Source organism: Phyllostomus hastatus, unplaced genomic scaffold, assembly GCF_019186645.2.
Source record: "Phyllostomus hastatus isolate PE091 unplaced genomic scaffold, TTU_PhHast_1.1 phas_contig_16, whole genome shotgun sequence".
In the NCBI taxonomy this organism is placed as follows: Eukaryota; Metazoa; Chordata; class Mammalia; order Chiroptera; family Phyllostomidae; genus Phyllostomus; species Phyllostomus hastatus.
Genome location: NW_025333643.1, coordinates 31,248,319 through 31,320,407, shown reverse-complemented (window position 1 = coordinate 31,320,407; position 72,089 = coordinate 31,248,319). Strand labels below are relative to the sequence as shown.

Genomic DNA, 72,089 nt, shown 5'->3' with positions numbered 1-72,089 from the left:
ACGACCTGGGCCAGAGGCTGGGAAACTAATTACTGGAGCCCAGACCTGACCCTATCCTCTCAAACCATAGGAAGGGAGAAAAGCTAAGCACAGCCCCGTTTTCCTGTGGCATCCAGGAAGACAAACAGAACTTGCTTAATGGGTTTGAATTCAGCAGGAGGCTTATTTTTTCTTTCCTCTATCTTTATTTTTCCTTTTTTTTTTCTGCCCCCAAGTGAGACAATAAGACATGGAGTTACAAAGGGTCCAGAGACAGATCAAGAGGGGGAGAACAAGGCTGACCCCCAAAACTGAGAAACTGAGACAAATGTCATTTTGCTATTCCATAGAGCTGGCATTTAATCGTTTATGGGTATTATTACTTTTTTCATTTTTACCACTTTTATTAGAATTTTTTAAATTTCTCATACTTATGTTAGTTTTCCTGGCTATATTTCTCTCTTTAATTGCATTGTTTGACTGGTTTTCCTTATTCTCTTTATTATATTTTAGTTTTCCCTCTTTCATTTCACCAGTGTTCCAATAACACACAACTCTTGATTGGGTACTTTCTATTCTGGTTATCCAAATCATGTATTTCTTGTCATATTATTCTTGTTCCAATACTAGTGTAAATAATTGTTGTTCCATACAATTGTACATACTACACAGCAACCTTCCCTGATATTAGGCCACTTCACTTCAATCCTGAGCATTATTAATGCTGTGGTTAACTATTCTCGCTCACACTATGCCTACTTTCTATCCTTTATTCTCACTTTATCTCTTCATCTAACCTTGTAGAAGTGCTCTGTTTTGGGGATGCAGCTCACAATCTTCCTCCCCTCTAATAAGAGTCTCATCTCACATTTTATAAAAAGTGGCTAGATGGGTAAAATATCACACTTAACACTATATTTATCCAAGGCATTTCCTATCACCTCCTATTTCTTCTCTGCTTGCTGGTACTTAAAATCCCATAAAATACTTTCCCCATGTCTTAATCCATTTTGCCTCCCCCCTGCCACTGATCACATACAAGAATAGGTGGGAGCTGTGAACATCAGTATACCTTCTGGAGGAGAGAAACCATCAACAAAGAAACCACCAAGAGGTAAAAACCCAAGTACAACAAGACAGTCCACACAAACAGAAGAAAGAACAAACCTAGAGCATCCAGACAAGATCAAAGAGACCACACCACTGAATCCCATAGAATTCCTACCATAGAACTTCACCCTACAAAGACAGTTAGCAAAGAGAAACATCAGGAAGCACAGAAACAAACAAAAGTCACTTACAATGAGGAGACAAAAAGAACAGGCAATCAAAAGGAATGGAAGACACCCCAGCATAAGAGCTAAATGAAATGGAGGTAACCAAAAATAATGGTTATAAAGATCTTCAAGGAACTCACAGACAACTACAAGGAACTGAGTGAGAACTCCATCAGCATGAAAAAGGAAATAGAAGCAACAAACAAAAACCAGGAAGAAATTAACAATAAAATCTTGGAAATAAAAAACACATTAGAAGGAATTACAAGCAGGCTGGATTAAGCAAAGTATCCAATCAGCGAGCTGGGGGACAAGGTAATAAAAAAAAAACCTCCCAGATAGAGCAAGAAAAAAGAAAAGAGACTCAGAAACAACGAATGGGTGGAAAGGGAGCCGCAAGTCAAAATGAAATGTAATAATATCTGTGTAATAGGATACCAGAAGGAGACGAAGAGCAAGGGATAGAAAAACTGTTTGTAAAAGTGATGATGGAAAACTTCCCTAACTTGATGAGAGAAAAAGTCACACAAATCCAGGAAACAAAGCCAGTCCCAATCAAGAGGAACCCAAAGAGGCCCACTTCAAGACACATCATAATTAAAATGGCAAAATTCCAAGACAAAGAGAAAATCTTGAAGGCAGCAAGAGAAAACAGGAAGTAACATAAAAGGGAGCCCTGATAAGGCCAGCAGCTGACTTCTCAATGGAAGCACTCCAAGTCAGAAGAAAATAGCAAGAAATATTCCAAGTAATGAAAACCTGAGGCCTACAACAAAGGTTACTTTACACAGCAATGCTCTCAATTAAGATTGAAGGCCACATAAGGAGCTTCCCAGACAAAAGAAGTCTAAAAGAACACACCTCCACCAAACCAGCTCTGCAAGAAAGGGTTTGCTTTAAGAAAGTGAAGAAAAAGAGTGAGAGAGGAACACATGTACAAAAAAAATGGCAATGAAGAAGTACCTATCAATAATAACCTTAAATGTAAATGGATTAAATGTTCCAATCAAAAGACAGAATAACAGAATGGATAAGAAAGCAAGACGCACACATATGCTGCCTACAAGAGACCCACCTCAGAACAAAAGACCTATACAGATTGAAAGTGAAGGCCTGGAAACAAATTTTCAAAAAAAAAATGGACAGGAAAAAAAAGCTGGGGTAGCAATACTCATATCAGATAAAATAGACTTCAAAAAAAAGCCATAAAAAGACACCCAGAAGGTCACTTCATAATAATCAAGGGAAGAATCCATCAAGCAGACATAAACATTGCAAATGTATATGCACACAGCATAGGAGCACCCAAATACATAAACTCTTGGAGGACTTCAAGAAAGATATTGAAAGCAACACAATTATAGTGGGGGTTTCAACATGCCACTGTCAAAAATGGACACATCTTCCAAACAAAATATCAACAAGGATATTGCAGCAATGAACATGTCCTACATCAAATGGACTTAACTGATATATATATAGAGAGAGAGAGCCTCTCTCCCCAAAGAACCAAAATACATATTATTTTCAATTCACATGAAACATCTTCAAAAACAGACCATATGATAGGCCAAAAAAACAAGCCTTGACAAATTCAAGAAAACTGAAATCAGAGAAGCATTTTCTCTAAGCACATAGGACTGAAACTAGAAACCAACCTCAAGGAAAAACTCAAAAACAGTCAAACTCAATTAAACAATGAATGGGTCAAGAATGAAATTAGGGAAGAAATCAAAAAGTTTCTGGAAAAAAATGAAAATGAACTCACAACAATCCAAAACTTATGGGACACAGCTAAGGCAGTCATGAGAAGAAAGTTCATAGTGATACAGGTCTACCTAAAAAAGACAGAAACATTTCAAATAAACAACCTAACTGTACACCTGCAAGAACTGGAGGAACAACAATGAAGAGCCCAGAGCAAGTAGAAGGAAGGAAATAACCAAGATCAGAGCACAATTAAATGGCATATAGAAACTAAAAGAATAATTTAAAGAGTCAAAAAATCCAGGAGCTCTTTCTTTGAAAAAAATAAATAAAATGGACAAGCTTTTAACCAGACTCATCAAGAAGAAAAGAGAGAGAACCCAAATAAACACAATCAGAAATGAAAGGGGAGAGATAACATCTGATACCACAAAAATATTAATGATTGGAAGAAATTATATGAACAAATATATGCCACGAAATTTGAGAACCTGGGTGAAATTGACAAATTTCTAGAAAAACAGAATATTCCAATATTGTATGAATTAGAAGCAGAAAGCCTGAACAGACCAATAACATCTGGTGAAATCAAAGCAGTAATCAAAAACTCCCGGTACACAAGAGCCCTGGACCAGATAGTTTCACACAAAAATTTTACCAAAAAATTTCAGGAAGAGCTAACACCTATCTCTCTCAAACTACTACAAAAAAATCCAAGGAGAAGGAAGAGTCCCAAAGTCTTGTTATGAGGCCAGCATCATCCTAATCCCAAAACCACATAAAGACACAATAAAGAAAGAAAACTTCAGGCCAGTATCACTGATGAACATAGATGATGAAATCCTCAACACAATATTGGCAAACTGCATTGAGCACTATATTAAAAAGATCATACACCATCATCAAGTAGGATTCATCCCGGGGATCAAAAACAATACAATATTCACAAATCAATAAACGTAGAACATCACATAAACAAAAGGAAAGACAAAAATCAAATGATGATATCAATAGATGTGGGAAAAGCATTTGATAAGGTACAGCATCCATTTATGATAAAAATACTCAGCAAAGTGGGAATACAGGGGGCATAACTCAACATAATAAACGCTATATATGAAACCTAAAGCCATCATTATACTCAATGGGCAAAAACTAAAAGCTTTCCCATTAAGATCAGTAAAAAGATAAGGATGTCTGCTTTTACCACTTCTATTCAATATAGTATTGGAAGTCCTAGCCACAGTGATCAGACAAGAAAGAGAAATAAAAGGCATGCAAATTGGAAAGGAGGAAGCAAAACTGTCATTGTTTGCAGATGACGTAATAGTATACATAGAAAGCTCTATGAACTCAACCAAAAAATTAGTTGACCTAATAAGTGAATTTGGTGATATAGCAGGATACAAATTCAATATTCAGAAAAAAGCATTTTTGTACACTAACAATGAAATGTCACAAACAGAAATCTGGAATAATATCCCATTTGCTATAGCAACAAGAAAAATAAAGTACCTAGGAATAACTGTAACCAAGGAGGTAAAAGACCTGTACTTAGAAAACTATATACAACACTGAAGAAGGAAATTAAGGAAACACAACAAATGTGAGCATACATCATGTTCATGGATCTGAAGAATTAACATCATCAAAATGTCCATAGTACTTAAAGCAATTTATACATTCAACTCAATCCCTATTAAAATGCCCATGATATATTTCACAGATATAAAACAAACATTTCAAATACTTATTTGGAACCATAAATAACCCTGTATAGCCACAGCAATTTTGAGAAAGGACAAGTAAGTAGGAGGTATCACAATACCTGATATCAAAGTATAATATAAGGCCAGGGTGATCAAAGCAGCTGGTACTGACATAAGAACAGGCATATAAATCAATGAAACAGAATAGAAAGCCCAGAAATCAGTCCAGGTCTCTATGGTCAATTAATATTTGGCCTTGGTTGGTATACCTCAGTGGACTGTGCCAGTCTGTGAATCAAAAAATTGCCGGTTTGATTCCCATTCAGTGCACATACCTGGGTTGCAGGCCAGGTCCCCAGCAGTGGTGCACAAGAGGCAATGAATGGCATTGATGTTTCTTTCCCTGTTACTCCTTCCCTTCCCCTCCCTCTATGAAATAAATAAATAAAATCTGCAAGAAAACATTTCACAAAGAGGGTAGAAGCACAAAATTAAGTAAAAATAGCCTCTTAAACAAATAGTTTTTGATCTGGATATGCAAAAAATTGAAACTCCACCACCAATTTACACCATACATAAAAATAAACTCAGGATGGATAGAAGACTTAAATATAAGTCACAACACCATAAAAGTCATAAAGGAGAACATTTGCAGGAAAATCTCAGATATTCTGCACAGCAACATTTTCACCAATATGTCCTCTAGAGCAAGGGACATAAAGGAAAGCATCAACAAAGGGGACTTCATCTAACTAAAAAGCTTCTGCACGGCTAAAGAAAACATCAGCAAAATGAAAAGAGAATCAAACATATGGGAAAATATATTTGCCAATGATACCTTGGACAAGGATTTGATCTCCAAAAGACATAGAGAACTCACATGACTCCACACTGGTAAGACAAACAACCCAGTTAAAAAATGGCCAAAGGACTTGAACAGACACTTCTCCAAGGAGGACATACAGAGGGTCTAGAGACATATGAAAGTGTGCTCAGTATCACTAGCCATCAAAGAGATGCAAATCAAAACCACAATGAGATACCACTTCACACCTGTCACAATGGCCATCATTAATAAATTACCCTGGCTGGTGTAGCTCAGTGGATTGAGCGCGGGCTGCAAACCAAAGCATCGCAGGTTCGATTCCCAGTCAGGGCACATGCCTGGGTTGCAGGCCACGGCCCCCAGCAACCACGCATTGATGTTTCTCTCTCTCTCTCTCTCTTTCCCCCTCCCTTCCCTCTCTAAAAATAAATAAATAAAATCTTTTTAAAAAGTGAAAATAATTTAAAAATATAAAATAAATAAATCAGCAAGTGCTGACGAGGCTGTGGAGAAAAGGGACCCTAGTACACTGTTGGGTGGGATGAGGGCAAATGAAGACAACTGTATTTAAACAAGAATAAAGAAAACTTAAATAAAATGCAACATGAAAGGAAGATGGAAAAACAAAACAAAAAACCAAAAAAACTCAACAACTGGGGAAATTTAAAAACACATGCACATTCTGACGAAGAACAATGTGATATTTGTCTCACCTGTTGGTGTTCACCTTCTGAGTTTTTTCAGTTCCAGGTCTTACTGTTTTACTCTTGAAAAAATAAAAACCACCTGCTGATTGTTAATCCTGCCCAGCTGGTTTTGCAGATCTTCCCCATTCCTGTAGGCAGTGGGGGGCTGGGCTCCATTTTTCCTTTCCTGTGGTTCATCAAGGATGTAGGCTCAGTCTGGGCTATAGTAATCACAGTAGTCCAGTTTCCAACTCATGACTTCCACTCTGGGTAGCTCACTCTCTCCACTCTGCACTGTTGTGTCAGGCTGGTGCTGACAAGCTACTTGCTTTGCGCCCCTTTGATCAGTCTGTGAGGTGCACTGAGTTGGAGCAAATCATGTCCACACTCCTGCCTCTTTGGTCTGGCAGCTGCACATGAGGTTCCTGCACAATGTGCCTCAGTTCCCCTTTTGAAACATGTCTCTTTGGGCACCACTACTGCTCTGAGCCACTGCCCAACTTTCCACACAGTCCAACTCTCTATTAAGTGCAGAGTGTATCTGTGTTGCTGCCCACCTCTTCTCCCAAATCCAGGTGAGCCAAGGTCCACCCCACTCTCTGGCAGTGTTCCTGCCATTGACTACCACCCTGACTTCATTGCACCACCAGCTGTGTGTGTGCCTGTGTGTCTTCTCCTCCCCCACCAAGGCAACTTTTTGTGTTCAAGTCTCTCCTGGCACGGGCCTGCTATTTGCCTTCCCTGCGAGGACACAGAGCCACTAGGCTGCTATCACTGACCCTGTTTTCCTCTGATGTTCTCCCTGTGGCAGCCATGGTTTCTGGAGCCACACCCATGGATTTTTGCCATTTGCCAATAAAACCTCCTCACCGCCTGTTTTGAAGCACCCTCTGCACACTTTGGCTTCCACACTTCACATCAGCTAAGATCTGTATACTTTGTCCTTTAGAAGATCAGCTAAGTGTCCCAGCTGGGTTCATAAGCAAGTGGGCTTAGCTCCCACCTACTTCTCCATTATCGTCTCTCCTCACAAGGCTCTGATTTAAAACTGAAAGAGAAATAAAGAGCTTCCCAGACAAGAAAAAGGTAAAGGAATTTTTTACTACCAAACCAGTATTACAACAAATGTTAAGGCTTTGCTTTAAGAGGAAGAAAAAGAAGGCAGAAGAGAAGGAGGAGTGGGTGAAGGGGGAAGGAAGTAAAAAGAGGAGGATGAACAGAGGAGCACAGTTAAAAAAATAAAATGGCAATAAATACCTATCTATCAATAATTACTTTAAATTTTAATGGCTTAAATTCTCCAATCAGTGGATGCTGTGGCTGGTGTGGCTCAGGGGATTGAGTGCTGGCCTGTGAACCAAAATGTGGTTAGACTACCAGTCAGGGCACATGCCTGTGTTATAGACCATGTCCCTGGAGGGGGCATGCGAGAGGCAACAGAATGATGTATCTTTCATACATTGGTGTTTTTCTCCTTCTCTTTCTCCTTTCCTTTCCTTCTAAAATTAAATAAATTAAATATTTTTACAAAATAAAGAAAAGAAAGACATAAGGTAGTTGAATGAATAAGAAAAAGAGACCCATATATATACTGTCTTCAAGAGACTCACTTCAGAATGAAAGACACAGACTAAGAGCAAAGGCATGAAAAAAGATATTTCACATAAATGAAAAGGGGGAAAACACCAGAATAACAATACTTATAACTGACAAATACACTTTAAAACCAAGCCTATATTAAGAGATAAAGAAGAACACTACATGAGGGTAAAAAAAATCCATCAAGATGATATAACTAGTAATAATTTATGCCCCCAACATAGCAGCACCTAAATATGTAAAGCAAATCTTGATGGACATAATGAAAGAGACAAAAAATACAGCCATAGCAGAGGATTTTAGCACCCCATTGACAACAATGGATAGATTTTCCAGACAAAAAATTCTGGCCTTAAATGACACACTAGATTAAATGGATTTAATTGACATCTTCAGAGCATTTTGCCCCAAAAGAGCATATACATACTTTTCAAGTGCACATGGAACATTTTCTAGGGTAGATCACATGTAGGTCACAACCCAAGTCCCAATAAATTTAAGAAGACTGAAATCATATCAAGCATCTTCTCTGACCATAACACTATGAAACTAGAAATCAATCACAAGAAAACTGAAAAGCACATGAAGACATAGAAGCTAATGTTACTAAACAATGAAAAAGTTAATGGTAAGATCAAGGTACCAATCAGAAGATGCATGAGAACACAACAATCCAAAACCTGATGAACACAGGGAAAGCAGTCCTAAGGGAGAAATAGCATTATAAGCCTATTTCAAGAAACAAGAAAAGGCTCAGATAAACAATTTAACTTCACAGTTAAATGATCATGAAAAAGAACTACAAAATCCAAAGTGAGTAGAAGGAAGGAAATAATAACTATAAGAGTAGAAATAAACAACATGTCTAAAAGAACAATACAAAAAATCAATGAATCTAACAGCTGGTTCCTTGAAAAAATAAACAAGATTGACAAACCTTTAACCAGATTCATAAAAAAGGAGAGAGGATTCAAATAAATCAGAAATGAAAGAGAAATAACAACTGACATCAAAGAAATACAAAACGCTGTAAAAAAATACTAGGAACTGCATGCCAACAAATTGGACAATCTGCATGAAATGCCTAAATTCTTTGAAATATACAATCTTCCAAAACTAAATCAGGAAGAATAAGAGAATCTGCATAGATAGATTACGAGTGAAACTGAAGCAGTAATTTAAAAAAACTCCCAAGAACAAAAAAAAAAAGCCCTTGACCAGAAGGTTTCACAGGTGAATTTTACCAAAAATTCAGAGGAAACACTAACACTTCTCCCTCTCAAAGTATTCCAGTAACTTCAAGAGGAGGGAAGACATATGAGAAGATATTCAACATCACTAATCATCAAAGAAATACAAATAAAAACCACCATGCAATATCATCTCACACCTGTCAAAATGGTTATCATTAATAAATCAACAAACAAATGCTGGCAAGGATGTGGAGACAGGAGAATCCCTGTGCACTGTTGGTGGGAATGCAGATTGTTGCAGCTGCTGTGGAAAGCAGTATAGAGATACCTCAAAAAACTAAAAATAAAACTGCCTTATGACCCAGCAATTCTACTTCTGGGTATTCATGTGAAGAAACCTAAAACAATAATTTAAAAGAATATATGCACCTCTATGTTCATTGCATTATTTACAATAGCCAAGATTTGGAAGCAGCTCAAGTGTCCATCAGTAGATGAGTGGATAAAACATACATGCTATATTTACAAAATGGAATACTACTTAGCCATGAAAAAGAAGAAAATTTTACCCTTTGCCACAGCACAGATGGACCCAGAGAACATTACATGAAGTGAAATAAGCCAGTCAGAGAAAGACAAGTATCCTATGATTCTACTCATATGTAGAATACAATGAAAAAACTGAACTAGCAAGCAAAATGGAGACAGACTTGTAGATAGAGACTAGGCTGACAACTCTGTGGGGGTGTTAAGAATATGGAGGGATTGAGCAAAAAAGAGAAATAGTTCATGAAAAGGGAGAATAATGTGGTGATTTCAAGAGGGAGAGGTGGGTGGAGATGGGAGAGGGCATAAGGGGTAATGGAAAAAATACAGTAAATATGACTTTTGGGGGAAAGTTAGGGGGTGGAGGGATTGCACAAAAAGGAAAAAGGACTCATGGACATGGACAACAGTGTGGTGATTACTGGGGAGAGGGGAGTTAATGGGACTAAATAATGGAAAAATACAAAAAATTAAAAATGCTACAGTAAATAAATAAGAAATTAAGGAAGAAAAGAAAGGAAAAGAAGGTAATTTCTATGCTGGGTGTGGAGTGAGCACCAGGATGTATTAAGTGAAAAAAGCAAGGTGCACAACAGTATATTTGGTGTGTTACCTTTGGGTGGAACAGGGAGATAAGACTATACATTTTAAATTGCTTATATTTGCATCAGGAAACACTAGGGAAAAAAGCACAAAACTAATAAAAATATTTATCTATAGAGAATTGGAGAGAAAGGTAAGAACAAAGGTGGGAGTGAGTTTTATGTCATCTTGATATTTTAGCTATTCAAAAAGACCTTTTCACTTATTCATGAATAAAAAAGACTTTCATTGTGCAATGCCCCAGACTCCTATGAATACCTAAGTGGGGATGAGGGTTGAGGGATAGGTGGAGAATATGAGGTCATGGTCATAAATAGGTATATTTTTGCATATTGAAAAATGAGCAGGCTGGTTGAGAGGACTCACTGCACAGTGGCAGACCACACGGGTGAGGCAGGGCTGGCTGAAGGGCCCATAGCAAGGTGACGGACTGTACAGGTAAGGCAGGGCTGGATGAATAGGAAACTTAAGATTCAAGCTAGCGGTAAAGTACTGCGGAGGTTGCCATGGTGGAACAAACTCCCAGTCTCACACAAGGGAGTTCATTAGAAAGTGGGGCTAGAGCCGAGAAAGTAAGCAGCATTGTTCCCTCTCTGACCCCTCCATCACAGACAGTGCCACAACACAGCACAGAGGGTGCCTCGCCTGGGGGAATACCTAAGGCCCTGCCCCCTCACAACATAACAGGTGCACAGACAAAGAAATAAGGCCCAAATGAAAGAACAGATCAAAATTCCAGAAAAAGAGCCTTGTCCTAAGGGACAAGGAGATAGCCAACCTATCTCATGCAGAGTTCAAAATACTGGTAATCAGGATGCTCGCAGAACTGATTGAGCTCAGTCACAAAATGAAGAAACAAATGAAGGCTACCCAAAGTGAAATAAAGCAAGATATACAGGAAACCAACAGTGAAGGGAAAGATTTGTTCCCTTCCCTTCAAATCAATGATTAGGGACAAAAGGAAGATATAAACATCCAACTGAAACAAAATAAAGAAACAAGAATTCAAAAACATGAGAAGAGGCTTAGGAAGTCTGGGACAATTCTAAATGCTCTAACATCGGAAACAGGGGTGCAAGAAGGAGAAGAACAAGAAAAAGAAGTTGAAAACTTATTTGAACAAGTAATGAAGGAAAACTTCCCCAATCTGGCAAAGGAAATAGAAGTCTAGGAAGCCCAGAGAGTCTGAAAGAAATTGGACCCAAAGAGGAACACATCAAGGCACATCATCAAGTTACCCAAGATTAAAGACAAAGAGAATCTTAAAAGCAGCAAAAAGAACGAGAGAGTTACCTGCAAAGGAGTGATTGTAAGACTGTCAACTGATTTCTTAAAGGAAACCTTTCAGGTAAGAAGGGGCTGGAAAGAAGTATTTAAAGTCATGAAAGGCTACATCCAAGATTACTCTATCCAGAAAAGCTATCCTTTAGAATGGAAGGGCATATAGAGGGCTTCCCAGATAAGGTCAAGTTAAAGGAGCTCATCATTACCGAGCCCTTATTATATGAAATATTAAAGGGACTTATCTAAGAAATAGAAGATCAAAAACTATGAAAAGTAAAATGACAACAAACTTACAACTATCAACAACTGAACCTAAAAACAAAACCAAAAAACTAAGCAAACTACAACAGGAACAGAATCAGAGAAATGGACATCACATGGAGGGTTTTCAGTGGAGATGGGGAGGGGAAGAATTGTGGGGGAGGTACAAGGAATAAGAAGCATAATTGGTAGGGATAAAATAGACGGGGAAAGGTTAAGAATGTTATAGGAAACAAAGAAGTCAAAGAACTTACATGTACAACCCATGGAAATGAATTAAGGGGAGAGATAAAGGGAAAAATAGGGAAAACTGAAATAGCATAATCAATAAAATATACTTAAAAAATAAATATTAAAAGGAAATGGTGATTCACCTTAAAAAGAAAAATGAATCTGAATATCTGCTTTGGTGCAAGTGGAAAACAAGTTATATTTATTAAAAAGCCAAATTTCATGATTTATTGGAAGAACATGAGTATGAGAAAGAAAGCTCAAAGTTTTAGAGGGACCCCATTCATTCTGCAAGTGCATTCTTTGAGACTGACAGTTGTTTCAATGGAGCAGGATCTCTCTGTGGGGCACAACTGCAACACTCAACACAAAACATCATTTCAGAGATATGCTATTTAAAATGGAACTAACCTCCCCCAATACCCAACTCCCTCCCCTCCTTGACTTAGGTCCATAGCACTTGCCACCACCATATATACAAAGGTATATCTACTTATCTTAATTGCTGTATCCCCAGGACCAGACTAATAAGTACTCTCTGAATAAATACATGTGGATGAACAAATGAGCAGATTACTGCCTGGATTGATGCCTCTTTCCAAAATGTTTGATAACAGCATGCTCACTGTATCATCTCAAAAATCAGGATGCATCTCTCAGTCACCATCAGACAGTGGTGGTGGTAGTAGCACCCACTGGGACAGAGTGTGCAAAGTTGTCCCTGCTGCTCACACTGTGGTCACTCCAACTGGTTTATCTACAATTCTGGTACAAGATACATGTTGAAATTAATCACCACTGAAAATGTCTTCAAAAGGTTTGCTTACACTATGATTCTGAATTAAAAAAAAATAGTCATCATATCCCTTCCAAAAAGTCATGTCCTGGAAGTCATGGAAACACAGAAGTTAATCTGTGTTTACTGACATTAGTGAAGCAAGTGTTTGGCACTGTGGGGATGACTTAAATTCTATTTCCTGCCATGCAACGACCAAGAGTTTTGCAGAGTCTAATAAAGACAGTCTTCCCTCAGCATCTGAAGGGAATTTGTTCCAGGATTCCTGCAGATACCAGAATCCACAGATGCTCAAGTCCTGTTACAGAACCACTTCCCAAAACTCAGGTTCATGTGCCTGATGTGCTAGTTAGCAGAAACCTGATGACACTAGTGTTTGGAGAGAGTTTTATTAGATTTGGCCAAAATGAAAGGAGAGCAGGATCTCTGAAATCTGTCTTAATCTGAAAAACAAAAGATGGAGTTTTTACACAGTGAGAAGTAGGGGAGGGGAGGTTTCAAGGAATCAAGGGCAGGCCTGTTTCTTTAGTCAAAGACAACATTTTGTGCAGCCAGACTTCTGAATGGCAGCAGCTAGCTTTTGACTTCAAGGTGTTTATTCCTCCTGAGCCCTGACCATTGTGTCTAAGTTTATTGGGTATCCTCCCTCAAAAAATGAAAGGTTGTTGTTCGATCTGGTCAGGGCACACGCCTCAGTCGCAGGTTTGGTCCTTGGCCAGAGAATGTGCAAGATGCAACCAGTCAGTTCCCCTACCTCTCTTTCTCCCTTTCCTCTAAAAACAAAATCTTTTTTTTTAAGCCATTTATTCCTTCTGCAAAACAACCACTGACCTTCCACTTCCGAAAAGTCCCAAAGCAAGTTGTTTTTATCTCAAATATCTGTAAAACACAGACATTAATCTCATAGGGTTGATGGGAAGGTTAAATGCAGTAATGTGTGACATATGCCAAGAAAAGGGAGTATAAAGTAGGTACTCAATTAGTGTTTGGTAGTCTTGGTATTAAGCATTGAAAGCTTGACTGATTCCAGTAAAACTGGCTTCCCCAGGGACAATACACATTTCTCCCCCTGCATGTTCAGGTCCTGGACTAGATCTAGCTTCATACCCGTTAATTACTTTGAATGCTCCCAATAATCCTACCAGGTAGATACTATTTTTCCCACTTTACAAATGAGGAAATTAAGGCTCAAAGAGACCCTCAGCTGATAGTGAAACAATGACTCAATCTATTATCACTGCAACTCCCATGTCTCTCCACTCTGCCCATTCCATCAGGTTACCTCCCAGTCTTGCTCATCTCTCAAGGCCAAGTTGAACCCCACCACATCTGAGAAGCCTTCCCACACTGTCACAACTGCACTAATGTGTCTGTCTTATGAATCTCCTCAAGCCACAGGCTATTGCTAGTTAAAAATTTGCAGTCTATTGCATCCCAGAGGGGACTGAATTCTTCAAAGACCAGAAATCTATTTTTCATTATTGTTCAATTACAGTTGTCCCCATTTTCTCATTACTCTCCCCCATTCAATCCTGCCCCGCCCCCCAGTCTTTGTCCATGGGTCCTTTATAAGTTTCTTGACAACCCTTCCCCATCTCTCTCCCCCTCCCCACTAGTTACTGTGTTTCTTCTTTATTTCCATGTCTCTGTTTATATTTTGCTAGCTGGTTTGTTTTGTTGATTAGGTTCCACTTATAGGTGAGATCTTATGGTATTTATTTTTCATCACCTGGCTTATTCCACTTACTGTAATGCTCCCCAGTTCCATCCATTCCTTTAGTCCCCCAAATACATAACGGCTCACAGAAGTTGCCACCTAACAAGACAAATACATTTTTTACATCTGTATGTGTACTTTTCTCATTTGTTGGAATAAGTGAAATTTGAAAACCATAAATGCATTACATAGAATCCAAAGTGAACAAACACCTGGAATTCTTTTGTGCTGTTAATTTTTAAAGGAAGTTATATATATTGAGATTTTATGTCCAACCTCCTGTATCTACAATATACTTCTAATATTCAATACAAAAACATCATGACTGCAAGGCACTGTAAATTCTGCTGCATTCTGAATCATCATATAGTAAGACATATTTAGTAGTTTGTTACTCATATCCATAACCCAACATGAAAATAACTGACATTTGGCAATGATGGATTCTCCCTGCCACACCTCAATTTGTGGAGTTCTCCCTTACATTGCCAAAAATGGGAAAGGCATTTTGACAAACCCACATTAGTAAATGGACCACATTTTCTAACAGAAACATTATAAATGCTTAAGTACTAATGTCTAACTACTAAACCAATCACTCACATTAAGGACTAAATAGCATCATATGTAATAGCCTGAAAGCTATACTTCTAACAACTCATAAGAAAGTACATTCAGAATTCCAACTAACTTATTTTTATGCCCAGTTAACAAATAAATTCAAAGACCAGAAAATTTATTAGCTTAAAAAAAGTTGTTCTAAAACTGTTAGAACACAAGGAAACATTCTGGACAGTCAAGTAGCCACACTGCACATCTTACTCCTAAGTCAGTGGAAGAATCAATCTTCCTGTCATTAACTCAAAATTCTTTATTAGCTATACCACTTAGTGAGATTAAATATAAGTTGAAACTCAAAACCATTTCATAACAATTCAGAAACATGCTAAGTAGTACCCCAATCTTTCTTGAATTCAGAGCTACAGATGTTACACTATATTCTATCACCTACTGTGCAGTATGTATCAAGAAATGAGAATCCAGAATTGAAAACAAAACCTATCCTCTCCACCTAGGGCGATTCTAACACTTCTTACACCTTGTAGTTGTCTGAAAGAGATTTCTAAAATGACTCTAAACAAATGTTGTAGATCTATGGATACATACTAGAGCCAAGTTATGCTGAGAAATTTTGATATGGTATATATAAATTTTGTTAGATATTAGTCCATTCAACTCAGAAGCACCCTCTTTGCAAAATAGTCACCACCTAAGAAACAGAGCTATAATAAAGTAATAAATGCATTAATTTTTCCTCCCTATAGATCAGGAAATGCTTGTGGATCCTGAACTATGAGGTGAGTGGGATGGAAGCAGGGAGGGGCTTGTAAACTACTACAGGAAATAATCCCACACATAATCTTCTAATTTATATTTTATTGCATTATGAAAATAATATATTTGGCAAAGTAGTCTAGACTCCAACTTGAAATAAAACTATGAAAGTGTACTGCTTTTTTAATGTGAAATATTATATGTATTTGGACCAATACATCCTAGCATTCCTATTAGACCAATAATCCAATAAACCTAATTATAATCACATATGAAAGTACAAGGTATTTTTGTACTTATCCATTTTATGATTAGCACAACTCTCAAGAGATAACTGGGTGTCATTTGATCAAAATCCATGTATTTAAGAAAGTTTTGTTCAGAAGACAATTTGAAACACTACACCAATTTTTATTTCCTTTGCTTCTACAAGTTGCATTTTCATCCTTACCACAAGTTACATTTCCCATAATCAAACACTGTGGCAGCTTTAGACTCTGCCCAAGAACCTTTACAAATAAACCAACCAGTATATTATTTTAAAATTTTATGACTTTACAGATCTAAAAATGCATAAATAAATGCCTATCTACACCAGCCAAGTATTCTAAGCCTCAATGTTTTAAGAGCCACACTGACCTAATCAGGACTGCATGTATGCCTTTCCAAGCCAAAGGGTCATAGCTCCCTCACAGGCAATTCGACTGCTCAGTCCACACCTTTGATAGGTGTAGTTACAATCAATCCCAACCAGATTAAATTTATCTAATAATTAACTTTTAAAATGGTATTTTCCACTAATTTCTGTTCTGCTACATTTTCAAAACTAAGAAGCTACATTTTCAAAAATGTAATTCAATATTTGTACTTTTTAAATGGGAAAAGTACTAAAGATGTATTATGCATATATTCTCACTGTTTCAACCAGCAAGAATTTCAAATTTTTACATGTTGGGTTCAGAGTCTAGAGTCTTACAGATAAACAATCTGCTCCAGGACAAAAAAGAGAATTTTAATCACCGAGATTAAAATTAATCATTAAGATTCTTTAGATCTTTTAATAGAATTTTGCTTGTGGTGTTAAGAAAATGTGCCTAAAATTAGTCTTTTAAAAATTCACATGTGAATCAGTTACTATTAGAAGATTTTCATGAAATGAAGTCTGTGTAAGTGCACCTATACATACTTGTGGAAATTTACTTTCAAATGGGCATCAGTATCTTAAACTAGCTGAACAATGTTTCCCAATTTAAGCACAGAAGTATTCCATCTATCCTAAAGATATTCTGTGAACATCCTACAATTATCTATATAAAAAGCAACAAGTTTCATTTATGATCAACATATATCTAATAAATATTAAAATTATTAAACTACAAGTCAAAATGCAGCTCATAGAGTTAAGTGACAGCATTTTGGTACATTCATCATTACTGTACTTTATTTAATAAAGATATACATTTGCCCTTGCAAAAATAACTGCAAGTTTATAAATAAAACCACAGACCTCAAAGTCATGATGCTAATACTTCAATTTATAAACAAGAGTAATAAATCTATTTGTTTAAATGGTCCATGGCACAATTAAAATAAAAATATCAAAAGGTCACACAATCTTAAAGAACATGTTTATTGACATTAACTTCATAAATATTCTAAAGAAAATTTCAAGATTTCTTAACTTAAAATGTTTACATCTGTTCTCATTGGCAAAATATCCCTCAACAAATAAGGTTAACAGGTCACTAAAAATGAACGTCACATTTAAAATTTGCTTCATTTTAACATTTCTGTAAAAACTTTAAAAAAAAATTTGCAAGAGCTACTTCTCCCTTCAATTACAGTAAATCAATAGTTTTTATTTTAACTATTAGACATATTCATAAATACATCACCTAGCTGCTGTGAACATGACAGTCAAGTCAGTCAGTAGTATATTACTCTATAAACATAAATGGAGCCAAATCATTTTGGTATTTTTAGTCATAGCAATTTAAGTAGTCAAAATGCAAAATTGTGGTTGCCACCCAAATCACCCAAAAGCATATAGTACAGTATCAGAAATCGTTTGTATCAGTTTTATAAGTTCATCTGTGTACTTCAGGTATCTGAAACTAAGAAAGGGATTGTTTATATTTTGATAAAAATGTACTCAAATATTTCATAGCATTAGTATTTATTGCTTTATATGAATACTGTATTGAAAGCCCAAGCATTCAGTTTACACACGGAAATTATACAGTTAAACACCGCATCACAAAGGCAGTGAACACATTACATTCTACAAAATCTACTTTACAGAATTTAAAAACTCTAAATATCAAAAGGTACAGCTGAAGAAACAAGTATAAATTTGGCAGCTAGTAATTGTGCCAGAGAAATTGCAACTTGCATGACACTATACATGTGAATTTGAAAATATTGAGTTTAAAGTAATCATTGTGCTTTGTGTTGGTCTGAAAACTGTAACACTGGCTGTTGAAGAAGCACATTTAAAAATATTTAATTCACTTCAAAATGTCATACAAATTATGGTGGTTTCTATGCACCCCTAAAGCTTTAGTCATTTATCATTTAGCTCCAGTACATTACTAAAGTAATATATTAGTTCTTCCAGTACAGTGGTGTTTCATTATCACTAACATTTGCATACTCCAGAATAATTTAAAAGAACGTGTAATATTCAATGTTCAAAAAAACAAGCCAAAGTTTAGAGAACCTGCCCAGTTCTTCTGAGATGTTTTTCTGTCAGCTTTTAAGTATTCATTCTACAAAATATTATGCTAATGTTTGAACAGAATTTCCAAGATAAAGCACATGTTTGCATAAATAATGAAATCTTTTTCTCAGGCACCTCAGAAATGTACAAAACAGTTTGAACAGATCTCTTGGAATGTGTTTACTTGGGTATTTCAACAGACTTAAGATTTCCAGGGTTTCTCAAGGGCCAGATTATATTTGAATTACACAGAAGAGAAAGAAACTATCTTCTGAAAGAGTGAATTCAATTATTACCAATAGAAAAAGTATCCACTGTATTTATTCATCTCTTATAGAAACAAAAATATAACATTTCCCCCTTAGAATATATGTGTGTGTGAGTGTATATATGTATGTATATATGACTTAAAGTTCCACTGTACACAATCAAACAATAAAATCTGGAAATAAGCATGAAACCCTACAATTCACATCTTAAAATGTTGCAACTATGACCAAAATATGAAAACTGCTAGAGCTGTCAGAAAGAGACAAGACAGAAAGCCTTCTTGTGTATGTATAAACTAAATAATCTCCAAAAGGTTTTCAAAATTATAATTACTTTCCAGTTTAAAAACTTTAATTCTAAATTTAAAAAAAATCTATACACAAACCACTGATTTGACCAAACCAAAAAAAGTCAGCGGTAAGCAGGACCCAAGGAGCTGATAGTCACATTCTTGTATGTACAACTCTTTCAGGATTTATTCCCCAAAATACTTTATTTTACAACCTGCTTCTCTTGTAAAACTAAAGGTCCACTTTATTACATAAAAGTTCTATACAGTGTAAAACCAGAACTGTATGTAAAATACTGTATTTAAATGTTTCTAAACAGTTAGTCTTGTTCCATTGGTTCTTCTATGACTTCTGTGGCTTTGTCATCGTTTTCCATGGATGATTCTGAGAGAATTTCTTCAGTTTTACTGGAACTGGATCCTACTAATTCTTCTGTTTCATGGCAATCAGAACCACTACTTTCAGGGCCTGTATTTTCACTATCTTCAGAATGTAAATCTTTCTCAGCTTGAGTCAGATAAGATTCCTCCATTTGATTATTTTCCTCAGAAGTCTCTTCATTCACAGTTAAGGCATCATCAGATTCTTTTCCTTGGTTTTTTCTTTCTGGGGTCATTTCTCTTGATGTCATAAAAGACTCTAAAAATAAGCAAATGTTGTTGTAGTTAAATTTTATTTTCAAAATACCTCCAAAAGTTAAGTTTCATGAATTGTGATATTCTACAGTTCAAATCATATCCCCTGAAACTCAGCAGCAACTAAATAAATGTGGGAGAAAAGCCAAACATCAGCATTATAAGGAATTCCATTATGTTACATTCTTTCACGCAAAAATGAAGTACAAGAATTTGAGGATCTCCTTACTCCACCCTTTTACAGATGGTCTCTAAATACCTTCTTCTTCCTCTTCATCCTCTTCTTCATCCTCTTCTATACAGTGTTGCCTGGTACAACTTTCTTTGTCTTTATCCTGAGATGAAGATGATGCTTCTGCTTCTTCTACTGTAAGCGAAGAAATTTCACTGGAAGATGTCTGACTGGCTGTCTCTCTGACTTCACTTTCTTTGTCAAATCGAAGTCTTTTTACCTCATGCCCTTCAGCTTCCACAGCATATTCATCTGGATGTTTGTTTTTTATAGGGCTCACTGAGCAACCTTCTGATGCAGATGTCAGAGAGTCACTGTAAAAGTTTTTTTTAAAGTGTCATTAGTAAGATTATTTTGTCTTCTCCATTCTCACTTTAAGGTCTAATAATTTCTAATTGTCTTTCAGTATCATCAAAGTTAAATTATATTATCTGGGTGAAAAAAACACAAGGAGAAAAATTTCAAAGGAACCTAAGCTCTTTAATGAGCATTTCCCACTAGGAACAGGGTAGTAGCAACAAGGTATTAGGACCTTTCTGTTCTATTTGCCAGTAAGTTAAATGTCCTCCTATAATAAAACTACAAGCCTTGCCCTGGCTGGTGGGGTTCAGGATTGAGTGCCAGCCTGAGAACAAAAGGGTCGCCAGTTCAATCCCCAGTCATGGCACATGCCTGGATTGCGGGCCAGGTACCCCATAGGGGGCATGCAAGAGGCACCCACACATTGATGTTTCTCTCCCTCTCTCTCTCCTTCCCTTCTTCTCTCTTTAAAAGTAAATAAATTAAATCTTTAAAACAAAAAGCAAAACTACAAGTCTTGCATATAAAATACTCATGTTTTTTCACTTATTTAGTCTTCTTTCCCTTAATGTGATGCAGAGTATTTGAGATGGAATATAAATGTTGCCTTTCATGATTTACAGTAAGAAATTATTCACAAAATTTCAACTCATTTACAAATATCTTTTCTAGTTACTTTCAAAAACAAGACTTAAAATGCATTATGACCACTTTATTTTCTTAAGACCGTATTTGAAAGAGGACCTCCCCAAATTAGCAGTTTTACTCCTTTTCTATGCCCATCTTCAGCATGTGCTAAGAGCTCCTATAACTACATTAAAACCTGTATTATACAACAAGAGTGAATTATAAACTATGAGTGCTGAAAATCAGCACTAAATGCTAACAGTTTATATTATTTTTTAATTATTAATCACAAACAAACCTGTGATTTTTGTCTTCATTTTGCTGTAAGTTTGACTCTCTGCCATCTGTGCCCTCAGGCAAGCCATTTGCTGTCATGGGAACTGACAAAGAAACCTTTGGTCGATTAAGTGGCCTGGGTGTTCCCGGCCCATTTATATTAGACCTGTGGCAAGATAAATGAACATCATTTTCCAGTTTTGCTAAAAGTCACACCTTTCAAGGTAACTGACTTTCATATCCATAGGTTACCAAATTAACTAATTCTGTTCAGTATATTCTATATCCTCCATAAAACGCCCAATTTCTTAAAAAGTATATTGAGCCTGCTACTCAATATTAGGAAAATGTAAACTCTTTGAATATTAAAAATTAAGAGTATTACCTTTCAGTATAACTTGATGAATTTCCAGGAAACATAACACCATTCATTCGATTTAAACTATTGGAATTGTTTTTTCTATGAGAAAAAAAAAACAAAAACACTGTTATGGATGGTTTAGTGTCTTAGTTTTGACAAGAATCAAAAGTCTAAATTTTGTAAGATCACAAAACCAAACAATAATCCTCTGCAAGAAATAACAATCATGGGATTCTCTTAATTAACGGCATAGGTATATCCTTTAAAAAATTCTAAAAAGAAATTATGTCTCTATGAAATCAAGAGATATTTTTAACCTTAAACCTAAACTGTTTAATGTGTATTTCCCACTAGGAACTAGCCAACAAATTATATAACATTTTGGTTCAATTCTCCAGTAAGTTCAATGTCTACAAGTCTTCTATATGGAAATACTGTTTAGATCCTCTCACTCATTTAGTCCTGTTTCTCAACAGGAGGCAACATCCTCCTCATAATAACCCTACCATCACCCTGCATCCCAAGAGACACATGAAAAAGTCTGAAAATATTATGGAAGAGAGGGCAGGGAGGAAAGGGGACACTACTGACAGGCTTAGGACACTGCTAAACAACTTATAATTTCCAGAATAGCCACTCATTAACAAAATGTTAATTTTGCCACAGACTGTGCAAATATTAACTGACATCTTAATTTCCCATATAAATCTTGAGAACTAGCCCTGGCTGGCGTAGCTCAGTGGATTGAGCACGGGCTGGGAACCAAAGTGTCCCAGGTTCGATTCCCAGCCAGGGTACATTCCTGGGTTGCAGGCCATAACCCCCAGCAACCGCACATTGATGTTTCTCTCTCTCTCTCTCTCTCTATCTCCCTCCCTTCCCTCTCTAAAAAATAAATTAAAAAAATATTTTAAAAAAAAATCTTGAGAACTGAAAATATATAGCTTTCCATCATGAGGAGAACGTCATCAAGCAGCTATCAGCTATTCCTAAAGATGCCCTAGGGAAGGGTATCTAGAATAGGATCCCAGGGCCACTGATAACAGTAATAACATAAATCCAACAATGTGAAGATTACAGTAAATCATAAATCTCTTTAATCTAAATGCCTTTATTGGAAAAACATACAGGTAATGTTATTGGTAATATTCTACTTTGGAAACTGGGTGGTAAATTGACAAGTATTTATAAATATTATCAAGTTTAATTAGACATAAAATAAGTGCAACCTATTTTAAGACAAATATATTAGAAATATTATAATTAGAATGTTATATACTAAAAATAGAAAAATCTCTGTACTTACTCTGAAGAAGGATACACACAGCTAACAACCATCACATTCTGCAAACAAAAATTGGTGATTTTAATACAAGAAAAAGTACTACAACAAAGTTTAATCACTTGTTTTTAACTTCTCAAATTCATCCTGGTACATTAAGTTTCCATTTATTCTAATTTTGCTAATAAAATAGATATTTAAAAAACTTATAATTAACAAAAATTAAAACAGTAAAAGACCAAAATCTAATATCCTATTAATGCATTTATATTTTTGCCAGTCTTATTTCTCTTTACTTTAGTTACTTTGGAGCCATAACATTACATATTGAATGTAACAGAGTGGAATCGTGTTCCATTTATTTCAGTCAAAAGCACCCCAGGATACTTAGACATTAAAGCTTTTAGGCCAAGTATAATCAATTTCCTTATAAAGCAGTACCAATCAAAGCCTGATGTGCAGTATCATACAAGGGTGGGGAGAGGGGGGGATTAAAAAAAAACCAACCCTGGAATTTATTTACAATGTTGTGTATTTATTGTTACATGTTTAAACTTCAGTCACCTTCAAAGTACTCTCCACTTGATACAATACACTTATGTAGACATTTTTTTCACTGCTCAAAACAGTTTTTAAACTTGTCAATTTGATGCCTTTTAGTGCTTCTACTGGTTTTTTGTTGTTTCACCTCTTCCACATCGGCAAAATGGTTCCCTTTGAGGACTTTTTTCACCAAGGACACACACACACACACACAAGTCACTTGGGGTGAGACTGGATGAATAGGAAGGGTGGGACACCAGGGTAGAGGGGAGGGAGGTGATCCTGGTTTTGGTCAAAAACTGCTGAACACTCAGTCTGGTGTGGCCAGGTGCACACTCATAAATCACCCCTTGTGAAATAGACAAACACTCTGAAAGAGCCTCCCCCAAAGAAAGTTCACCGAAGCCCAGTGCAGCCTCTCACACCACCACTAGCTGGTACACTGATACAGATGGCTTCGTAGAACACTCATCTAGCAGGCAAGCCTATACTTCAAAGGACCTGCCTTTCAGAAGATAATTACAGGTTTTTTGGGGTCCCACAAGAAAACAGACTCAAAATATTAACCCAGTAAGGCCCTACAATCTATTGTAAATCACTAAATAATGGTTTTGGGTTCTTGCTCCCAGGGTATAAAGCTGAATTTGAATTATAATCTTAAAAGGAACACTGGACTATGTTTTAGGATTAATCACTAAAGTGAGGGAATTAGCCACCCACTGGCCCAATTTCGGTTCCCAAGGCTCCTTCACTGTCTTCCTTCTACACAAGTCAACTTCCTCAAACACCTTGATGACATCTTTGTTCATCATGCTGTTTCGTCTGTCCAAAATGCCCTTCTCTTATTCTTAGCATCCCTCAACTCACAGAAAAACTAGTTCTTCATTCTTAAATCTGATATTTATCTTTCTCAATATCTAATTTAAATACTTTATTTCAGTGATTTTCAGAGTTGTATACTTTGAATTCTAGAACTGAAGTAAATAAATTCCATGGAATAACAAGTTTGCAAAAATACTCTATTGAAGTTAAAAATATCAATTACAGAACTTTGCAGAACATTTAGTATGTTGAGGTATACTATGAATATCCAAGAGATAATACTAAGCTGCTTCCCTAAATTTAACGGATCACAAGCCCTCCTTTGCCCCTCTATTAAATCTCTCCGAAACTTTGACCACAATGCAGAAAACAGTTAGGGAAAAAACTTCAGGTAGGCTGAGAAACTTATTTCAAGAAAAAGTACCTGTAACAGTTCTTACTCAATATATTTTTCTGAAATATATTATGCAACAGTTTAATATAATTCCAGTGACAAAATAAATACCTTCTCTACTCCTCTGAGAAATTTGTCTGTTCCTGTATAATTTCTCCTTGGATCTGTTAGCAATTCACATAGTCGCTGAATAGTAAAAGGGATACTGCAAAAAATATAATTTTACAGTGTGAGGTCATTAATTATTAGGAACATTATTATTCTTACTATGTAAAGTTTTATCTAGTCAAGCATGTTAACCTACAAAAGAAAATGCTACAATAGGGAAATGAATGAATGCATCACTTAAAAATCAGCAAGACAATAGGCAAACCTGTCTTTTTATTTAAAAAGAAAACAATTTTCCCTTCTTTGCCTTAAAAAGCAATGCAGAAAATCCAAAATTAACTGAAAGCTTAAAAACTAACTTTAAAAAATTTTAACATTATGAATTCTGATAATACAATTTTAAGTTTACAAGAAGATACAAATAAAATCAAGTCAGAGATTATTTTAATACAGGAACTTTTCCTCAAGCATTCTTTGCACACAAAAATTTCTTTAGTGTTCAAGTAAAACTACAAATATTTTGTTATATGACAGTAAGAAAAACAATTCCAAAGAAAAGTACTATATAATTCTGCTTTATAGTTATAATAGTGTACATTTCATCAAACTTAAAGTAGATACAAAAATAATCAATATTTTAATAAATGACTTGTTAACTTCATTAAATAACCTCGACATATAGAATTTTCACTTGATGAAAACAAATGCAAAACTGACATAAGTTGGAACTAAAATCATTTTTAGAAGTTTGATCTCACATATTATTAGCGTTTCTGAAGATCATAATCTGAACAGCAAATAGAAGCATCAGATAAGATAAATGCAGCTAAGAAACAGAAAATAAACTTCAGACTTTAATATCAAATCTATTTATTCTTCTTATTAGGAAAATTACAAAGCCTTATATTAATACTTAACATTAAAATAGCTGTTTACTGTTTGTAGGTAATTTGACACAACACTCTCCCTCCACCCCAAGGTAAAGCAGTTCTAGTGAACAATTCTGCCAGGATTCAAACCCACTTTCTACTACTTCAAATCCCATGTCCTTCCTACTTTCCTCTATACTACACATACAGCACTTAAAATCTTAAGTTTATTTTCTGATTGCACAAACTAAATTTATTTCTCATCTTCTTAGTATCAATACTATTCTTATAATCTTATAAAGACGATATAAGATTTACAACAAATTCTGAAAATGTACGAAGTAAATGTTGTTCTTATGAAAATGTAAACACTTTAGTTATTTTAGAAGACAACAATCTAATAAACAAAATAAACTGACAAACAACATGGTGATGGCCAGACAGAAAGGGGGCAGGGGCTGGGTGGGTGGCTAGGGGAGGAATGGGGACATTTGTAATAAATGTCAACAATAAAAAGAAAATAAAATTTTTGTAAATTAAAAGAATCAATCTTTTCTGAAGTAGCATCAAACATAAGGTCAGAAAACTATCATTCTGCCAAAGACTGACACTAAATATATGATGAAATGTTCCTGATATCATAAATATTCAGAAGCAGCCAGAAATACATAACTTCCTTGATGGTCATCATGACTGCTACAGGAAATTCCTTAGGTGCAGGAGTGTCCAACCTGTGGCCCAGGATGACTATAAACTGCAGCCCAACACAAAACTATAAATTTACTTAAAACTTTTTTTTTACTCATCAGTTTTCATTAGTGTTTATGTATTTATATGTGTGGCCCAAAACAACTCTTCCAGTGTAGCCCAGAGATACCAAAGGGTTGGACACCCCTGTCAGCTTAGGGTTTCTGAAAGAGAATATTCTTTTCCTTGATTCTGAAAATCTATTCAGCATGAAGTACACTGTCAAACTAAGAATCTTTAAAATAGAAAAAAGCGCAATACACCAACATCATTACTAATAAAAACTGTAAGCTTACATGTTTTGTTCATTTTTATAAAAACACCACATAATTGGAAATGTATAGCTAATACACAAAACTATAAATCCATTTTAAAATCAAGAATTTTCCCAACCTACAGGTGGTGTGTGTGTATTGTAATAAACATCAGTTTCAAAACTGTCTGTCTTATCTCATAATTGAAAGCTTCTATAGGGTAGGATCTCTTCAGATATATTATGGTCAATATGTAATTTAGTTATGTACATATATAACTTAAATGAACCACATGATTTCAGAGTATAGTAGTATGCCTGAACTTTAGCCCCTTTTCTAGATCACTACTCTCCAAATCTTATACACATGCCACCTATGTTATTGCCTCATTAAATCTCATACTGATACTGTAATCACAACGCTTCTATATTATTCAAAAATAAATAAAAATAGCACCCGGTGTTAGGAATTTTTAAATAATTAATTGACTAATACTTAGACAATGTCTAGTTATGTCTTTTCCTCCAACTAAGTATCTTTTACCCACCAAAAGCTAGTAATTTCTCTTAAATTAAAACCAGCTTTAAAAAAATGAAAATCCTAAAATTTCCTGTTTAACAATGTTTACACTAAATGTTTGGCTAATTTTCTTTAAGAAAGCAAGTAAAATTGCAGTCAATTATGAACAATTTATGTTTCTGTGAATATTACTACTTTTAAGGGAAATGTATACTATGTTTACACAGCAGTATCAACAATTATAGCCTATGATAAAATAGGTTTATATTCTTAGATGCTTTCAAAGGTTTTAAAGTCTATTTAACAAGTACTCAAGAGATAGCACTAAAATGTCATAACACTTTCCCTTCCTCACTTGAATAGACTAAAATACTTGTAAATAACAGTATCCACTGGAAATTTCAACGCAATTTTGACAATGGCATTAAAAGGTCTCTTTACATGATTATTACTTTCAGATAACTATAAGGACCTACTATAAACTAGAAGAACCTATTATCTGAGCAGATAGACATGTATATAATTATAATAATGGTAGTAATAGTATGTACCAACTGCTAAGAGAACAGAAAAGTTTGGTTTCTGTTACTCTCCCATTAGACATAGCACACAAAATAACTTATTCTATCTCCTGAAAATATTAAGGCTTTTCCCAATAAAATTCACTAGCTAAATTAAGAAACATGTCCTAAAAAGAAAACAAGAGCAAAAATGGGCACTACTCACTCTCAGTGAAAACTATGAACCACAATTACTAAATTTTGGCGGGTAATAGGGGATGGCTGTTTATTGGAATAGGTGTACTATAAAATAAATAACTTAGTAGAAAAATATTTTGGGTTAGTTTAAATAAAATGCATTCCATTTACTCTGCAATATAAACCTTTTTGCCTACATTGTAAGATGAAAAACTAAGAGTATTTAAGGAACTGGAAAAAAAAATTTTAAAGGATATGACTAGCCAGCATTTTAAATTTAAAATTAAAATTAAGATTGCCTACAAAATCCAATACACACACACAGTAAAGGGCTAAAAAATAACAGGTCCTTTCAAAAGACATTACTTATAAATGCTACAGAAAACTGCCAACCAGTCCTCTTTTAATTTACAAATTATAAGGAAATTATTTCATGTCTCATAGATTAAAAAAATATACTGGCTAGCTGACTGGGAGATCTTGCCTAAAATGAATTTACCTACCTTAAATCATCATGTCCTTGTATTACGAACACAGGGATTCTGAAATCACACTTCTCACATGATGATCATGAGAATTAAATAGGACATAATATTCATAAATCACTTAATAGCACCTGAAATATTTTATTAAGTGTTCAATAAAGTTTAGATCTGGTCATCCTCCTGATCTAATCTACTATTTAATGGAGATTGTAGGAAGGCACAAATGTTCCAAAATACAAAGAACCAAAAGCATATCTGTTTTAAAAAATATTCCTTTTAATTCCAAGGCAAGTAATCACTTCCGATTCCATGGAATTACACATTTCACATTAGTTATATATCTTAATTTGACTGCAATCTGTCCCTATGTAGACTTAAAAAAAATTAAGTTTGTATACCTATAGGCTATGAGGATTCAAATACCAAGAAATGCTAACATGTAAGCATAACTACTGACTACCTTACCTCTATGTTATACAAGCAACTTTCCTCATGAAAAAGATAAATGTAAAATATAACAAAGAGGCCATTGGAGTAAAAGGCGAAAGAGATAATAGTAAAATCAGACATCTTGTTTAAGAAAAAAGCTAAAGTAGCCAATATTTGTTTTATTCATAAAGACATTTTACCATGTCTTTATTTTCTATTATTAATGGGCACATTCATGCAGGGCTTTACTTAAAAGAATTACTTAAGTCAGACCTGAACATTTAGGTGGAAACTAACTTAAATATTTCACAGTTATGAAAAGGCTGAAGGGATTCAGTTTTGTTTCCTCTTAAGTCCTACAAAAGTCAGAAATACCACTGGAACCCTATAATATTATCTTTATTTAAAGCAGTATGTCCTTTCTATACTCAGGCTTTATTTAACATGTGGATAAATATACACATACATAAATCTTCATAAACATATATTTTGTCTCTCAAATCAAATATCAGAATTTGTGATTTATTGATAATGTCAATGTGAAATGACTAGTATAAAAAACTAAGTAAATAAAGAATCAGCATCTTAAATAATGATAAGTAACCCTAAACTACTACTTGTATCATTGCCCATCCCAAAATAAATCTATAGCAACTGGCAATACTTTTAAATCCTTATCTTTTTTAGAGGCTACGGTAGTCTGAAATGTTATTTTACTTTCATCAAAATAAGCATGTAAAAAAATTCTTTACATTTCTGAGAGTTCCAACCTTCCAATTTAAAAAATTTATGAAAGAGCACATCACCTCAAACCATTATTGCCATAAGATAAAACAAGATGGGGAGTTCAGTAAAGAGGGAAGGCCACTACATTATTCTGATTCTCAACTAGTTATGCTAATAGAGTGAAGAAAAAGTAAATGAACAAATTTTTAACTAATAAAATAAATATGCTCAACAAACGACGACACAAATAATTTTTAAAAATGCAAAACCTCTCTATCTTTCTAGACAAACCAAGCAGCAGAAAAGCCAGCAAGCACTAAAATAGGTCAGGGCACGAAGAGAACAAAGCAATGAAAAAAGGCTAGAACCCATTCTCTCATCCCTAAATAATCTTACACTGTAAAGCAAACACCACAAAATAAAAAATGGGAGTACATGTTTTATATCTACAGGACAGATTTAACAGTATGAAAATCTCACATGACTTTTAAAAAAATAAGAAGAGGCACACTCTGAAGTGCTAAAACTTACAAGAGAGGTCTGTGGGCACATAACACAATCATGTTTCAGATTTCAGGACAAAGCAAAATCTGGTTAATCAGGTATATCAAAATAATCTTAGAGAAAAAATTCAACACTAAGAAAACACTATTATGACAAAAGATGATAAGCAGTTGTGACTATGCCTACTTAGAGATAGTGTTAAAGACTTTGGGGTATCATGTGCTTGAGCACTTATTTCAGACCTCTCTTGCAGAGCCACATTATGTTAATCAATTACCCAAAATAAAACTTCCTGTTTATTTCAGGGAGGTCTAACATCATTGTCAAAAGAGGCGCAAGACTTAGGTGGTTAATTTCCTTTTATATTCATTAATCCTTTTAGTCTCAATAATTTAGAGGACCTAAATTTTAAAAAAACTTCTAGGAATGTAACACATTTTCTCTACCCCTCAAAATCTCTCTTTGTGTACCATTATAGGAATGAACTAAAAGCAACTGGCAGTTTCTAAATTATTATATTACTGGTGTCCATAGTAGAAAGATTTTAAAAAGTGGCCCTGGTGGGATTAAATAAACATATATACTCTTCTTGTTCATTATACTCCCAAACAGAGGGCATAAAAGGGCAACAAACATGTTTTAACTGACCACTCCATTAAGTTTCTAATTTTGTTAATTTAATTTTTGGTGTTTCCTCACCTAGGAAAAAAAATGTAACTTCAGTTCTAGAGAGTCGCTACAATCCATCTTCCATAAAATTTTAAAGTCCAAAAGTAATCTTAAAAGGACAAGAAAATATAACTAATTAAAAAAAATAAAGGACTTAAACATTTAGCAAGGCAGTTCTACCTACCATGCACAATTAAACCAAATATAAATACAGAAATGTGTTTTTTAAAAAAAGTTTGTTTATTTTTAGAGAGAGGAGAAGGAAGAGAGAAAGACAGGGACAGAAACATCATTGTGGGGTTGCCTCTCATGGGGCCCCCACTGTGGACCTGGCCCGCAACACAGGCATGTGCTCTGGCTAAGAAGCAAACCAGCAACCCTTTAGTTTGCAGCCTGCACTTAATCACTGAGCTACACCAGGTGGGGCAAGAAATGTGTTTTTATTCCTTCTGTTCCTTCATTCAATACTTGTTTGAGAACCTGCTATGCTTAGGCATTCACTGTTCAGGCCTTGTTTGGAAAAGACATTAGCCCTGCTTTCCAGAATCTTACAGGTTAAGGAAATCAAGCCAACATGTAAGTATAAGAAAATTTCCACTTCAAAGAGAAAAAATTTAGATGATGACAATATACAGAAATAATTTTAGAAAATGGATGATCTTTTTCATGTCCAAATACTACGTAGCATTTAATACAGTTTTTACTAATTAAACACCATAAGCCAGTCAGACAGACAAATACCAAATGATCTCACTTCTATGTGGAATCTAATTAACAAAATAAACTGACAAAGCAGAAAGAGAGGTGTGGATACATGGAACAGACTGACTGCTGTCAGGGAGGAGGGGAGAGAGGATGTACTAGATGAAATGAAAGGAATGGGGTGAAGGTGGAAGAGGTTATAGGGGATAAATGGTACTGGAAAAGAATACAAAAAAACACTAACTGTGGGGGAAAAAAACACGGTCAAATGCCAACAAAATTGCATGCAAACTTGCCAAATGTATTTCAGTTTTTCAAACACAGCTTGCTTTTCTTTCTTAAAGTGGAACCTCAGATAAAATTAGGAACAAACAAAAAAAAAAGGTGAAGGGATTAGTTAAAAAAACATGTATGTGTGACACATAGACACAGATAACTGTGTGGTGATGGCCAAAGGGAAGGTGGGCGGGGACTGGGTAGAGGTAGGCAAAGGGGAGGAAATGAGGATATCTGTAATAGTGCCAAAAATAAAGTTAAAAAATAAAAAGTACCTAAAAAAAGCAAAACAACAAAAAAGGATCTAAAACTTCAGCTCATGAGTCAAAAAGGACACAGAGATGTTGAATTTCTCTTGCAATCTAAGAAGCCCACACACATGCAAAAAGAAATCATACTATATGTATGAGCACATCTGCATGTATGAACATATCTGTGATGTCAATTTGGCAGTATCAATGACCTAGCAATTCCATTTCTACAAATTAAAAGCAACAATAAATCTATACATATAATAAACACATAACATTCATCAACACAAGAAGGTATGTACAAACTCACTATAAACACTACTTGTAACAGCCAAAAAATAAATACCCACCACCAACGGGGACAGGGAAAATGAATTATAACCTGTTCATATAATAGAAAATATTGTAACCATTTAAAATACATAGGTAAACAAAAGACACAGCTGTAAATGTACTGATACAGAGATTTCAAAGCTCTTCTAAAAAGAAAGAAGTATCCTATAAAAATGATCCTTTTATTTTTTATGTACTTCTGCGACATCTGAGGATCTTTTTAAAACTGTGAATGCATGTCACTTTGTAATTTAAAATATAATCCACTATAAATAGCAGGAGTTGTACACTAAAAAGGACAAACCCTCAAACTGGCTGAAAAAGAACAAAATGCTACTTCTACCCACCACTCTCAGCAAAAAATTTTAAAGTGCTGATTTTATATTTAAAACATGAAAATAAAATTGAAAAGGCTTATAGACAGGTTTCAATGTACCAATATGTTATAATACAGAAAAAAGGATAAATTAAAAATAAAACTATTAATATATCATTGATAAAGATGGATTATGCCTGACTAGAAAAAATTACTCATAAACTGCCATTCAGAAAATTAAAATTTAAAAACTTAAGTTCAAAATACTCATGGTTCAAAGAAGAAACATGTTTTAAAAACAACTTGGTATGCTTAAGTATGGTTAGGCATTTAAGTTATTCAAGTTATTTTTGGAAGTAGGTCAATTACCTCATAAACAGACTAACAAACTACATTTAGATTTATTTAATAGCCTACATTAGGCTATATATCTGTATCCAGTCCAACTTAATTTGAAAGAATTGAAAATGGTATTACTAAAATAACTTTCAAAAGTACAATAGAGTACACAGTGAAAATAAGTCTGCTTCCCATCCTAAATCCCTGGAGAAACTCAGAGATAAAGCTGTAATTCCTCTCCCTCTGCCACTAAAATATTTCATTAACAGACTGAAATCAAAGCATAAGAATTTGCTATTTTAAGCAAAACTCCTAAACTTAAAAACAAGGGAACATGGAACATAACAAAGAGTTATCTGAATTATACTATCTGTTGGAAATCCCATGTGATTAAATAGTTGAGACTGTTATGTAACCTAAAAATACATGAAGCCCCTTCAAATAAAATCTGTCCCTAAATATGAATTTATGGTTAAAATATCCATAATTCATTCAATTTGTTATGGCCACCCCACACTCAAAATTATTAATGCCAAACTGAATGCTGAACAGTTCAACTTCACAAATACTTCTTTCCTTCAACAAAGAAAACTCTAAAAATACAAAATCCTGAAAAGAAAGTATTTTAAATGACAGACACAGCAACATTTTTTTATCAGTTTTATTTTACTGCAGCATATCTTTTAAAGTGTAATGTTTTACAAAGGACTAAAAATGGTTACTTGTTGGGGAGGAAGAGGGGGACTCCAAAAATTTTAAAATAAAAAGTCACTAAGTAGAATACTTACATAAATTGTTAATTTCTATTTTAAAAGAAATGTAACATCTCAATGATATACAGGTTCTATACAAAGTATAAAGATTTGTAACACCAAATATAAAATGCAAAGAAAAAACACTGAAACATTTTCTGATAAACACATGTTTCCACTGTCATACCCATTTAAAGCCTGAATGTTACTGAAGGGAGTTCAAATTAAAAAAACAAAAAACAAAAAAAAACAAACACAAAAAAACCTGTGGGAGCATCTTAGATCTTTGTCCTGAGCATAGGTCATTAGTTTGGACCAAATAAATTCTTATAAAAATTCTCTACAGGTTTGGATATTTAGGTCAACATTTACTTGGCATAGTTGGCAGGATCTGAAGAAGGACCACCCTGCATACCCAGACCCTGTGCTGGGTACAAGCAAGGACACACTGTGCCACACCAGCTCCCTGCTTCACATCGGGTGAACTTGGGTGAGTCTTCTCTTGGAATTCTGGGCCTCCTTGCTTTAAGGAGCAGGCCACGACTTAATCTGAGCTGTTCTTAGAAAATCCTCGAAGTGGATTATGGTTGAGATAACTGAGGGAAAGGAAAAAAAATGGGTTGCTGCTTTTAATTGGATTGCTTACTGAGAATATAAAAAAAAAAAACCTTTGCTGATTAAATGAGAAACAACTCTCCTTAGCTCTTAAAGAGAAAAGGACACTTGCTTCCCCAACCTGAATATCCAACAGAGTAATAATAGTTGTTCAGATTCCCGAATCCAGAGTAGCAGAGATAGGTGCCAGGAGACATCCAGTGAGGTAGTGAAGCCAATCCCAGAGAAGCCAGTGGGAGCCCCAGGTAAAAAGGCAGGGTGTGCTCAAAGGGGTTCACCCTGAGTAAGGGGCCTGACAGAGGGGCCTGTGCCTTGGAAAGCATCTTGGTTCTAGCAGCGTGTGCTAAGCTCTTGATGGCCCTTGCTTGGATACTCTAAAGTGACTAAGAGTCTTTGTGGGGTTGCCAGAGGAATAATTTCCTACACACTACAGAGCAGTCCCACAGGGATATCCACAGCATTTGACACTTTGGAGATGTGCACAAAAGGGCTGATTTTCCCTAGTAGTTTGTTTAAACTCTACAGGTCTCAAAATTAATGGGCAATCATGCCTCCCAGACCAACAAGGCCCATGTCAGCCTCTCATTAATACATGGATCCTTTGAGACTACTAATTTTTTGTGCACACAATTAGAAAAAAACCGACTATAAAACTAGGCAGAAAGGATGGAAAGCATATTGAACTGATCTCTAGAAGCTTCAAAAAAAATTTTAGGTGTAAATCCAATTCTTTGAGGTATTAAAAATCCAGGTCATTTGGAACTTGACTTGTCAAAGATGGATATAAATTGCAAATGCCTCCAGAACAAAATTTTAATCCAACAGTCTTCTGTTTGTGGTTACTTTGTATGCCTACATATGTATGTTTGAAAATGTGAAATTTCTACATCTGGATGGTATTGTTAATATTAATTGGAAGGCAAGTGCTCATAAGGATTGGATATTCTAAAAATTTTGAAATATAGAAACTAAGTCAAATATTCTCATGTTAACATGACTAACGACTGATCTTAGTAAATTAAAGCTAGTTTAAATCTGTAGGTTTAAGTAAAACAGATATGTATTTTATTTCGGTTTTACAAAAAATAGTGTATATTAATAACTGACTTTGATATGCAATGTCTTAAATATGTCTGCCAGTAAAAGAGTCTATGTTTCCAGAGGTTATAAAATGTATTCTGATATCTGCCAAGCTAAAGAATGTTAATTGCTTCTTAGTTTTCATTACAAATTGAGGTTTTAAGGGTAAAATTCTCAATATATGTAGAAGTAACTTTGCAGTGTTCCAGAAGGACACCTGGAACACCTCAAAGGATTTGTCCTTTATGTTAAAATTGCAGAGGAAAATAAATGATTAAAAAAAAAATAATTAACTTCCAGGCTAGATGGTGGTGTGGGTAGGTACACTTTGCCTCCTCGCACAACAAAAAATAAGGACAACTTTAAAAACACAAAATAACCGGAACTGCCAGGAAATTGTTCTGTATGGAAGTCCAATAACCAAAGAGTTAAAACCAAAGAGTTAAGGATGAAACATACATCCAGTCTAGCAGGAGGGGCAGAGATGGGCAGCCTGAACAGAAAAGACACCCGGCAAGGCAGCAGCTGGAGGACTAGTAAAATGAGGCAGCAGTTGGTGGACCCAGCTGTCCCACGTTTGTGTACACTTTGTCGTCTCACAAAACCAAAGATGGATAGAAACAAAAAACAAGAACTGACAGAAAATTGAACTGCATGGAAGTCCAACAACCAAGGAGGTAAAGAAGAAACATTCATCTAGACTGGTGTGGGGGCAAGGTGGGGGAGAGAGCAGCGACAGGCAGCTGGAGCAGAGAGGACATCCAGCAAGGCAGTGCAGGCAGACCAGGCAGGCCCAACAGTCCCACATTTGTGTGTGGATAAACCGCGAGGAACAACTGGGGAGAGAGACAGACCATGCAACCCAGGGTTCCAGCACAGAAAAGGAAAGCCTCAAAACCTCTGGCTGTAAAAATGTGTGGGGGTTGCAGCAGCCAGAGAAACTCCCAGACTCACAAGAGAATTTGCTGGAGAGGGCCATGGGTTCTTAGAACATACACAAGCCCTCCCACACAGAAACCAGCACCAGAAGAGCCCAATTTGCTTGTGGGTAGTGGGGAAAGTGAATGAAAGTGGGGCGAGAGCTGAGCAAGAGGCATTGTTCCCTCTCTGACCCCTCCCCCCACAGACGACAGGCACGCCGAGACAAAGAAATATGGCCCAAATGAAGGAACAGATCAAAACCTCAAAAAACAAAACTAAGTGATGAAGAGATAGCCAACCCATCTGAGGCAGAGTTCAAAACTCTGGTAGTCAGGATGCTCACATAAATGGTTGAGTATGGTCACAAATTACAGGAAAAAGTAGAAGCTATGCAAAGTGAAATAAAGCAAAATATTCAGGGAACCAACAGTGAAGGGAGGGAAACCAGGACACAAATCAATGATTTGGAGCAGAAGGAGAAATAAACATTCAGCCAGAACAGAAGAAACAAGAACTCAAAAAAAAAATGAGGAGAGGATTAGGAACCTCCAGGACAACTTTAAACACTCCAAAATCTGAATCATAGGGGTATCAGAAGGAGAAGGGCAAGATCAAGAAATCGAAAACTTATTTGAAAAAATAATGAAGAACTTCCCCAGTTTGGCAAAGGAAACAGACTTCCAGGAAGTCCAGGAAGCCCAGAGAGTCCCAAAGAACTTGGACCCAAGGAAGCACACACCAAGGCACATCATAATTACATTACCCAAGATTAAAGATAAGGAGAAAATATTAAAAGCAGCAAGAGAAAAGGAGACAGTTGCCTACCAAAGAGTTCCCATAACACTAGCAGCTAATTTCTCAAAAGAAACCTTACAGGCAGGAAGGGGCTGGAAACAAGTATTCAAAGTCATTAAAGGCAAGGACCTATATTATATCCAAGATTACTCTATCCAGCAAAGCTATCATTTAGAATGGAAAGGCAAATAAAGTGCTTCCCAGATAAGGTCAAGGTAAAGGACTTCAATATCACCAAGCCCTTATTCTATGAAATGCTAAAGGGACTTATCTAAGAAAAAAGAAGATGATCAAAAGTATGAACAGTAAAATGACAGCAAACTCACAACTATCAACAACTGAACCTGAAAAACAAGAACTGAGCAAACAAGTACAACAGGAACAGAGTCACAGAAATGGAGATCACATGGAGGGTTATCAGTGGGCATGCGGTGGGGAAAGAAAGGGGGAAAAGATACAGGGAACACGAAGCATAAATGGTAGGTACAAAATAGACAGGGGGAGGTTATGAACAGTATAGGAAATGGAGAAGCCAAAGAGCTTATGTTATGACCCATGGACATGAACCCAAGATAGCCACTTGGTCCTTCCCTCCTCCCTGGCTCCCCATTTTACAGTTTTTACATTTTCATGCATCACAATGCATTTAAGCTGAACTTACATGAAGGAAATTATGAGCTGACATTATTGAAAGGAGGTATCTTATACTACTGCAAAGGTTTAATAGAGTTACTTCAAGAAAATGCAATGTTGGTAGCTTCCATTCACATTGATGTGACACCGGACACAGACTTCAGGGATGTTCAACCTTTTGGCATCTCTGGGCCATACATTAAATACACTGCAACATGTAATCACAAAAAAATCTCATGTTTCAAGTAAATTTATGATTTTGTATTGGGCTGCATTTAAAGCCATCCTGGGCCACATGCTGGACACTCCTTCTTAGATTTTAGTTTTGGAAAGAACACCAAATAAAGACACTCTCCAACTTGTTAGAAGGGAACTTATCAGGCACCTAACCAAGAATGGACATTTACCTCTGCCTCTGACACTCTCCTCCCAGAATGGACATCAAAGTCTCCTCAAGGATGAAAAGCTGCTGACATCAGAGGTAGACAGCTATCCCTTGACATTGACAAGGCCTGCATGTCTATGGATTGATGTTGAACCCAGAATCCATTTTGTTTGATTGTCTTTACCTGTTTGCTAATGATATTAGTCATAATAATAGTTATACTCATTAATTGTTTTTCCAAATAGCCCACCTGTTTATGATTACTGAACATGTATAAAGTAATTATTAATATTTTTGTGGCTGATATAAATATTATACTAGATGTCAAATATACAAAAATAAGACAGAATCATGATAGTTATAGAAATGATCCAGAGTGGTTTTTCCCTCACAATGAAGTTAGCCTTAAAACTGCCTTCCATTGTACCTGCCCTTCCCTTTTGGGGAAAATTCAGCCTCAAATTACATCCCATGGTTACAGCCCCATCCCAATTGTCAACAGGACAACAACGTCCATACTGAGACTTCCTAAGAATAAGCCTTCCTACAGCTGTGAGACCACACTATTAGACAAAATGGTTGGTCATCAATGCATCCTTCAGATTGATTTGACCTTTTAAAAAGAGGAACTATAGATGTAAAAGGGGTCTATGGGAAGAAACCTCACAGGGTGATCTGATCATAAATTCCTAAGTAGGCAAATCATGGTGGGTAGTCAAGCCCCAGGCATACAACTTCATTAAAAGGCATAACTTTGCCTTAAAAAAAGCCTTGTCCATTGTTTCTTTGCATGTGGGGTAATACCTTTTAAATGACTTTTCAGACCCCTCTTTCTAAAAGGCATCTGCCTTCCAGAAAGCAAATAATCTTTAACAATGCTGGAATCCAAATTTCACCTTGTTTTATCCCACTTTCTGTTATCCTTACTTTCCTCCTTAACTTCAATGCATGAAAGAAACCGTGAAACTGTGTGACACTCAAATGCAGAGCATTTGGGACTTTGCTTTCCAGCATGTAGTCAGTTTGGCAATTTGGCTCAAATAAACTCTTATAAAAAATTTCAAGTTGTAAACATTTTAAATATTTGTACACTGAAAATCAATAACCACTATATGCCATTAGAGAAAAAGAACAATATTCTAAGGGATAATCAGTTATTAAACAACCAAACAAAGGAAAACTTAAAGAAAAATCAAAACAGCAAACCTTTAAAATAGTATTAAGTGCATACCCATTAAATCCAGTGACAATTTTCAGTATTCTTTCCTTCATTTCATCAAAGGGAATATATTCAACATTAGGGTTAGGTGGACCTCTTGGTTCGGGAGCTGAAGTTCTGAAATCATCCATCACTTTCTCCAGTTTGAAAGTAAAATAGCCTTTAAATTGGGACCACTGAATCCTATAAGCAAAAATTAAAAAATATAATACCATGTTGCTTTACAATTCTTGAACACAAAGAAAAATACAGAATTTACCATCACAAATGGTAACAAAATGAAGATCCAAGTATGTAGTAGTAGTTAGAATGTCTTTGTTCAGCAGCATGTACCATGACAGTTCTTACAAATTCCAACCTGGTTCTACCCATTTCTCCCAACTCCTGACCCAAATGAAATAAAAAACTTTTAAAATAAACTACCTCTGGCTGAGAGTCTACAATGTGCTACACCCTATTCTTAGCATTTTAAAAACAGCATTTTGTTTTGATTCTAAGCCACAGAACATATTTAACCAGGGAGGTGTTATTGCCATTTAAAATAGATTATTAGATATTGACCCAAGTCCACATTTATAATTTTAAGTGTATCAGTCAGAATGATGCCATACCCTAAGCTATAATGCTTATATAGACTAGTAAAGTATTTTTTTTGTATTTGTTTTATAGTAAATAGACTTCAATTTCTCCTTTTATTTTCACTATCTTTTGTCATTGGAAAGGTTTATCATAGGTTTTATCCAATATGTAGTGCAAAACAGAAATACATAATTTCTTTATGCACTTTTCACTATTCAAATTAATATAAGCATCTTTTCATCCCTGTCCCCACCTATTTTACCATTAATATGAGGAAATTTTGTTTTGACATCTGCCTAAAGAGCCTAAATCCAGAGACGCAAGAATCAGGAATCCCAACCATTTCCCCAAACAGTGTATCCATTCATTAGTGGCAGCAGATAGCTATCTTACACAGGTGGCTACTTCCACAAAATAAAGGGAGTACTAATCTGCAATCATGCTTCCATCCCATACAGCAACCCTGTAAGTTAGGGTAGCAGATCTGAAAGTATGGTCCAAGAGGTCAAAGCTATTTTCATAACAATAGTTAAATTTTTCATTGTGTTGACATTTGCACTGTTGGTGCAAAAGCAGTGGTAAAACTGGTGACCCTTTACCACAAATCAAGGCAGCAGTACTAAACTGTACTATTAGTAGTCATCATCTTTTTCTCTACCACAATCTCACAGTAAAACAAAAAGAAACCTATTTCAATAAAAGTTTATTAAAACAAAAAAATTTACTTTTATTAAATATCAACTTTTGAATATACATATTTTTAATACCCTTATGTAACAAAATGAGAAGTACACACAAAGGACTTCTACTGCATGTCAAGACACTATGGACACCTCAAGAAAAACGTTGACTGCTGTTGCCAACTGAACTAGCTGCTATTTTTCATAACAAGCCATTTTTACTTGAAAGGACTGTCAACACTTATTGAAACCAGGAGACATTTGGTACACCCTTTCTTAAAAATAAATTAAGTGACTCTATCAATTCAAGAAAAACAACTCAAGTATTTGTGGCCAATTATAAAATTGAAGCAGAAAAGTTTAAAAAAGCTTTATTCATCACTCGAGCTTAGAAGGTTCCTGATACATTCCCAAGCCATCAATCAGTGTTGCTATAAAAGATACTGTCACACACACACACACACACACAGTACAGGCAACAAAAGATATAGATAAATTACATCAAAATAAAAAATTTACATGTGTCAAGGGGTACAATCACCAAGAGTAAAACGCAACCCAGAGAATGAGAGGAAATATTCACAAGTCATATAATTAATATGGTGTTAATATCCAGGATATACAATTAAGTACAACTCAACAACAACAAATAACCCAATTAAAAAAATGTGCAAAGCACCTGAATAAACATTTCCTCGAAGATATACTAATGTTCAAGAACCACAACAAAAGATACTCAACATCACTAATCATTAGGGAAATTTAAAAAACCATGAAATGGAATTCCACATCCACTAGGTTGACTGTTATCCAAAAACAAACAGAAAATAACAGTACTGGCTGGCAAGGATGTAAAGAAATTGGAATATTGTGTATTGCTGGTAGGATTATAAAATGATGTACTGTAAAATGGTGCAGGCTCTGTGGAAAACAGTATAGTAGTTTGTAAAAAAAAACAACAAAAACTTATTACTATATGATTCAGCAATTCTATTTCTATTTAGATACCCAAAAGACCTGAAAGCAAGTATTCAATCACATACATGAAACATCAATGTTCACAGCAGTATCATTCACAAACACCAAGTGTAAGCTACCCAAATGTCCAACAGATAAATGGTTAACAAAATGTAGTATATACATGTAAAAAAGGATATTATTCAGCCTTAAAAATATTAACACATGAAGCAACATGGGTTAACCTTGAAGAGAGACATACACTAAGTGAAATAAGCTAGACACAGACATGAATTTTATTTTTATGAGTTACCTAGAAGAATCAAGTTCAAAGAGACAGAGAGCAGAAAAGCATTGCCAGGGGCTGGAAGAAGGAAAGGGTGAAGTATTACTGTTTTAATTGGTACCAAATTTCAATTTGGGAAGAGGAAAAAGGTCTGGAGTTGGATGGTGGTGGCGGTTGCTTTGGCACAAGATTGTTAATGTACTTAATGCCACTGAATCACACACTTACAATGATAAAGTATTATTTTATCCCGATTAAATATAGGCAAAAGATTCAAGCAAGCATTTATCTAATGATGATGCTTAACAAATAAAAATGAAAATGAAAACCACAATGAGATACCATTTCACACACACTAGCATGGCTATTAATACAAAAGATGGACTATAATACAAAAGATGAAGAATAACTAGAGTTGGGGAGGATGTAGGTAAATTACTGTGGGGAATATTAAATGATGTGGCCATTTTGGAAAACAGTTTGGCAGTTCATCAAAAATAAAAAATGAAGGCGACATGAGACCTGACCATTTCATTCATTAATGAGTGAATTATATAGCATGTAATATTATTAATGTTACAAAAACAGTGGGTGAGGTTTACTATTAAAAGTCAATTCCATTTTTACTTTTTCCCTCCTTTCCCTAGAAAGGGGAATTTGAGAATTAACAAGCAGAGGCAGCACATAATTTTTAAGATGCCTAATGTTAACTTCTGATTTATATAAAATTGCCAGTGGAACCTAAAATTTATGCTTAAGTTTCACTAGACTCCCCATAGGCATTTAACTAATACTTAAAAACATCACAGAAGGCTATCATTGAAATAAAAGTTTTATACTTTCCATTTCTCAAATTAAAAATTCTTTAGTTTTAAATCACTAAGTCATAGTCTCTTTTATGAATTAAAATTTCCACATACATAGGGTTCTTTGTTACCCCATCTTTCCAATCAATCTGTGATAGTCCATTCCCCCCCCAACCCATGTGACAGCACACAGACACACTCACGCATGTACATTAATGGAAATAGCCAGACAAGAAATGATGGAGAGCAGGTAAAGCAAACTATGGGGAGCTTCAAAAACTATGACATTAGGCCTGGCTGGTGTGGCTTAGTGGGTTGTGCCAGTATGTGAACTGAAAGATAGCCAGTTTAATTTCAGGTCAGGCAAAAAGCCTGGGTTGAAGGCCAGGTGTACGGTTGGGGGCATGTGAATGGCTACCATTCCATGTTCCTCTCCCTCTCTTTCTACCTCCCTTTACCTCTCTCTAAAAAATAAATAAAATCTTTAAAAAATATTTTAAAAAACTGTATGACATTAAATTATCAGACAGGAATTAAGTAGCATAAACTGAAATGAATTATAAGCACACTGCATTTTAAGTCTCAAATATATCTAATATAATTATTCTAAATTAGATTTAAGAGATGCAATTCAAGAGTTACTACACCATGTATACATGGAAAAACACTTTTATAGAAAGATACAGCTCTTTGTGGTAACATTACTATTTAATAAAAACAAAAACAAAAAATGCTTCCCTGAAAATGATATAATTTGAACACAAAAAGTCATGAGCAAATTTGCTGAAAATTTGACAACAAAAATAACTTTCTTAGGAATGCACTTACTGGATGAGTAGGAACTACTATAGAATAAAAAAAGAATCCCTATTTGCAACATGAAAATAAAATTATTCTAAACAGGTAGATTCTCATGAAACATTTTTAACTTTAGAATCAATTCCTCCACATAAAAAGTTCCACTGAAAATATATACGCAGAATTTAAATCTACTTTGCTGGAATTAATTCAAGAATTTACTGAAATTCATTACCCATTACATTTTTTTTAACTTCACCACCCCATTTTCTATTTCCCATCCATTTTTTCCTTTATGTCAGGGGTATGAAACTCGTTTTCACTGGGGGACACATGAGCCTCACATTTGCCTTCAAAGGGCTGAATGTAATTTTAGGACTGTATAAGTGTAACTACTCCTCAACATAAAGTGAGAGCTCAGCACTGCCACAAGTAGAAACAAGGTGAAGGGCTGGATTCCGCTTGCAGGCCTTGTGTTTGCCACCTGTGCTTTATGTAGTTTCTCCTCTAGGAAGGCAAAAGAACTGCTACCACTAATGTATATTTTCTATTACAGAATGCCACAAAGACCTTTCTTCAAACCTCTGAACATGGGCCAGTGGTAGTGTACAGGGGAAGAGAGAAGAGAGAAAAGGTTGAGATGGAGGTCTCAGAAACAGCCTGCAGCATGGAGCTCGAATCTCACTGCAAGTCTCGGGAAAGGGAATAATCAGGTTGCCACTGGTACTCCATTCAGCTGGGAAGAGCAGAGATACAGTGTGTTCCAGTGGGAGTGGTGGGTTGGCAATGCACTTGACCCAGTGACACAGGCAAAGACAGAGCACAGATGTGCAAAGGTGCAGTTGTCTGGCAAGTACCAATCTCCAGACAGAAAAATAAAGCCACAGAGCCTGACCACCTCCCCTCACCCGCCCAGATCTAGCAGCATCCCGGATGCAGCTGTAGCACTGAGTGTTGGATTGCAGAGCACAGTATCTGCAAACCTACAAACTAAGCCACAGAAATACTTTTTCCCTTAGTCACAGGTGCATGCTACAAGTAATCTCAGGGTGAAGATATAAAAGTGAGGCTGCTGAAATCTAAAAATCACCATTACGGCAAGAACAAAACCACAAAGGCAACAGCCAAGCTGTCCCAACACACTTCCACCCATTGCAGCTGCACTGGTGGCAGCCTGTTTGCAGAGGACAGCACTGGATGTCACAAACTTGGAAACCCATTGTCCACCACATTGCCTAAAAGGGAGGTACCCTGAAACTAAGGTAACCTCACAGAGGACATGCCAACCTCCCCTTGGAATAAGGGCATTTTCCTCGACTCTAACCCTACCTAATCCTTCCCCACAAAAATTCGAGATGCCAGGACTTCCAGTCAAGATGGAGGTGTAGGTAGATATACTTTGCCTTCTTGCAAAACCAAAGATGGATAGAAACAAAAAACGAGAACTGACAGAAAATTGAACTGCATGGAAGTCCAACAACCAAGGAGGTAAAGAAGAAACATTCATCTAGACTGGTGTGGGGGCAAGGTGGGGGAGAGAGCAGCGACAGGCAGCTGGAGCAGAGAGGACATCCAGCAAGGCAGTGCAGGCAGACCAGGCAGGCCCAACAGTCCCACATTTGTGTGTGGATAAACCGCGAGGAACAACTGGGGAGAGAGACAGACCATGCAACCCAGGGTTCCAGCACAGAAAAGGAAAGCCTCAAAACCTCTGGCTGTAAAAATGTGTGGGGGTTGCAGCAGCCAGAGAAACTCCCAGACTCACAAGAGAATTTGCTGGAGAGGGCCATGGGTTCTTAGAACATACACAAGCCCTCCCACACAGAAACCAGCACCAGAAGAGCCCAATTTGCTTGTGGGTAGTGGGGAAAGTGAATGAAAGTGGGGCGAGAGCTGAGCAAGAGGCATTGTTCCCTCTCTGACCCCTCCCCCCACAGACGACAGGCACGCCGAGACAAAGAAATATGGCCCAAATGAAGGAACAGATCAAAACCTCAAAAACAAAACTAAGTGATGAAGAGATAGCCAACCCATCTGAGGCAGAGTTCAAAACTCTGGTAGTCAGGATGCTCACATAAATGGTTGAGTATGGTCACAAATTACAGGAAAAAGTAGAAGCTATGCAAAGTGAAATAAAGCAAAATATTCAGGGAACCAACAGTGAAGGGAGGGAAACCAGGACACAAATCAATGATTTGGAGCAGAAGGAGAAATAAACATTCAGCCAGAACAGAAGAAACAAGAACTCAAAAAAAAAATGAGGAGAGGATTAGGAACCTCCAGGACAACTTTAAACACTCCAAAATCTGAATCATAGGGGTATCAGAAGGAGAAGGGCAAGATCAAGAAATCGAAAACTTATTTGAAAAAATAATGAAGAACTTCCCCAGTTTGGCAAAGGAAACAGACTTCCAGGAAGTCCAGGAAGCCCAGAGAGTCCCAAAGAACTTGGACCCAAGGAAGCACACACCAAGGCACATCATAATTACATTACCCAAGATTAAAGATAAGGAGAAAATATTAAAAGCAGCAAGAGAAAAGGAGACAGTTGCCTACCAAAGAGTTCCCATAACACTAGCAGCTAATTTCTCAAAAGAAACCTTACAGGCAGGAAGGGGCTGGAAACAAGTATTCAAAGTCATTAAAGGCAAGGACCTATATTATATCCAAGATTACTCTATCCAGCAAAGCTATCATTTAGAATGGAAAGGCAAATAAAGTGCTTCCCAGATAAGGTCAAGGTAAAGGACTTCAATATCACCAAGCCCTTATTCTATGAAATGCTAAAGGGACTTATCTAAGAAAAAGAAGATGATCAAAAGTATGAACAGTAAAATGACAGCAAACTCACAACTATCAACAACTGAACCTGAAAAACAAGAACTGAGCAAACAAGTACAACAGGAACAGAGTCACAGAAATGGAGATCACATGGAGGGTTATCAGTGGGGTGGGGGTATGGAGAGAATGAGGGAAAAGGAAGTGCCATCCTTTAAAGAAAAAGGCATATCTCATTCCCATAGATGCATGGACAAAGAAGTAATCCATCAAATGCCATGAATAACCAAGGTAAAAAGCCAGACCAGAAAGAAAATAAAAAATCTCTAGAAATTACACTTAAAGACATTAAGATGTGATTTAAGTGACAAGAGGAATGATGTGAGAGGAATTGTGGCGTTAGTGATCCCCTTGGTCTCTCCACCGAAAGTTTTAACAATTTGAACAGCTATAACTCAACAAAGGGATTCCCAGCTCAAAGCACAAATGCTCCTGAGAAATCACATATGGACCATTCTAAAGATGGGCAAGTGGAGCAAAAGAGCGAGGGAAAAAGGGGGTGGGGCTGATAGGAGCCAGGGATGCAGGCTAGCAACCAGGAGGTCATGGACAGGCTCTCTGCCAGAAAGAGGAGAAATCTGGGTATGGCTGACAGCCCTTTCAGTCATAAGGAACAGAAAGACTTGGTGGGCACTCCTGCAGGAGAGGGCAGTACTACCTGCAGCTGAGCTGAGACCTGAAGAACACAGGGAAGGGCCCTGAGAAACGCTCAATATGATTTACATGACAGTGGGCATTCCTCTGTCACTTAAATCACATTGGCAAGAACATAGCACAGGAGAGTGGCCACAGTTGTGAACAGTCAGCAATTTATACAGAGAAACAAAGTCATAAAGCTTGGCCACCTCTTATTAAACTCCCAAAGATCTCCTTCCTCTGCCCTCAGTGTCAGGTTGTAGAGCATGTTAACTGTGAGCCCAAGAGATAGTATGGCATAATCAAATTTCTCCCTGACCAACAGATACATTCTCTGACCTTCTCGGGTTGAGGACACAGGGGGACCCCAGCAGAGGACCAAGGTTGCCATTATCAGCAGAGCAAACAACAAAGTTGGCAGGTTCCTCTAGCCCTCCCCTACCTGATGCAATCAGGCTACAATGACCACAGAGGCTCCGGGGAGATAGCTGGATTTCACAGATCTTAAAACAAATTGAGATTCAGTGCCACCTACTGAAAAAGAATAGGAAGACTTCATGTTAATCTGCTTGAGAAGTGCCACACACACATACAGATGCCTAGACAGACAGAATCCATCAAATACCATGAATAACCAAGGTTATGAGGCAGCTCAGTAAAAAAAAAAAATGAAAAATCTCCGAAAAACAAACTTAAAGACATGAAAACATGTGACATAAATCACAGAGAATTCAAGATTGCAGTTCTAAAAATTATCAACAAGATGCGAGAAAATACAGACAGGAAATTAATTGAGCTCAGAAATACCAAACAAAATGAGTATTTCGCCACAGAGACGGAAACTTAAAAAAACAATAAGACAAATAGAAGTCCTGGAGATGAAGATGTCAATAAAAGAGATGAAGAATAAACTAGAAAGCATAGGAAGCAAACCAAATGGAGGAAAGGATCAGTGATACTAAAGATAGAAATCTAGAAATGATTCACAGGGAAGAGAAACATGACCATTAAAAACAATGAAATTCAAGTTACCTCAATCTAAAGAGGCCTTCTCCAAGGTATGCTATATTACAACTGTCAAAAATTAATGACAAAGAATAGATTCTCAAGTAACTGGATGGGTGGGGGGGGGGGGGGCGCAAGGGGGTGGGAAGTAACCTATAAAGGAAAGCCTATGAGGTTATTATCCAACTTCCCAGAAGAAATTAAAGCCAGAAGAGAATGGAACTAAATATTCAAGCTATTGAAAGAGAGAAATTATCAGTCATGAATAATGTACCAAGCAAGGCTGTTCTTGAAACATTAAGGAAAAATAAAGATTTTTGCAGACATACATAAGCTGAAGGAATTCATCACCAGAAGATCTGTATTACAGAAAATACTCAGGTTATTCTACCTGAAACAAAGAACAAAGGATCACAAATCTATAAGACCACCAACAAACTCATAGCATAAACAGTGATAATTTGTGACAATAAAAACATAAGGGGGGGTGGGGGATGGAGGGAACTCCAAATTAGCAAAGGAGGATAGGCACCAGATGCATTCAAAAGAAAAAGGACTGGATTCATCTCTGGGAGAGGGAAGACCGGGGAGGAGTGAATGGAAGTCACACTGACCTCCTACCAGGACCAATCTGGAATTACAACTCAGTTGTGGAGAAACTACCCAGAACAAACAACTGAACACTAGCCAGAGAGAAGCATATAAATACGAACATACAGAACCAGCTTCAGCACAACCTGTCTGGTAAGGAATGCAGTGGAGACTCAAGAGGGCTGGCTGGGCACCCATGAGCAGAAGTGCTGGTGGAATAATTAAGCAGCTCTTTGGATCCCCCAAAGAAGATGCGGTCTAAACCCTAAGCTAGGATTCCCAGCCTAGAACACCAGAGTCCAAAAAGTACACAGGTAACAACCAGTGGAAAAAGCAGCAGGGTTGCTCTCTGCCAGAGACAGACAGTTGGAGATGCAAGGGCCCTTTAAAGGGCCAACACACAAATTTTCATTTTCAGCCACTTGCCCGGGACTCAGGCAAAGGCAGGGGCAGAGTGGACCACAGATGCTTAAGAAGAGACTAAGTATAGAGGCTATAGGGAGAGAACTCAAAGAGGAACCACCAGGATCCCAGTGCTGAGTCATCCCCTAGATGACAGCAGCCTTTGTGCTCAGGCAGACCACTCCCCTCTGAGGGGCAGTGGCCTGAGGGGAAACAACAGCCCCAACCCCAGGAGTGTCTCTGCCCTGGCCCTTTGGTATTTAAGCCTGTCTGCCAGTCCCAGTGACCAGATAAACAACCAAAGTAGATAGCCAGAGACAGTAGATCATTGGCAAAGGGGGGGTAGAGTGGACTAGAGAGACTTGAAGAGAGACTGGGGACAGAGGCTTTGGGAAGTAAACTTAGCAAGTAACCACCGGGATCCGGAGCTGAGCCAACCCCCACGCACAGTTATCATCATGCCCAAGCAGACCACTCCCCTCTGAGAAGAAACAGCCTAAGGGAAAACAAGAACCCTCACCACAACAGAGGTTCAGACACACCTTCCAGTGTTTAAACCTGACTGCTGAGCGCAGAGGAAACAGATTAACAACTGAAGGAGACAGCCAGTGACAGCAGATCACTGGAAGTATTGAACAGGCTGCCTAAGGCCAGACTGGGTCCACATCTGACATCACCAGAGGCAGATCCAGAAAGATAAAAAACAAAAACAAACAAAAAAAAACACAACAGTGGTAAATATAAGACACTACCCAGATGAAAGCCACTGTGGTCTTCTTCATGATTTGCAATATTTTCTTTCCTGCATAGCTTTATAACATTCATTTCTGGTCCAGCGAGTTTGTATATAATAAATAACTCACTAGATTTTATACTGTACTGTATTTCAATTCACATATTTTGCCCTCCCTTCTCTTAGTCCAACTTACCTTCCTCCTTGCTGGCAATATTCTCATTTCAAACTTGGTTTTCTATCTACCTACAACTTGTATCCATTCCACACTCTCACTGTTTCTCCCCCATCCAGACACTCAAAACAAATTCTGTTCTCAAGGGTCATTTCACATCCTTTTGCCCAGCTCTTAAAATACCCGCATTCTCTCTACACTTTTAAGAATCTTTGCTAGTTGGGTACGGTAGTTGTTGTTGACTGTTTGTTCCAGGTTATCTCTAGAGCTTCACTAATTCCGCATTTCAAATAACAAATTTTACTGGACCCCCTCTTAATTTTTTTTTTACTCCAATTTTAATTTTGCCATCCCTGTTTTTTTCTTTTTCTTTCTTCTGTTTGTCTTTCATCCTGCCCTTTCATTTTTCCTTATTCTCCTTTTTTTCTTTACATCCCAAATTTTTAATTTTTCCCTCAGTCTAGGTTCTGGTTCCTCACTCTTAGTGTTCCCTCTTCCTCTATCATTACAAGATCACTTCCCATTTCTCTAAACATCTCTTAGACTTTTCTTTGTTTCTTTCTTCCCTCTTATTCCAATACCACCTACATTAATTTTAGCTTGTTTGTTGTTGATAGTACTCCAGTGAATCTTTCTCCCCAATTTGGCTCCTATATTTTTATTATTTCAAATTTTCCCTTCCTTTTTCTTTCTCTCTCTCAATTTATTTTCTTTCACACTACTTTTTAAACCTAAAATTATACACTTCCCTGCTCATACTCCATTCCATAATCTTCATTCCCTTGCTTTATTCATGAGGTTTTCTTGACCTTCTCTCCTTCCATTGCTCCAACTCTTATTAGTGCTTGCTTCTCCCTCTAAAAATCATTTCTTTCACTAGGTCATCTCACACCCACTCTCTTTTCTTATAATAGTCTTATTCTGGTTACACCCTTACTAATATGGGTTAATTTGCTACTGATAGTGGGATTGTGGGTGAGTTTGTTTCTTGGGCTCTGTGGCTTTGTTCAGGCAGCACCTGCACAACAGCACATAAGATGTGGTGAGTGAATTGACCCTCAGTCAACCAGCGACAGGAAAGGACCCACGAAAGAATGACCCAATAACAATCAAAACCCAATTACACCCAGAAAAGCAGCATAAAAGGCATAAAGGATATACCAAGAACATCAAGTTCAGGTGATCAAGGAGACTGCACCACTGCATCTCACAGTCCTCTGACCATAAAACTTCACACCACATAGTCAGAAAGTCGAAACAGATCAATTTGAGAAACAGAAGCAAACAAAAAGAGTCCCACAAACAATGGGAAGACAAAGAAAACACACCCTATGTAAAAGAAAGGAGGAAATCTCAGAAAGAATGCTAAATGAAATTGATGCAACTCAACTATCAGATATTCAGTTCAAAACAATGGTTATAAGGAAGCTCAATGAACTCAGTGTGAACTACCAAAAAATATAGGGAAATTATAAGGAACTTACCGCAAACTGTATCAGCATAAAAAAGGACATAGAAACCATCAACAAGGGCCAAGAGGAAATGAAGAACACGATTGCTGAATTAAAGAACACAGTAGAGGGGATCAAAAGCCGGTTTGATGAAGCAGAGTACCCAACCAGTGAGCTGGAGGACAAAGTAGAAAAGCCTCCCAAAAAAAGCAAGAAAAAGAAAAAAGAATAAAGAGGTGTGAAGGGAAATGCTGGACAACATGAAATGGAGTAATATCCGTATAATAACGATACCAGAAGGAAAACAGGAGCAGGGGATAGAATACCTGTTTGAAAAAGTAATTATGGAAAGCTTCCCTAATATGATGAGATAAGAAGCCACACAAATCCAGGAAGCAAACCGGGTACCAAAAAGAGGAACTCAAAGAGGCCCAGTGCAAGGCACAAGATAATTAAAACGGCAAAATTTAAAGACAAAGAATCTTAAAGGCAGCAAGGGAGAAACAGGAAGTAACATTCATGGGACACCCAATAAGGCTGGCAGCTCACTTCTCAACAGAAACATTACAAGCCAGAAGAGAATGTCAAGAAATATTCCTAGTAGTGAAAAATAAAGGCCTGCAACAAAAGCTACTCTACCCAGCAAGGCTCTCAATTAAAATGGAAGGCCAAATAAGGAGTTTTCCAGACAAAAGGCTGCTAAAAGAATACACCTCCACCAATCCAGCATTGAAAGATATGGTAATGGAACTGCTTTAAGAGGAGGAAGAAAAACAGTGACAAAGAAAGGAACACAGGTATGGAGGGAGTAAAATGACAATGAATAAGTCATTCAATAATAACCTATCAATAGTAACCTTAAATATAAAGGGTTTAAATGCTCTAATCAAAAGCCACAGGGTAGCTGAATGGATAAGAAAACATGACCCACACATATGCAGCCTAAAAGAGACCTACCTCAGAATGAAAGACCTACACAGACTAAAGTGAAGGCTGGGAAAAAATATTCCATGCAAAAAAAAAGGGAAGCAATACTTATATCTGACAAAATAAACTTCAAAACAAAGACCATAAAAAGAGACACAAAAGTACCCTTCATAATACTCAAGGGAAAAATCCATCAATAACACATAAATATTATAAACATTACATACCAACATAGGAGCATCCAAATACATAAAAAAAATCTTGGAGGGTTTTAAGAAATATAGACAATAACACACTTATACTAGGAAATTTTAGCACCCCACTGTTTTCAAAAATGGATAGATCTTCCAAACAAAATATGGACAAGGATATAGCAGCACTGAACAAAGCCCCAGATCAAATGGACTTGACTAATACACACACACACACATTCATCCCAAAGAAGCAAAATACACATTCTTCTCAAGTGCACATCAAATATTTTCAAACATAGACAACGTGATACAACACAAAACAAGCCTCATCAAATTCAAGAAAACTGAAATCATTTCAAGCATTTTCTCTGACCACCAGGAACAGAAACTAGAAACCAACCTCAAGGAAAAAACTCAACAACACTCAAAACTCATGGAGATTGACTGGCATGCTATTAAACAATGAATGGGTTAAGAATGAGATCAAGGAAGAAGTCAAAAAGTTTCTGGAAAAAAAAGAAAACTCACAACCCAAAACCTATGGGACACAGCAAAGGCAGTCCTGAGAGGGAAATTCATAGCAATACAGGCCTACTAAAAAGGATAGAAACATTTCAAATCAACAACCTAACCCTACACCAACAAGAACTTCAGGAACAACAAACACAGCCGAAGCAAGTAGAAGAAATGAAATAGCCAAGAGCAGAACAGAATTAAATGACATAGGGACTAAAAGCACAATTTTAAGGATCAGTAAGCCCAGGAACTGGTTCTTTGAATAGATAAACAAAACTGACAAGCCCTGAAGTAGACTCACCAAGAAAAAAAAGGGAGAAGGCCCAAATAAACACAATCAGAAATGAAAGAAGAGAGATTACAACTGATGCCACAGAAATACAAAGGATCATAAGAAATTACTATGAACAAGTATATGCCAAGAAATTTGAAAACCTATGTGAAATGGTCAAATTTCTAGAAAAATATAAACTTCCAAAACTGAATGAAGAAGAGGCAGAAAGCCTGAAGAGACCAACAGCTGACAAAATCGAAGTAGTAATCAAAAACTCCAGCCAATGGGAATGAAAGATAGAAAATTGTACTGTGACAACTAAAATTTAAAAAAGTAAAAATAAAAAAATACATAAAAAAATGAAAAAAAAAAAAAAAAAAAAAACAAAACAAACCTCCCACCACACAAAAGCCCTGGACCAGACCGTTTCACAGGACCATTTTACAAAACATCTAAGGAAGAGTTAATCTCTGTCCTTCACAGACTATTCCCCAAAATCCAAGAAGACAGAAGACTGCCAAAATCTTTTTAGGAGGCCAGCATCATCCTAATCCCAAAACCCAATAAAGATACAACAAAGAAAGAAAACTACAGGCCAATACTGCTGATGAACACAGATGCTAAAATCCTCAACAAAATATTGGCAAACTGCATCCAGGAATGTATCAAAAAGATCATACACCATGATCAAATGGGATTCATCCCAGAGATGCAAAGAAGGTATAATATTCGCAAATCAGTAAATGTAAAATATCACATAAAAAAGGACAAAAACCACATGACCATATTATCAGATGCAGAAAAAGCATTTGATAAGGTACAGCCCCCATTTATTGATAAAAACACTCAGCAAAGTGGGAATAGAGGAGGCATTCCTCAACATAATAAAGGCCAAATATGAGAGACCTACAACCAATATTATATTCAATGGGCAAAAACTAAAAACTTCCCCACTAAGATCAGAAAAAAGACAAGGATGTCCATTTTCATCACTCCTGTTCAACACAATATTGGAAGTCCTAGCCACAGCTCTCAGACAAGAAAAAAAAAATAAAAGGCATCCAAATTGGAAAGGAGAAAGCAAAAATGTCACTCTTTGTAGATGACATGATAGTGTACATAGAAAATCCTACAGATTCCACTAAAAAACTACTCAATAGGTAAATCTGGCAAAACAGCAGGATAAAAAGTCAATATTCAGAAATCAAAGGTATTTTTGTATACCAACAATGAAATATCAGAAACAGAAATCAGGAAGAAAATCCCATTTGCTATAGCAGAAAGAAAAATAAAGTACCTAGGAATAAACCTAACCAAGGAGGTTAAAGACTTGTACTCAGAAAACTATACAACACTGAAGGAATTAAGGAAGACACAAACAAATGGAAGCTTATATATACCATGTTCATGGATTGGAAGAATTGATATCACCTAAATGTCCATACTAATTAAAAAAAATTTATAGATTCAATGCAATCCCTATTAAAATACCAAGGACATATTTCACAGAGAACAAACATTTCAAAAATTTATATGGAAACATGAAGGGACCCCAAATAGCCTCAGCATTTTGAGAAAGAAGAACAAAATAGATGGGATCATAATACCTTATATCAAGCTATATTACAAGTCCACTAATATGAGAACAATCTGCTACTGGCATAAGAATAATCACATAGATCACTGGAACAGAATAGAGAGCCCAGAAATAAACCCATGTCTCTGTGGTCAATTAATATTCAACAAAGGGAGCAGGAGCATAGAATGGGGTAAAAATAGCCTCTTCAAAAATGGTGTTGGGAGATCTAGGCAGCTACATGCAAAAGAAAACAAAAAAAAATGAAATTCAACCACCAACTTACACCATACACAAAACTAAACTCAAGATGGATAAAAGGCTTACATGTAGTCACGACACCGTAAAAGTCCTAGAGGAGAGACCATAGCAGGATTTTCACTGATACATCCCCCTAAGGCAAGGTGTATAATAGAAAGAATAAACAAACTGGACTTCATCAAAATAAAAAGCTTCTGCACAGCTAAAGAAAATATCAGCTAAATGAAGTATGAACTAATCGCATAGGAAAATATATTTACCAACAATACCTACAACAGTTTGTTCTCGAAAATATATAAAAAACTTACACAATTCCACCCCAGGAAGACAAAAAAGTCCAATTAAAAAATGGGAAAAAAACCTGAGCAGGCACTTCTCCAAGGAAGACATTATGATGGCCCAGAAAGTATGCTCGGCATCACTAGCCATCAGAGAGATAAAATTAAAACCACCTTTTCATACTGGTCAGAGTGGCCATCATAAACAAAGCAACAAACAGCAATTGCTGGCAAGGTTGTGGAGAAAAAGGTACCTTAGTGCACTGTTGGTGGGAATGCAGACTGGTGCAACCACTGTGGAAAACAGCATGGCATTTCCTCAAAAAACTAAAAATGGAACTGCCTTTTGACCCAGCAATTCCACTGCTGGTATTATACCCTAAGAGCCCCGAAACACCAAATTCAAAAGAACTTATGCACCCTAATGTTCATAGTAGCATTATTTACAATAGCCATGTTCTGGAAATAGCCTAGGTACCCATCAGTAAATGACTAGATCAGAAAACTGTGGTACATTTGGACAATGGAATACTACACAGCAGAGAGAAAGAAACCTCCTACCATCTTCGACAGGATGGATGAAACTGGAGAGCATTATGCTAAGTGCAATAAGCCAGGCGGTGAGGGACAAATACCACAAGATATCACCTTTAACTGGAACATAACCAACGAAAGAAAAAAGCAAGCAGAGACACTGAAATTAAGAACAATCTGGGCTTCCGGCAAGATGGAGGCATAGGTGGACTCAAGGTACCTCCACGCACAACCAAGATTAGAACAACAACAATGTAGAGGCAGAATAACACCCAGAACTGACAGAGAATTTATCTGAATGGAAGTCAGACAGCCGAGAAGTTGAAGTAGACCCGTTCATCCAGACCGGTACGAGGGGCAGGGAGGAGCATCCAGGCACAGGTCGAGGCGCTCAGAAAACAGGGAGAACTGGACGCATAAGGCAACCGGGAGCACGTAAGGCATGCGGGACACGCAAGATCGCAGTGGGTGAACCCTGAATACGCAAGCGGCAGCTGCCGGACCCAGTGAGGCCGCGATTGTGGACCAGGGCAGAGCCCGCAACCCAGGGTCCCAGAGAAGGGACTGAGGTCCCAGGAGAACGGAGCTACCGCCATTGTTCCCTCCCACCCCCGCCCCCACATACAACGTCACAATCTAGTGACTGGGATGGCCAGCCCCGGTGAGCACGTAAGGCTCCGCCCCTCACTGTAACCGGAGCGACCAGACCAAAAAAAAAAAAAGAGAGAGAGAGAGAGAGACATGTCTCAAACAGAAGAACAGATCAATGCCCCAGGACTCATCCTTTTGAGTGACCAAGAGATACCCAATCTATCAGATGCACAGTTCAAAACACTGGTGATCAGGAAGCTCACAGAATTGGTTGATTTTGGGCACAAATTAGATGAAAAAATGCAGGTACCATAAAAGAGATGAAGGAAGATGCACGGAGAACCAATAGTGAGGGGAAGGAAACTGGGACTAAAAAACAATAGAGTGGACCAGAAGCAAGAAAAAAACAACCAAACAGGAAAGAATGGAGAAATAAGAATTCAAAAAAAAATGAGGAGAAGCTTAGGAAACTCCAGGACATCTTTAAATGTTCCAACATCCAAATTATAGGGGTACTAGAAGGGGAAGAGGAAAAGCAACAGATTGAACACGTATGTGAACAAATAATAAAGGAGAACTTCCCCATTCTGGCAAAGGAAATAGACTTCCAGGAAATCCAGGAAGCTCAGAGAGCCCCAAAGAAGTTGGACCCAAGAAGAAATACACCAAGGCACATCATAATTACACTAGCCAAGGTAAAAATGAAGGAGAGAATCCTAGAAGCAGCAAGAGATAAGGGGACAGTAACCTACAAAGGAGTTCCCATCAGACTGTCAGCTGATTTCTCAAAAGAGACCTTACAGGCAAGAAGGGGTTGGAAAGAAGTATTCCAAGTCATGAAAGACAAGGACCTGTATCCCACATTACTCTATCCAGCAAAGCTTTCATTTAGAATGGAAGAGCAGATAAAGTGCTGCTCAGATAAGGTCAAGTTAAAGGAGTTCATCATCACCAAGCCCTTACTTTATGAAATGTTAAAGGGACTTATCTAAGGAAAGAAGATAAACAAAAAACATGTATAGTAAAAGGACAGCAAACTCACAATTATGAACAACCACACCTAAAGCAAGACCAAAAGAAACTAAGCAAACAACTAGAACAGGAACAGAATCACAGAAATGGAGATCACATGGAGAGTTAGCAACAAGGGAATTGGAGGAGAGAGGGGGAAAAGGTACAGAGAATAAGTAGCATAGATTGTAGGTTGAAAATAGATAGGGGAAGAGTAAGAATAGTATGGGAAATGTAGAAGCTAAAGAACTTGTAAGTATGACACATGGACATGACTAAAGGGGGGGATATGGGTGGGAGAAGGTGTACAGGGTGGAGGGGAGTGAACGGGGGAAATGGGACAACTGTAATAGCATAATCAATAAAATATATTAAAAAAAAAGAACAATCTAACAATAGCCAGAGGGGAGGGGAGAAGGGACAGTGGGGGGAAGGGTTTTCAGGAACTACTATAAAGGACTCATGGACAAAACCCAGGGGGAGGGTGACAGCAAGGGAGGGAGGAAAGTTTGGCTGGGGGTGGGGGTGCAGACAACTATAATTGAACAATAATTTTTAAAGATTCACCTACCTTATTGACTCTTCCAGTAAATATCTCTTAATGTAGTTTTTCTTAAATTGTAAATCATCATACCCAAAATCAGTACTTGCCTTTATCCCTTGCCCCAAGAAAATTCTGTGGTATCAGTGCTTAAGTCGTAGTATGTGTGCCACAAGGAGGGCTGAACAGGTGCAAGAGGTCAGTCTAAGCAATATGACAGTCTCAGAAATTACAGACATAACAGTGATAACAGATTAGTACTAAAAACATAGCCTCAAATTCTAATAATGGTTTTGAAAGGATCTGAAGTCAGAATACCTGAGTTTAAATCTCAATTCTGTCACTCACTAGCTGTCAGTCAAGTCTGGACAAATTATTTAAGTTGTATAACCCTCAGTACCCTCACTTTTAAAAAGAAGATACACCTACCTCCTAGAGTAGTTGTAAAGATTAAATTAGGGTAGGCTGTGAAATATCTGACCTGGCACAAAGTAAGAGTGCACTAAGGAAGAAAAAGGAATGATAATCCGAAACAAAAGTTCCTGTGGAAAATTTAGTCCCTTAAAAATAAATCACAGTTTCAGAAGCAGTACATGTAACAAATAACATTTAGAAAATTTTAAAAGCATTAAAAATGTTCAAGAGGCCCAAGCCCCTATAGGGTGCCTTGACAAATCCTAGGGAGATGGAAAGAGGAAGCACAAGGTACAGCATTGTTTGACAATGTCTAAGTTAGATTTGGTTATGGCAAAGAAAAAAAGATAAAATAGATAAAGCAAAGTTTTGGCAAGCAAAATAAATGCCTAGCTCATTCCTAAATATTAAAAACCTTGATGAGCCTTAAAAAGTGTTAAACAGTGATCACCGTAAGTAATCAACCTATATTCATCATTGGAATTTCATTTAATTAAACTATGAAACTTTTAAGTATCAAAGTTTTAGCTGCTATTTGTACTAATAGTAATTTTTATTTTTCATTTCATAATGTATAAACAAAGTAAGGAATCTAAGATTTGTGGAATACCTATTTCACAAAAACTGTGAAATAAATATTAACAAACAATAAATGTTATCCATATTATCAGCTGGAGAGCTGAGAAAAAGAGAGGTTAGGTAGTAACTAACTAGTTCCATCATCATCATTCAAATAGGTTGTAATAAAGCTAGAATTGTAACCAAAACTGTATTCTAGGCTACTATCAAGATTAGAAGAGGCAAGAGAGATATTCTGACATATACAGCTCCAAGTGTGTCTTCTCTCTACCATAGAGCCAGCCTCTCAGTAAAGCTTTTTTTTCTCTCACACAAAGTCAAGCTGATAAATCGCCCAATTTGCACTACCACATAAATGGCACATTTTTTAAAAGCACTGAGAGCACTATTACTATTATTTTATATGGTTACAAATTTGAAACAAATTAGCTAGTATTTACATTCAATGGTGTTCTCAATTATATTCAGTATATTTAATAGCAACAGCATTTGCAGGTGGATAGTACCTTTTTTTATAAGGTAAAGGCCATATAAGCAGTGCCAAACCAGGCAGAGTGCTGTGGGTGAAACCGGAGTAAGCAAAGACAAGCAACTGAACATATCTGAGGGCCTATTAGAAAAAAGGAAGATCTAAAATAAAAATACATTTCTCACATTCACTAGATATTTTTAAAGTATGCTTTCACAGGCATATTATTAAGTGCAGTAACAGCCCACATTCTCCTCTTCAATTGTCTATACTCTATGTTTTAGTTGCTGTTTTTTGCTATTGTTAATACCGAAACCTGATTTAGGTGAACAAACACATACACACTTATTTGTCTCAATAGTAAACTCCCATATGAAAAAGGAAAATGATCTTTATTCTACAACAGAGGGAAACTATAGTAAATTCTTTTAGAATTCTTAAATTCTATAGTAAAAATACTTTTTTACTATTGACATATTTTGATGTAACATGAAGATTTTGACAGTCTTCCAGTAATAGCCTATGAGCATTATGAACTCATACATTCATCACAGACACAAAGAGGACCTCTGGATGAAGATAAAAACCACATATGTAGCTTCCAGTCAACATGGGGACATAGGTAAACACACTTCACCTCATTGCATAACCATAAGAAGGAACTTAAAAATGAAAAACACCCACAACTGTCAGAAAAACACCCACAACTGTATGGAAGTCTGACAACCAAGAATTTAAAGAAGCTATATCCATCCACATGGGTAGCAAGGGAGGAGAAGGGGAATCAGGTTAAGAGGGCTCAGTGTGGCAGTTGCAAGGCAGGAGCAGTGAGGCGGTGGTGGCAGTGGGTGGAGTAGGTGGTACCACATTCACCTGTGGTGGATAAAAATCAGAGGAGCACCTTGTAAGTGAGCCATCCCAGCCCCCCTGCAAGGCCCCAGTCCAGGATTCCAGTTCAAGGGAAAATAAAGCCTCATAACTTCTGGTTGTAAACCCATTAGGGGTTGGGACGGCAGAAGAAACTGCCGGTTTCACAGGGCAGCTGGGAATATATGCGAACCCATCCACTCTGGGAACCACAACCAGGACAGCCGCTGGAGAGGCGCCAGTTGCATACCCTAGAAGTCCTCCAACAGCAGCACAATACCCCTTCTTCCACCCCTCCCCCTCACACACAGAGCCACAAAGCCCCCAATTGGGTTGTCCTACCCTGGTGAATATCCAAGGATCTGCCCCATACAACTTAACAGGTACACTAAGACAGGAAATCAAAGCAGCTCTACCTAGTACACAGACACCAGGAGGCTGCCAAAATGAGAAGACAAAGAAAAGAAATACAGCCCAAATGAAGGAAGAGAACAGAACAAAACCCCAGAAAAAGAACTAAGCAATGAGAAAATAGCCAACCTATCAGACACACAGTTCAAATCTGGTGGTCAGAATGCTCAAAGATCTCACTGACTATGGCAAAGCATAAGGGAAGGAATGAAAACTATACTAAGGGGAATAAAGAAAAATCCACAGGAAACCAACAGTGAAGGGAAGGAAGCCAGGATTCAAACCAACAATTTGGAACATAAGGAAGAAATAAAATTCAACCAGAACAAAATGAACATACAAGAATTAAAAAAAAAAAAAAAAAAAAGGAGAGTTTACGAAAACTCTGAGACATCTCCAGAAGGGCCACCATGTGAATCACAGGTATGCCAGAAGAGGTAGAGCAAAAAATTGAAAACCTATTTGAAAAAAATGAAAGAAAACTTCCCTAATTTGGCAAAGGAACTAGACATACAAGCCCAGAAAGCACAGAATCCCAAACATGTTGGACCCAAAGAGGACCACACCAAGACATCATAATTAAAATTCCAAAGGTTAAAGATAGAGAATCTTAAAAGCAGCAAGAGAAAGGCAGAGAGTTACTTACAAAGCCCGTAAGACTATCAGCTGATGTGTCAAAAGAAACCTGGCAGGCAAGGGACTCACAAGGAGTAAGCAAAGTGATGAAAAGCAAGGACCTAGAACGAAGATTACTCTATCCAGCAGAGGTATCATTTAGAATTGAAAGACAGATAAAGTGCTTGCCAGACAAGATAAAACTAAAGGAATTCATCTTCACGGAGCCTTTATCACATGAAATGTTAAAGGGTCTTATTTAAGAAAAAGAAGATCAGAACAATGAACATTAAAATGACAACAAACTTACAACTATCAACAACTGAATCTAAAAAACAAAAACTAAGCAAAAACTAGAACAGGAACAGAATCATAAATACAGAGATCATTTGGAGGGTTATCAGCTGGGAGGGAGAAGGGGGAGAAGGGGAAAAGGTATAGGGATTTAGAAGCATAATGGGTAGGTAAAGAATAGACAGGGGGGAGGTTAAGAACAGTATGGGAAATGGAGAAGCCAAGCATTTTATATGCACGACCCATGGACATGAACTAAAGGGGGAATCACTGGAGGGAAGTGGGTCGAGATGGGGGGGACTGGGACAACTGTAATAGCATAATCAACAACATATACTTTAAACGAAATAAAAAGATGTAAATTTAAAAAAAAACCTTCAGCTACACATCTACATAGAGATGATAGGCAGTCTAGGAACCTCTTGTGATATCTATTGAGTTCAGTGATAACACTGACCTGTCTTTCTCATCCACGTACAGACAACTGATTATTTCTTCATTGCCTCCCGAACCATTCACCAGGTGACATACTGCCAAAAGTTAACACATCAGTCACTATTACTATGCCCCATTCTCTACCCTTAATCACTATTGCTGTAATACCACCCCCCAGTTAACCAATGCTACAATATAGACTCCTATAAGCATTTCAAGCTGAAAAGAACATTGGCATTCACCTGTTACAAATGCCTCATTTAGTATTTGAGGAAACTGTGGCCCATAGCAATTTAAGTGATTTAAATAATGGAGACTAAAATCATTAGATATACATAGTAGCTTCTATGTGGGGGGGGGGTCCACTCATTATGTCAGTCATTGCGTTAAGACACTTTACATGTACTATTAACCCATCAAATCAAACATCCCTTGACACAAATCTACTTTATTACCCATATTCTTACACATGAGGAAAATTAAGACACAGAAAAGTCAACTATAGTCACAAGGTAACTAAGTTGTAGAGTTGGGTATTCAAACCCAGGTCCACCTTACACTATCATGACTCTCAAATCAGTACTTTTTCTACAAGATTAAGTACCTCAGACTTGTTTCTGGAGTCAAATTCATTCTATTTATACCCAATATATAGACAGTCCTAATTTTTATTCCCTTCCAAGTTTAAATATCCATAGCTATATACATTAATTTATTAAAGTCTTCACAATAGCTGAGGCTATTATGAAGTACTTATATGGTATAAGCCCTATTTTTCGAGTGAGGAAACAAACTCACTAATAATTCGGCCTAATTCACATAGAGAAGTTGCCAAGCTAAATTCACAACTCAAGCCATGCTCCTTCCAAGAATTACAATACCACATTGAAATCTTATTAAATTGTGGAACTACCTAAAAAATCTGGACTGAACATAGAAAATATAAACCCACTTGGGCACCAAAGAGATTGAACTTTGAAGTTAACTCTAGCCAGAAAACAATATTGGCATTTTTTTCTAGCTTCCAGTGCATCATTCAGCAGATTCTGTGTGGTATACACATCAGGTCTGCAGCATGATGTGATGTCAGAAAGGAAAATAACTAGTTTTTTTCATGTTCATGTGTTAATAACTGCAGTTACTAGAATATTTAGACCCCAAAGGGCATCCATTTCATTAATATTTACTGAATATCTGTGCTTCCTCTTGTGTACCATTTCAATGATGGTACATGTGAGGACTTTAGGTGGCACATGGATAATTCATATTAATTACTTTAGTATTAAAAATTTTTAAGTGATTTAAAAAGATGACTAGTGCAACAAACCAGTAATTTCAGATCTTATTTTTCACAAGATAAGGGGAAAAATGTAAGTGATTATACCTGTGGAGGGGGTAAAATGATGGGTTGACTTCTATCCATAATCTTTTTCCATTTGAAAAAAATTGAAAAAATGTAAGCCAACCTAAAGAAGACTATTATGTGAATAATTACACAATTATACACACGTTACAAGATGTAGCAAAAATCATGAGGGTGTTATGTGAAACTAAACCGTGTTCAAATGTTCAATAAATATTATGCTATACAAAACACAACTCCTTTCCTTAAGAAATCCACAGAAAAACTATCTAACAGCTTCATGGGCTTAAGGAAATTTTCTCTATAATAATGGAGGTCTTAGCTGTTAATAACTACTTTTAAGAAAACTAACTTTTATTTTCTTGTCAAAGTTGGTGAACAAGAAACTTTAAAGTGCAGGGAGAATAAAAGCAGACTCAATATAAGCATCATCAACACATAAACAACTTTTATTCAGTAATTACTGTTTAACAAAAATTTGCTAAGCTTTCCATGTATTTACATATTCATACTATAAGGTACTTTTTATAGATGAAAAAACTAACTTAACATTAAGCATCTAACTTAAAAACTTTTCCTAAATAGTGTAATTCTTAGAAGATGGCATAAAGAGAAACAGTGCAGCCAAAACCCAATTAACCAAAAACATTTACAACAAAACTAGCTGACAAGGTAGTTTCACAAATCCCCAAAAATAAATCGGTTTAAGGAACAAATGACAGTTACATGACCTTTACATCATCAAGACCTGTGCAAGAGAAAGCAGAGGAAAGCCATGGTGCACCTGAAGGGCTTAGGAATAACTAGGAAGACCACAAAATAACCAACAGGTATTCACTAGATATCATGCAAGACAATTTGAAAACAGCAATTGAAAGAGAGATGCATTCTGCCTACACCAATAGTGACCACACAGAAGGGACCTGCAGGAAAAGGTGAAAGGGAGAAGCCATCTTGCTCCCATGAGCTTCAAAGTGACTCACTGGACTCCCACCCAGAGGTGACCCCACAATGAGAAAGGAAACAATAAAGATGAAGAAAAGATAAGGTGCAAATGAAAGTAGAAAGAGAGAGAAAACCTGGAAATTTCAGAAAGCAAACTGCCATGTTCTTAAACACTTCACAAAACAGTGAAAAGGCTCTGTTGAGTTAGTAAAATGAAAATGGAATTATAAAAGACTTGTATTCATAATAAACAAAGAACTCTAAAACCCAATCACAGAGAATAACCCAGTTTTAAAATGGGCAAAGACTTAGAACAGTTTACCAACAAAGGTATACAAATAGCAAATAAACACACAAAAAATGTTCAACACAATTAATCATTAGAGGACTACAAAATAAAACCACTATGCTACATGCACCTGCTAGAATGGCTAAAATGAATAAGACTGACTATACTAAGTGTTGGAAAGGATGTGGCAAAACTGAACTTGACTCCCATAATGCCAGTGGAAATGCAAACTGGTACAATCACTCTGGAAAAGTTTGGCAGTTTTTTAAAGAAATAAACATACACATACCATATAATTCAACCATTCCACTTCTGGGTTTTTATCTAAAAGTAAAGAATGCATGTGCCCATACACAGATATGTACACAAGTGTTAACAGCAGCATTTTTTTAAAAATTTATTTATTTTTAGAGAGGGACGGGAGGGAGAAAGAAAGAGAGAGAGAAACATCAATGTGCAGTTGCTGGCAGCCGTGGCCTGCAACCCAGGCATGTGCCCTGGCTGGGAATCGAACCTGCGATACTTTGGTTCGAAGCCCACACTCAATCCACTGAGCTATGCCAGCAAGGAGCAGCATTTTTTATAATATAAAAAACGGGAAACCCAAATATCCATCAACAGGCAAATGTATAAAAAACTGTAGTATTTTTATAAAAATAGTTTAAAAGGAGTGAACTGTTGATATCTGTAACATTGGATCAATCTCAAGATAATTATGTTGAGTAAGAGAATCATTTTCCTGAAATTAAAAAAAAATCTGAAAAACTAGAAAATATACACAGACAAATGTAAATACAAATACATATTGAAGAAGCATGCCACATCCTGAATATACTCAAAATCCCAACTGCTAGGACACAGTTTAGAAAAATTACTGCACTTTTAAAGAAAAAGAAAAAATCCTTTGAGAATCTAGGCAAAAAGAGTATGTAGTTTATAAAGAAAGGAAAATCAGATTTTGACAGTAACTTTTTAAGTTGGGGAAAACAATGGAGATTAACATATTTTAAGCTACTCGATGGCAAAAAAAAATGTGAAACGATTTTATTCGCAAATTGACTTTCAAGGACAAAGGGCTCAAAATGTTAACAATACACAAGAACTCCATAATTATTATTCCTACAAGCCCTACCTAATGAATCTAGTATAGAATGAGCTTCAGACAACCACACTAGAAACAGTGACATAAGGACTAGTGGTGAGCATTGCATGACTGCTGTAAAACTAAGAATAAATGATAATTGAGAGCGAGCTACATGCTCAGATATGTAGATAAAACTAATTTTTTTAAAAATAGCGGCTAGAAATTGGGAGAACACGTGTTAAGAAAAATTTTAACAATCTTAGTAGTTATATTGGTGGTGTGTAATGTTAGATATAGTCAGTAATTATGGGATATCCTAACTCTACTATGTCCTTGAGAAGCAGGGTTTTTGATATGAAAGTTAAAAAAAAAAAAAAAACCTGTAGTCATGATTTTGAATTTTAAGTATCAGCACAAATCAGGAAGTATTTTATCTAGTTCAGTCCACTAAAGGGACTAGAAACAATGATCAACTCAATAATAATAAACATCTCTAGCACCCAGATTATAGGCTTTAAACTCCATTTCCCACTAATAGAAGACACGGCTTCTTCAGAAATGGCTGGTTCCAGGTCTGAGGGAGGAAATGAACTTGGAAAATATTCTCATACCAGAGATAAGGATGCTATTAAAGACTACTAGGCCTTAAAGTCAAAAGACTCTAGAATCAATTGGAAGAGGCTGCCACAGGCCAAAGCTGACATAATTTGACCCTCAAAAAGAAAAATTGCAACTAAAACCCATCAAATTATTTAAATCCATGATTTAAACCCACCTCATCTTTCTGTTTATTCAGCTCATAACATTAAGTTAGAAACTGTGACCTTTGGAAAATTGCTGCTCAAGAAAGTGTCCCATTTGCAGAAGTAACCTTTTCAACATAGTAACAAAAACAATAACAACAGGTGGCCAAAAACAATTTGGGGGTTGCTCCAGACAGATTAAAAAAAGTCTCCCTCTTCCTTTTGGTATCCCATGTTTTGGCATCTTTCCCAACTTCCTACAGTAGATGTTTACAGGTAGTTCTTTATAACAGACCGGGAAGGAAAATTGTTCCAAAGCTTTTTAATTTTCCACCACCCTTCTCCTCAGTGAGAACCCATTCTTATAATTCTAAAATCTCTCTAAAGCTAAAAATACAAAGGTCAATCATTTCTTTAAATGAAAAATAAACAGCCTAGCTATCACTGATTTTCACTCATAAATGAAGCTTCTAATATTGCTGCTGTTAAAGATTCACCTTATCAATGAAAATAAAAACAGAACTATGGAATTCTTATCTTTAAGCAACTCATCCATCCTAAAACATCAGGGATCTGACTTGCTGTTCTTTAGATTTTCACTCTCATATTATAACCTCAAGAGTTAAACAAAGCTCAGTTTAGCCAGAAACTGAAAATTTCAGTATCAAAGTTATGGGATGCCCATGTTGATTATAAAAAACAAAAACAAAAAACCCTACAACAAAAGCTAAATGTATAATAAAACTAAATGTATAAACATCAGCTGCTTGAATGATAAACTACTTTAACATATTTTCCAATCTCAAAAGACAACCCAACACCACCAATCATTTTAATACAGAATATGTAAATGTACATTAGGGCTGACAGAGACACTTTAAGACTTCTAGAAGGACAAAATAATCGTTCAGTAATGTCGGGTTAAATCTCCCTAGCCACTGGGTGATTCAGTCAGGATATTAAAAAGCTTTCTTTTGGAAATTTTCCACTATACATTTATAGCCAATGTATTTTATCAAAAACTGAAGGCAGTTTGTACAGACCTGATAAGTGGAATAATGGAAGAGGTTTTTATATTTATCTCCAAATAGTTTGATATAATCTTCTGTTGACTCTGCAACTAAAATGCTTTTCCTCCGATTATTGTAGAAAGGGATTAAGTTTAGATCCACCAACAATGTGAAAGAAATACTGGTGATCTAAGCATTTATGATTTAGAGATTAATTTATTTTTGAAAGCCGGATGTAGTCATTTTTAAGCTGATCTGTATGAACACCAGTTATTTATTTTGAATCAGTTTTTAAAAATCAAATGCTCTAAGAGACTATGATTTTTTTCCTCCTAAATGGTTCCACTTTTTTAATGAATGGAAATTAAGACTGAACGACACATCACAGTCACATTCTTAAGTTGACTGGTAATTTTAATAAAGCATTAAGGAGGTTCAGCTTATCTATCTGACCACTTAAGCAAAGACATTTTTTTTCCTCTTTCTAAAATTAGGCTAGTTTAGGCCACACAATGACCATAAGCACATCTTGTGAGAAACGAGCATTTGCAAATAAAGCCAAAGAAAGTATACATCACTTGTTGAAGCTCACATTTTTATAGTAGACCTAAGAAAAAAATTTTAAAATAGGCAAAAAGTAGGGGAGCCCAGAGGAATTCCATTTCTTACAAGACTACAAGAAAGTCACCAAAACTGTACTGCTCTCTAGGGAATTAACTTTGCCAGTGTGAAAAGAACTCCTGCTACCCAAATTATTCACACAACATGGCAATGAAATTCATACCATAAGTTTCAGATTTAAAACATTTGGAAACAAGCCTAACAAAATGCTGAGCAGATGTACCAAGTTAACTATCTTAGAAAATTTACAGGACAGTCAAAACTGTAGCATCTGAAATTGGTCAGAAAATCACCCTGAGTTCTCAAGAAAACATACAAATGTGACATCTTAAACACCCACATATGTAAGTATCACAACAAAAGGTTGGATATAGGACATTGAGAAACTACTGCCAACAAAAGAATCTGAAATAGAATGAAAACCACAAAATCCTGGAAATAAGCCTGTTATGGCCAAAAAAGGGTCATAAACTGAATAGGTATTCTTCCTTTCTCTGACTTTCACACTGGTAAGTTCTAAATGCACCAAAATATACATATTTAAAAGTACAGTATAATATAAAAACTATATATATTATAAAAATGTAAATATATATGTTTTAAAGATTTTATTTATTTATTTTTAGAGAGGGGAAGGGAGAGAGAAAGAGGGAGAAAATCAATGTGTGGTTGCCTCTCACATGACCCCCACTGGGGACCTGGCCTGTAACCCAGGCATGTACCCTGACGCTCAATCCACTGAGCTACACCAGCCAGGGCTAAAAATATTTTTTAAAAAGCTTAACAAATTTTAAAAATTCATTTCATCAGACCATGCATAAAGTATATGTACTTGATAACTCCTTTAAATGACTGACGCTTTACACAGATTATTCAGGTCTTCTGAAATACACTTTTTTCCCCTTCCCAAGCAATTCTGAATGTCATATGGGTTTACAGCTAGAAATACATGCTTTCAACTTACATTGTTTCTCCAGTCTTGGCTACATGACAAAGAAACTGATCCAGGACAGGGCAAACTTCCTTTTTCCCCCTCTTCTCAAAATCTAAATAAGAAACAAAAGTTAGCAGTGTTTCTCATAAGTCCACCAACCATTTCCAATGCTCTCTAAAAGCAAATTCCTCCCAGTTCTTCATTATATTAAGAACAGAAAGAGAAAAAGAAAGCCTCTCAATCTCTACTCTCCAAGTTATACTTCCACGTGTTATTGTCTTCATAGTAAGTAATTAACAAGAATCCTCCTAAAGAGAGCACTCACTTCACAAACCATCCTTAATTCAACGTTACTCAAAGTGTGGTCTGGGCAATGCCAGCGTCTCCTTCATCTTAAAATCCGACTAAAATTAACGTCCGAGGCCCCACTAGATTTAAGTTAAGTTCATAAATCTGCGTTTTAAGAAACACCAGCCGTTTTGTGCAGCCATCCCCTAACGATTCTGGATGTCAAAGCATAATTCTCACAAGGCTGAAATCACGCTCCTCTGTTTGAAAACCACTCAAGCCTGTTGCTTGGAAAGCGACCACTTTTAGGATTAGGGTGGAAAGATGACTCCAGAAGCTATGGAAAAGGATTCCAGAGACACAAATTTAAAGTTGCTCTGCCGCCCCTTCCCCTCCCCAAACCTTTCACTTCCATAACCCTACGTTTGGCGTGTAGGGGCCAGACGGAAAACCAAGCAGGCCTGGGAAGGGGCTGCAGGAGCAAGGTAGGCCAGTCCCCAAGCGCAGGGACGGGGGCTTGGGCCCCAGAGAGAGCTTTCTGGCTCCCCTCCCCCAACCTAGACGCCAAAGGCGGACACAAAGCCCAGAGCAGGAAGGAGGGAGCTACTCCAAGGGCTCCCACGCCTACGGAGGCGGGAGGGGGATGGGAGCCAAGGAAGCGCACCTGCCCTGCGCCCAGTCTCCGCCCTCGCAGCCACCCGCCCACCAAAGAAGAGGGCGGCAGAGAGTGAGGAAGAAGGGAGAGCGAAGCTACCCCCACCTTTCAGCGCCTCCTGCAGCCTCTCGACGTCCATGGCTTCCCGGAGTCCCTCGCAGCCTTCGCCTCCCTCCTCGGGTCTCCGGGGACCAGAACGCCTTCTCTCACCCCCTGACACCCTCCCCCTCCCTCGCACACACTCCGGCAAGCCAGCGACCGTGGGGAGGGGGGAACCGAAGGGAGCCGGGGGAAGCGAGCGAGAGAGCGAGACCAAGAGAATGACCACCTCCCCGAGCCGCTACTACCAGCCCTCCAACATGGCGCCTGGCACGTCACCACGCGCACGCTCCCCACTGCCGTCTTAGCGCCCGCCTAGCGTTCTGACCCGGAGCCGGAAGGGGCGCGGACTGAGGCGTGCCAGTGGGATGGTCTGGGAATCCTTGCTGGCGGAGGCCAGCAGCTGGTAGCTCTTTTGTGCCTGAGCAATCTGAAAGTGGAATGGTCGGGGCACGGGTTTGGAGGCAGACCACTTGGTTTTCAGTCCCGGCCCTTTTACTACATGTGACTTGAATCAATTTACTGAGCCTGACTTTCCTTTATGTACAATAAGGGCACTAGTATCTACCACCCTATACAGCTACTGTGAGAATTAAAGGAGAGCGTGTACATAGGGTCAGAGTATGCAGTACAAACACACTCAGTGTTATTAATAATCGTAACAAAAATCTCTTCTTGCCTGAAGCTAACGTTTTGGTACCGGCTCACCCTGAATGGAAGCAATGCACAGGGCAAATTTAAAGCTTACAGGTTGTAACCAGCTGTAATTAAAGCCCAATTTAACTAAAATCTCAGGAAGCAGAGGTGCAATTTCCCCCACCTGAAAATAAATATTTGTAAAACGGCAGTAAGGTTTAGGTCAGATAACAAGTATGAGGCATTTAGTAAAGTTCCTAGAACTTGTAAGCTCTAACTAGCTGTTGTTTTTCATCATTGTGATTTTGATTACATTACCTACTGGACCAGGAGGTTTAGAGGGTAGGGATCTCTGAAATCCTCTCCAGACCTGACATTTTACAAAGGCCATAGCTGAGGTGTACCTAACTCATCTGGAAAAACAGCACCAGAACCCAGAACATTTGGCTCCCAGCTAGGATGTAGTCATTTTTACTATCTACTCTTGTCTGTGAGCTTCTCAAAGAAAAGATACTAAAAATTATTCCTTTTTCTTCTGTCAACCAATGGTCATTAGTGTCAATTCAATGCCAATAGGAACCACCAATTTGGAGTTCAGTAAAGACAGAAACTTTATTCAGTGGAATCAGCTCAATTGTGATACAGCAGGGCTGTAAGGCGCCTGTCTGGCTACTCACCTCTGATCAGCTCTGGTCCAGAGGGAAACACAGTGTTCACTCTTGGGTGGAAAGGGATTGGCGCCCTGGCTGGCGTAGCTCAGTGGATTGAGCTCGGGCTGTGAACCAAAGTGTCACAGGTTTGATTCCCAGTCAGGGCACATGCCTGGGTTGCAGGCCACGGTCCCCAGCAACCGCACATTGATGTTTCTCTCTCTCTTTCTCCCTCCCTTCCCTCTCTAAAAATAAATAAATAAATAAAATCTTTAAAAAAAAGAGCTAGCTCTTGATGAAATTAAAAAAAAAAAAAAAGAAAGGGATTGGCTCCCAAAGTCAGAGGGGTACTAACTTGTATAAAGAGTAGCCCCTGGTTCATCCTCATGCAAATGAGGACTCCAAATCTTCAGTTTTATTGGTCCAAAAAGCACTATCCTGATTGGTCAGAAAGGAGCTGCTCGCAGTTTGTCAGGCAAAGACACTAATGAAGATATAACTGCACAACTCTGATGGGACAGGAAAATTCCCAGTCCTATTCATTGAAATATAATTTCAGGAGCTCCTTTATAAAGGTTGGTTCAGCCTGTAGGCAGGCAATTCAGTACATGATTCTCTCTGTTTGCATGAGAGGTCCCTGTTCAGAAACAGTACCTAGGCTCTGCTTTTAATTTGAGCCCAGTTTGCCACAGGAGCTCTTCTTGGGATTTTATTTCTCCTGGTCAACACCTCTCTCAGGGTCAACACTTCTCAACGCCTAACACAAAGCCATGAAAAGGAAGGGAGAGAAGGGAGGGAAGGAGCAAAGAAGGTTATCTCTTGACTTGTCTTAAAAGGTGCAAATTTGGAGAAAACCATTAACAACTGTTGACTGTCTTAAAAGAATGGTTCTAACCCTGACCCTAGGGGGCAAATGTAGCAAA

General features: G+C 37.0%; 1 protein-coding gene across 2 annotated transcripts; it reads right to left on the bottom strand.

The window, feature by feature from the left end:
* Positions 1-17,582: 17,582 nt before the first annotated feature.
* Positions 17,583-70,169, bottom strand: PPP4R2 (protein phosphatase 4 regulatory subunit 2). Of its 2 annotated transcripts, none has more exons than XM_045832361.1 (9): positions 69,887-70,169; positions 68,869-68,950; positions 39,138-39,308; positions 24,612-24,705; positions 22,766-22,803; positions 21,484-21,558; positions 21,121-21,264; positions 19,923-20,209; positions 17,583-19,667 (listed from the first exon to the last, which is right to left on the bottom strand). In XM_045832361.1, exons 1-9 carry the CDS (start codon positions 69,918-69,920, stop codon positions 19,348-19,350), a joined length of 1,245 nt encoding a protein of 414 aa, XP_045688317.1. In that variant the 5' UTR covers positions 69,921-70,169; the 3' UTR covers positions 17,583-19,347. The 2 variants fall into 2 exon arrangements, with proteins under 2 accessions (XP_045688317.1, XP_045688318.1); XM_045832362.1 differs by lacking the exon at positions 69,887-70,169 and adding an exon at positions 61,872-61,944 and having other exon boundaries at positions 68,869-68,919.
* Between the last annotated feature and the right edge of the window lie 1,920 nt (positions 70,170-72,089).

What these genes read in the sequence shown, in the direction of transcription:
- PPP4R2 (XM_045832361.1), bottom strand. Translation starts at nt 69,920, where the DNA reads ATGGACGTCGAGAGGCTGCAGGAGGCGCTGAAAG. An exon ending in ATTGTCACTGGATTTAATGG is followed by an intron (nt 24,706 to 39,137) that starts GTATGCACTTAA and finishes TATTTTTTGCAG; the next exon opens with TATCCCTTTTACTATTCAGC. An exon ending in GGATGAAGAGGAAGAAGAAG is followed by an intron (nt 19,668 to 19,922) that starts GTATTTAGAGAC and finishes GCTTATTTTTAG; the next exon opens with AGTCTTTTATGACATCAAGA.